The 72,089-nt window shown below is 38.7% G+C and overlaps 2 long non-coding RNA genes and 2 pseudogenes across 2 annotated transcripts; 3 read left to right on the top strand and 1 right to left on the bottom strand.

Annotated features, from left to right (window-relative positions):
- Positions 1 to 15,388: 15,388 nt before the first annotated feature.
- Positions 15,389 to 16,866, top strand: LOC113306924. Its single transcript, XR_003338902.1, has 3 exons — positions 15,389 to 15,539; positions 16,395 to 16,533; positions 16,614 to 16,866. It is a non-coding gene; the product is annotated as an uncharacterized LOC113306924 (long non-coding RNA).
- An 871-nt stretch (positions 16,867 to 17,737) lies between these two features.
- Positions 17,738 to 25,955, bottom strand: LOC113305300 (annotated as a pseudogene).
- A 12,401-nt stretch (positions 25,956 to 38,356) lies between these two features.
- Positions 38,357 to 39,353, top strand: LOC113306923. The gene is made up of 3 exons (XR_003338901.1): positions 38,357 to 38,434; positions 38,775 to 38,862; positions 39,324 to 39,353. It is a non-coding gene; the product is annotated as an uncharacterized LOC113306923 (long non-coding RNA).
- A 6,656-nt stretch (positions 39,354 to 46,009) lies between these two features.
- On the top strand, positions 46,010 to 51,858 carry LOC113305299 (annotated as a pseudogene).
- Positions 51,859 to 72,089: the final 20,231 nt, after the last annotated feature.

Here is a 72,089-nt window from a genome sequence, read left to right as displayed (position 1 = left end):
AAATAGGCTGTTGAGCCATGAAAGTTGACACACCAGAATTATTATCAATGTAGTCTTTTACGCTTCCGCGTTTATGCTCTCCTCTCTCTTGCTCGATCCTTAACATGGTATCAGAGCCAGGTTAGAGGAAGAGAGAGGAGATGAAGAAAGGTTTAAAGAAGTTAGAAGAGTTTTTCCGTTTAGGGTTTAGAAGTTGTGTGAGTTCTCATGGTTTAAAAAAAAAAAAAAAAAAATTGGAGTTTGTTAAGATGCGTTAGGGTTTGAGAGAAGTTAAATAAAAAAAAAAAAAAAGAAGAAAGAATTGTTCGAAGGCATTTCAAAAGAATCGTTGTTGTTTTAAAGAGAAAGAAAATTGTTGCAAGGTTACTATTCGTGACTTGTTGGATTGGAGGCAAGGTTTGGTCGCTGTTAGAAGATGAGGATTAACGGTAAAGCAGACACAACAAGTTTGTGAAGAGGCGATGCTGGTTGCTGTGTTGTTGTTGTCGTTAGTTTGCTGGAGAATCTGATTTGCCCTAGATTCTGGTCATGGGTTCGAAGAAGGTTGGTTTACATTGTCATGACAGGAAGTATGGAGTTGAGATGCTGTTGTTGACTAGTGAGCAAGGTGAAGATGGAGCTGTTGACTGCTATTATAATTCTTTGAAGAGAACCAAGTTGTGCTGATGAAGAATGAAGTTGGTTACAACAAGTTGATGGTACTGGTTTAGGGTTTAACGAGAAGATTCCGTTCAAGAGTTTTCAGGCGAAAGGAACATGTTGCTTTCTTTATCGACTGGTGGTAGCTGCTGGTGTTTTGTGGTACTCGGTGATGGAAGATGAAGCAACTAATGGTTCGAAAAAGGTTTCGCTGTCGTTGAGTACGTTGTTGAAGGAGAGGAAGAAAATCTGATGCAAGCTGTGTCTGTGTGATCAAGGATCGAGACAAGAGTAAGTTTTATTAAAAAAAAAAAAAAAAAAAAAATTAGGGTTAGGTTTTGTGACCAAGATATAGCTGCGAGAAGACAAGAGTTATTGTTGCTGTTGAGGGTTGCGATTAGAATTAAGCACGAAGTGTTCGAAAAGATTCTGGTGTCGACGATGATTGATGGACAAGTTGTTGTTGAAGATCAATGATGGTGGTAAGACTTCCGGTGTTAGAGGAGGTTGGAAAGAAATCATGGGTGCTTAGTCATGATCGTTGATGTGAGTATATGTTCGATGGCATGAACAAAGTTTTTGGGCTGTTGGTTTAAGTCCATGAACAAAAGGTTGGAAGGACTTGTTTTTACACAGGAGAAAATCAGTTGAAAACTGATTTTTTGCTGTTGTTTGGTCACAAGGTCCGTTTAAAAAAAAAAAAAAAAACAAACAAACAAACAAACAGTACGTGTTGTTTAGGGTTTGTGAGGAAGTGTTATGTGAGATGTTACAAAGAGCAATCACAATTACAGAGATGTTACTGAAGAATTGTTACAGAAGTTACTGAAGAATTGTTACAGAAGCGTAACAGAGAAAAAAAAAACGTGACAATGGTGATATAACAGTAAAGAAGTGTGATAGTTTCTGTTAGAGGTGTTGCAGAAAGTTGTTCAACATGTTGGAAGAAGTGAAGTGTGGTTGAAGAGTTTGTGGCAGAAACTTGGATATCCTACAAAGTGTGGCAGACTTTGTAAAGACGACAGGATTGTGAGAGAATCTTGAAGAACAAAGAAGTGTGAAGGTTTTGCAAGAAGTGCGTGACTGGAACAAGAGAGAAGAGGAAACAACATTCATGTTGTGAAGAAAAAAAAAAAAAAAAAAGAGAGAAGAAAACAATCACCAAAAGGTGATGAGAAAAAGAACAACAATAATAGGTTGAAATCCTATGAGTTGTCGAGAGAGTACAAAAGTATTCTATCAAAGAAACCAAGAGTACAAGAAGTATTCTACGAAGATGGAACCGAAATGTTCTAAAACTACGAAGGGGACCGAAACGTCCTTAAACTATGAAGGGGACCGAAACGTCCTTAAACTTCCGAAGGGGACCGTAATGTCCTTAAACTACGAAGGGGACCGTAATGTCCTAAAACTTCCGAAGGGGACCGTAATGTCCTTAAACTATGAAGGGGACCGTAATGTCCTTAAACTTCCGAAGGGGACCGAAACGTCCTTAAACTACGAAGGGGACCGTAATGTCTTTAAACTATGAAGGGGACCGAAACGTCCTTAAACTACGGTCTGAAGATTTTTTTTTCGCAAAAGCGTTGAAAAAAAGAAGAAGAAAGAAGAAAACCGAGGTTAAATTTCTTTTGTCCAAGATGGGCATTCGTGATCTACATGCTCCATCTTGAGGGAGGGTATTAGGAGATACGTAGTATGCATAAGATGTTATGCAGTGTATTAGGAAATAATATATGAGAGTCTATATTTAGGAGATATGCACATTAAGTTGTGAGAGTTTATGTTAGGAAAGTGTCTATGTTTAGAGTTTGATCTTAGTTAGGAAAGTGCCTTGAGTGGTTGTCAAGTTTGTGAACAATATAAATAGGCTGTTGAGCCATGAAAGTTGACACACCAGAATTATTATCAATGTAGTCTTTTATGCTTCCGCGTTTATGCTCTCCTCTCTCTTGCTCGATCCTTAACATCATTCTTTAGCCCTTAAAGCACCTCCAACAGTTCACTCAACTACCTTGCATCTTAACAAAATCAGCCAATTGGATCATTAACAGTCATCTTCGAACATTCCCTTGCTCAATTGGATCATTAACAGTCAGTTTTGAACATCACACAAAATTCAAGATGACTGCTCTACATCCCTTGCTCAATCGAGATCAAATACACAGTTCGAACCAGCCATACTCGAGCAGAAAACTCCGTCAGTCAAGCCATACTACTCATTACTTCGTTGACGCATAGATGCTAAAGTGAAACACCACTACTTTCCCTGATTCTTTGACTCCCTGCTGCCATTCGATCAAACTATCGATATAGCTTCTGCACAGCTCACCAGCTCCTGCTAAGAAACAAGTTGCTGCTGGAGATTCTCTTTTGTCTGATGAGAACAAATGACGCCTTGAAACATGCCACTAGCATGGTGTGGAAATGGACACGTCCCACTTGTAGTTTAGTCTCACTAGTGGGCTTCACCTGCTTGAGGAAGCAAAGAAATTCTTTGTACCACCAACTCTATTATTCTCTGGCCGGAAATGATTTCATGTTACTGATATATGGAGATACCAGGTGATGATATTTTTTAATGATGTTGTAGTAATAAGCAATGTAGTCAATATCGGATTTCGGTGAATATCGGTCGAGTACCGAGACACGATATTTCGGTGAGTACCGGTGAAATATCGGTCAATATCGGCGAAATATCGGCCAATACCGGTAATATCGGCATCTCGGTGAAACACCGAAACCGATATTATCGGCGATATCTCGGCCATCTCGGCCGAGATTAACTACACTGGTAATAAGTACGTTGAGATTTGTGAAAGTAAAAAATTTTAGACTTATAAAACTTAAAAATAGAAAACTTATTGCAAAATTGATTTCAAGATATTAAAAGTAACCAAGACACTAGATTCCACTATTACACATGAATGAACGATACCAAAAATGTTTCAAAACTCTAACTATCCTTTAAGTCCTTTATTTCTTAATTCACACATGATCAAACATATTCCCAGATATTAATTGTATTCCCTAAGAATAAACTATCAATCAATTAAACAAAGTATAATCTATCAAATTGAATCACAAGTAATTAAGAAAATTATGTAACATTTAGAACTACGCATAAGCGGTGATTGAATGAATTATAAATTGTAAATTAGAGAAAATAAAATTGTTACCAATCATTCATGCATAGATAGCTTCATCCATTGCCTTGGTTGCGCGAGAATTAGCTCATCATCATGGAAACACGCTCAAAATTCATTTTTATTGCTCAAAGAGTGTCTACAAAGATGAAATGGGAGAAACAATGATAAAACAGTGATTTTCTTTTCTCTCCCAAAAACTCCCCTCAAATGTGCTCTCTAGCTCTCTATTTATACACACAAATACACATCACTCAAATATATTCTTCCATAACTCCAAAATCTTCTTCTTTTTAATTAAAAATATCTTCAGAATTTTTCCTTCTCTTTATTCTATATATTTCTTTACTAAACTCATATCTTCTTTAATTCGCAGAATAAAATCCAAGATAAAATCTTCTAAGGATATCTTTCTTGTTTAATACAAGATAACTTCCTTTTCTTCAAAACTTCGTGTTTGTAAGGCAAGAAGATATTCTTATCTTAAAGATAATAAATCCTTTACCATTGAAACCAAATTTCCCGCGAATTTTTTCTTTTCAAATCAAGGAAGAAGATGGAGCCCCCTTAACCAGTAATGGGGTGCGATTAGCAGTTGGTTCCCCGGGGTTCCCCTTATCAGTTAGGTGTCCCTTATCCAAAACTGAGAGTCCGAATAACATGCGTCCTCCGGGTGCCTATACCAACTTTTCGAGCCGAATTTTCCAAAAATACCTACAAACACATAAAACACCATAATAAGTAGAAAATCGAGTACCAACAATACTGAAAATTGAGGACAATTTGGTCACAAAAATGTGTCTTTCAAATACCCCAAAACTTATTATTTGCTAGTCCTCGAGCAAATCTAATCTAGAAAAATAAAAATGACTACACTTAGCACGTGCAGCAAGCCGTTAAACCGCTAGGTGGCTCTAGCGGCGGAGTGTTGTCTTCGGACGGTTTACCAGAGGTGTACCCACAAAACCTTTACTCCAGACCCTAGCTATCGACGCAGAACCTTGGAAGGCACTAAAGAATCTCCTTGGTTGGCATACAATCATTGACTATAAGAGGAAGTACCCTGATGCGAAATTCCAGTTGTTGTACATGAGTTTGCACTCAGCATACTAAAATTCATATATAAGTGACAGATCTCTACTCAGATAGTTTCTAGACATCATAACCGGAGTCAACCAATCACATGGAAAGATTAAGAGGATGGATAAAGAGAAAAATAGATGGTTCAAAGTGAACGGTGCTTCCCATATCTGTCTGAAGGCCTCTGCCAAGATGAACCTATCCTAATGGACCGGGATACCGGTCTGACTAATATCAACACAACTGGCATATACAAGGGGACCAGTGGTCGATAAACCTAACTCTAGGTCAACACAACTGGCATATACAAGGGCACCAGTGGTCGACTTTATTGATTTGATTCCGGTTGGTCTGATGGCCTGGTCTCAAACTTTTTTTTCTTTTTCTTTTTTTTTTCTTTTAGGTATCTCAATCACCCTATTCCACCCTAGCAATGGTAACAACTTGAGTCGTGTGCCCCACCAAATCAGTTAAGAAATAAAAACAGAAGGGATTAGGATTCAACGAGTTATGCCGAAACTACCATGTTTTTTATTTGATTTTAACACCTGAGATCTGTGCTTTTATGAATAGACTCTTTAGATGTTTCCATCTAATCAGATTGGTTCCTCAACTCATGCAACCAAGATGTTCCCATCCACTTAGATTGGTTAGTGCCAACCTTAATAAGCATAAATTTCTAGGCTCTGGAGTTTATTTATTGCAACTAAAAGCTAACAAAAAGTTTCTTCCCCACCCCCAAACTTAATTCTAACATTGTCCTCAATGTTTCTAATGAAAGAGCAATACCAAAAAGTAAGGTAACACGAGGAATCAGTAAAGAGAGAAGTCATAAAATAGTACTTGGGTGAAGAGAGAAATCAAAAACTAATATACAACATACAATCGTCTCGATGGTCAATCAAGGGTAAACAGGGTCCTCCAGAGGGACCTCCTCAACATCACCTGTAGGAAATTGCTCTAAAAAGGGTTTCAATCTCTGACCGTTAACCTTCGAAGAACTACTACCATCTGGTGTCTCGATCTCAACAGCTCCATGAGGAAAGACAGTGCGAACAATAAAAGGACCCGTCCACCGAGAACGTAACTTCCCAGGGAAAAGATGCAAGCGGGTATCATACAGAAGAACTTTTTGACCTGGAGAAAATGAATTTCTTAAAATATTCTTATCATGCACAAGTTTCATTTTGTTCTTATACTCCTTCGCACTATCATAAGCATCTATATGAATCTCTTCCAATTCATTGAGCTGGAGTTTCCTATGGGCTCCTGCCTTGTCAAGTGAAAAATTTAGTTACTTAACAACTCAATAAGCTTTATGTTCTAACTCAACAGGTAAATGACATGCCTTACCATACACAAGCCGATAAGGCGACATTCCAATGGGGGTCTTAAACGCAGTACAGTAAGCCCATAAGGCATCAGTAAGCCTAGACGACCAGTATTTCCGATTAGGATTAACTTTTTTATCTAATATACGCTTTATCTCCCTATTGGAAACCTCTACCAGACCACTAGTCTGTGGATGATATGGGGTAGGTACCTTATGTGTAATACCATATTTCTTCATCAAAAGCATAAAAGTTCCATTACAAAAGTGCGACCCTCCATCACTAATTATAGCTCCCGGTGTACCAAAACATGTATACAACGACAAGGATGTATAAGTTACCAAAAGAATTAGGAAATGGACCCATAAAGTCAATACCCCATACATCAAAGACCTCAACAACTAAAATAGGGTTCAAGGGCATCATGTTCCTACGGGAAATGGTTCCTAATTTCTGGCAACGTTCACAAGTAACACAGTAACTGTGGGAGTCTTTAAACAACGAAGGCCAATAGAATCCACACTGCAATATTTTAGCAGCAGTCTTCTTAGCACTAAAGTGACCCCCACAAGCATGATCATGACAAAAGGAAATAATACTGGACTGGTCATTCTCAGGTATACATCTCCTAATAATCTAATCTGGACAATACTTAAACAAATAAGGATCATCCCAAAAGAAATGCTTCACCTCGGCTAAAAACCTAGAACGATCTTGTGCCCCAATGTTGGGGCATTCGACCAGTAACAAGATAATTCACTATATTCGCATACCAAGGTGATTGGGCAACAAAGAACAATTGTTTATCAGGAAAACTATCCCTAACAGGAGGAGAATCATTAAGGGTATCCACAACAAGCCTAGACAAGTGGTCTTCTACTACATTTTCTGCACCTTTTTTATCTCTGATGTCTAAGGAAAATTCCTGCAACAATAGGATCCATCATCTAGGTTTAGTATCATTCTTGGAAAGAAGATACTTCAAAGCAGCATGATCAGTAAAGATTATGACCTTAGAACCTAAGAGGTAGGATCTAAACTTTTCTAAGGCAAACACAATAGCTAATAGTTCCTTCTCCGTAGTGGTATAGTTCAACTGGGCATCATTCAGAGTTTTTCTAGCATAGTAAATCACATGAAGTAACTTATTTTCTCGCTGACCTAGCACAACACCAATAGCATAATCTGAAGCATCACACATGATCTCAAAGGGTAGGTTCCAGTTGGGTGCCTGGACTATGGGGGCGGTAGTGAGTAAATTCTTAAGCTTCTCAAAAGCCTCTAAACAAGCATCATCAAAGACAAACTTAACGTCTTTTGCAAGCAAATTTCAAAGAGGTCTAGAAATTAAGCTAAAATCCTTAATGAATCGACGATAAAAACCTGCATGCCCTAAGAATGACCTAATATCTCTTACGGTTTTTGGGACCTGTAAAGTTTTAATAAGGTCAACTTTGGCTCTATCTACCTCTATACCCTTCGAAGATACGATATGCCCTAGAACAATTCCTGAACGAACCATAAAGTGACATTTCTCCCAATTAAGCACTAAATTCTTTTCCTTACATCTAGTCAAAATTAATGACAAATGATGCAAGCACTCATCGAAAGACGAACCAAACACTGAAAAATCATCCATAAATACCTCTAAGAATCGTTCTACCATGTCAGAAAATATGCTCAGCATACAACGTTGAAAGGTCGCAAGAGAATTACATATCCCAAAAGGCATGCGTCTATACGCAAAGGTACCAAAGGGACAGGTAAAAGTGGTTTTCTATTGGTCTTCTAGGGCAATAACAACCTGATTATAACCGCAGTATCCATCTAAAAATCAATAATGGCTACGTCCATCTAATCTCTCTAGCATTTGGTCGATGAAGGGAAGGGGAAAGTGTTCCTTCCTAGTGACCTTGTTCAATTTCCTATAGTCGATACAGACACGCCAACCCGTGGTCACCCGGGTTGGGATTAACTCATTTTTATCATTCTGGACTACAGTAATACCGGATTTCTTGGGAACAACCTGAACGGGGCTGACCCACTTACTGTCTGAAATGGGATAGATAATGCTTGCATCTAACAGCCTAAGAACCTCGGTTCGAACTACTTCTTTCATATTAGGGTTCAGTCGACGTTGCATCTCCCTAGAAGGTTTGGTGTCACTCTCTAAATAGATATGATGCATACAATCAGTAGGACTTATACCCTTAATGTCTGTTATGGTCCACCCTAAAGCTTCCTTGTTATTCTGAAGGACAGTCACTAGCCTACTTTCCTGATCACTATCCAAGTCGGATGATATAATCACAGGTAAAGTTTCAGATGGGCCTAAAAACACATACTTCAGGGAATCTGGTAATGGTTTTAGGTCCAACTTAGGAGGCTTTTCTAACGAAGGAACTAGGGTAGACTCAGAAACGGGTAGAGGTTCGAACTTAGGTTTCCATCCATTATTAGTGTCTAACAAAGGGGTTGAGTCCAACAAATCATTCACCTCATTAATCACATTATCATCATCAAAATCAATCCCAAAGTGAGCTAGGCATTTCTCTAATGGATCTTCTAACAAAGTGTTTGGTAATGACTCCTCGACTAATGTTCCTATCATGTTCATCTCTTCCATGCTCGAGTCATCTAGTTTAGAGGGTAGCTTACTAATATTAAAAATGTTCAGCTCAATAGTCATATTACCAAAAGACAAATTCATAATACCATTTTGACAGTTAATGATCGCATTTGATGTAGCTAAAAACGGGCGACCTAAAATCACTGGTATTTGGTTCTATGGGTCAGGGACAGGTTGGGTATCTAGGATAACAAAATCCACTAGATAAATAAACTTGTCGACCTCAATAAGAACGTCCTCGATCACACCACGAGGAATTTTAACGGACCTATCAGCTAACTGAAGTGTCATCTGGGTAGGTTTCATCTCACCAAGTCCTAGCTTAAGGTACACATGGTATGGCAGTAAGTTCACACTGGCTCATAAGTCAAGCAAAGCTTTCTCGACACGGTGTTTAACTATTGTGCAAGAAATAGTAGGGGACCCTGGGTCTTTATACTTAGGAGTAGTGGTATTCTGAATAATAGAACTCACATGACTAGCTAGGAAGGCTTTCTTCTGGACACTAATTTTTTGCTTTCGCGTACACATATCCTTAAGAAACTTGGCATAAGCGGGAATCTGCTTAATCGCATCTAACAATGGGAGGTTGATAGTAACCTTCTTAAAAACCTCCAATATATCATTAAAGTTGGACTCCCTCTTAGTTGGAACTAGCAGCTGGGGGAACGGGGCTCTGGAAACAAAGTCGGGCTCAGCAGGACCCTCATTGGTCTCTTTGGAGACTCTATCAGTCTCCTCATTTTCTGGCTCAGAAGGGTGAACTACAGCATGTTCACTATCAGGCATGGCAACCTTATTGTCAACTTTCTTTCCACTCCTAATGGTTGTTATAGAATTCACATGATTGTACGATTTCTCTCCTTTAGGGTTAGGATTAGTTTGACTAGGGAACCTTCCATCTTCTCTTTCACTAAGAAACTTAGCTATTTGGACGACTTGAAGTTCTAAGTTAGCAAGAGACTGGGAATTATTATTAAAATTCTTCCTGGTTTCTTCTTGAAAACCACAGTGGTTCTTTGATAAAATATCATGGTTCTTTGCTAACATAGTAAGGGTTTCTTCTAAGGTGGAGATCTTTTTCTCATTCTGAAACTGGGGTTGACCTGAAGAGTTCTTAGCATAACCAAAACCTGGGGGAGGATGAGAATTACTAGACTGTCTTTGATTCTGACCCTTCGACCAAGAAAAATTAGGATGGTTTCTCCAACCAGGGTTGTAAGTCTCTGAGTATGGGTCAAACTTCTGACGGTTCTCAAACCTAGCATTGTTATAGACAGCATGGGATTGCTCTTCACTAACCTGACCTTCCCAAAATGAGTTATTGGGTTCTACTCCACAACTAGACACTTGAGAGACTCTAAACCTCTCATCAGGTTCAACAAGAGACCTATGTTTAGGATGATTCAATTCCAAAGCTTCTAACCTTCTAGACAAAGCAGCAAACTTTGCATCAGACCCGAAGCTTGTTTCTACCACATTGGTGCTACTTCTATTAACCAAGAGTCTTTTGGGGGGTTCAACACAAGACTCCCACTGTTGGGATTTTTCAGCGACAGCTCCTAAGAAGGTGAAAGCATCATTGGCACTTTTGCTAGTGAACTCACCAGCGCACATAGACTCAACCATGGCTTTGGTTGAATAGTCTAAACCATCATAAATAATCTCTACGAGTTTCATCTTATCAAATCCATGGTGAGGACACTGGGATAGGAGATCACTGAATCTTTCTAAGAATCTATAAAGAGACTCTCGCTCTTGTTGTACACTAGCACTAATCTTCTGCCTAACAGACGCAGTTTTATGCTTAGGGTAGAATTTCATATAGAAAGCAGCAATAAGTTCCTACCATGTTTCAATGGATTCAGATGGTAGGTTGTTCAGCCCGGTCTTGGCTTTATCTCTCAAAGAAAAGGGAAACATCTTAAGTTTCAAGACTTCATCAGTAAGGTCTTTTATTTTAATTGTTCCACAAATTTCCTCAAAGTCCCTAATATGAAAATAAGGGTTCTCATCATCTTTCCCTAAGAATATAGGGATCATCTGAAGAATTCTAAGTTTTATCTCGAAATTAGTCGTAGTGGATGGCAATTTAATGCACGAAGCTCAGGTGGACCTAGTTGGGAACATGTAATCTTTCAAAGTTGCCATCGCTGGCACAGCCGAAGTACTAGGGGTATTTTCCGCACGAAGAGACAGATTCTCAAAACTGAAGTTTCCAAAAACAAGGCTCTCAAAAGAAGAGTCTTCGAGCTCCCCACCTTCACAAGAAGAACTACTAGGTTTATCACTAATCAAACGACCTAGAGTGTTTCTTTTCCAAGCCCGCTCTTTAATAACCTTGGGCATACATTAGAAAAACAAAAGAAAAAGAAAGAAATCCTAAAAGTAAGGGAAGTTCTATGCAAACACAAACAAGGCTGACTCCACCAAAGCAAACCTAAAGATTTATAGCAAACAAAAAGCATGATGGCTCCACTTAGATTGTTTCTAGACCAGCTTCTAATCCTTCGAAAGAGAATTCGTTACAATTTAAGCAAACCCCTCTGGAATCAATCCGAGTTTAAGTAAGTTGAATCGAGACTAGGGAAGCTCAATGGAGCTTTGATACCCAAGGCCTCACCGGCGTTACAAGGCGGCGTATTCAACTCACAGAAACCATCATGAACTTTGAAGCATGCTTAAAAGAGTAACCAACATTTTTCGAATGACTTTCCTATTAAGCTCGTTACCCTATAGGTCTCGTTCTAGTCAAATTTTAGGCTTAGGTTCGCGTTTGGTTTCGTTTTCCTAAGGCGGGCAAGAAGGGAACAGTGATGAAATCCGAACCCTTATCTTGTATGTCCAGTCCTTGCTCTTTACTAGGAAATTAAAGCAGTCGTTTTCAAATCCTCAGCATATATGCAAACGAAGGAATACAGTAACTCGCTGACAGGAGATTCGCGAGTGTTTCGACAAACTTACCTCTCGTACCAGACGGGGGATGAACGCTGAAGTCGACTCGGGCCACGACTCCTATGCCATGTACGAACCCGAGGGGTCGAGGAGATATCGTAATCGTCGTCCTTCTCTGCAAACAGTTTATATTTAAACTACTCTTCCGTAGGGTTTTAAAAAAATAGAGTCCCAAAGTCCACAGTCCAAAGTCCAAAAATAAAGTGCAAAAGAAAAAGATAATCTAAAAAATTGTCTCTCTCTCTTCTTTTTTTTAATTAATTTTTATTCTCCTTTTCTTTCGCTCCTTTCGCTTTGCTTTAACTCCAAATTTTTAAGTATTCACCAAAAGCTTTGGCAAATTTTTCTTTCGCTCCAAATTCCAAAATCTGTAAGGAAAAGACAAAAACCCAGAAACGTAAAGAAGAACAAATAAAATAAAAATGAAAAAACAAATAAAAACCTAAAAAAAAAAATCTAAAAAAAACTTTAGCCTAAAGACAAGTACGCGTCGGCGGCGCCAAAAACTGATGATATTTTTCAATGATGTTGTAGTAATAAGTTCGTTGAGTCTTGTGAAAGCCAAAGATTTTAGACTTATAAAACTTAAAAATAGAAAACTTATTGCAAAATTGATTTCAAGATATTAAAAGTAACCAAGACACTAGATTCCACTATTACACATGAATGAACGATACCAAATATGTTTCAACACTCCAACTATCCTTTAAGTCCTTTATTTCTTAATTCACACATAATCAAACATATTCCCAAATATTAATTGTATTCCCTAAGAATAGACTATCAATCAATTAAAAAAGTATAATCTATCAAATTGAATCACAAGTAATTAAGAAAATTATGTGAACATTTAGAACTCCGCAAAAGCGGTGATTGAATGAATTATAAATTGTAAATTAGAGAAAATAAAATTGTTTCCAATCATTCATGCATAGATAGCTTCATCCATTGCCTTGATTGCGCGAGAATTAGCTCATCATCATGGAAACACGCTCAAAATTCATTTGTATTGCTCAAAGAGTGTTTACAAAGATGAAATGGGAGAAACAATGATAAAACAGTGATTTTCTTTTCTCTCCCAAAAACTCCCCTCAAATGTGCTCTCTAGCTCTCTATTTATACACACAAATACACATCACTCAAATATATTCTTCCATAACTCCAAAATCTTCTTTTTTTTAATTAAAAATATCTTCAGAATTTTTCCTTCTCTGTATTCTATATATTTATTTACTAAACCCATATCTTCTTTAATTCGCAGAATAAAATCCAAGATAAAATCTTCTAAGGATATCTTTCTTGTTTAATACAAGATAACTTCCTTTTTCTTCAAAACTTCATGTTTGTAAGGCAAGAAGATATTCTTATCTTAAAGATAATAAATCCTTTACCATTCAAACCATATTTCCCGCCAATTTTTTCTTTTCAAATCAAGGAAGAAAATGGAGCCCCCTTAACCAGTAATGGGGTGCGATTAGCAGTTGGTTCCCCGAGGTGCCCCTTATCAGTTATGTGTCTCCAAAACTGAGAGTCCGAATAACATGCGTCCTCCGGGTGCCTATACCAACTTTTCGAGCCGAATTTTCCAAAAATACCTACAAACACATAAAACACCATAATAAATAGAAAATCGAGTACCAACAATACTGAAAATTGAGGACAATCTGGTCACAAAAATGTGTCTATCACCAGGCCAGCTTTTGTTTTTGGCAATCGTAACACCTCCATTTAACCTCCAATTTAGTTATTTATTCTCCGGTGATTGGATTTGCTTGAACTTTCTGTAAAAGCTTTAAAATAGTGTCGTTAACCAAATATAGAGTCCTAGCTAATATGAGTATGGGTATAAAATATAGCATTTACGTGCTTATCATCCATTCTATATCAAACGATTATGCTAGTAGTATAAAATTAGTTGAGCAAAACCCAGTTAGTCAGTCGACTCAGTCCTTCAATGGATCTTGTGAATACGAAACAAAGTTACTTAAGCAAAACATAAAATAACTAAATAAGAAAACTTTTGTAAAAAAATTGTAAGCTACCTGGAGCATGTAACAAAAATGTGACACCAAAAAAAGATGAAAAAAGGAATAAAAAATGATAATATGGGGAAACATAAAGCCAATTGCCAAAAGATGTTAAAAATTATCTGTTGATTGTGAAATCTTTCCTATACGTTCATGAAGTCAATAAAGATGAATCACCTCAGCGGCTTATACATTGATTCCCAACTACAGATTGTTGGCTTGACTTGCTAAAAAACCTTTCTTAATGTCGTTCTTAGATTGATATGGAGCCTCTCTCTTTTTTTATGCTGCCTTTTTAATGAGATTTGTGAAAAGCTTGAAATGAGACCATAGTGGATGTGTAATACATAGGCAATAATCAGAAGGTTAGGAAATCTACTGTCAGGCTTTTTTCTCAAGAAAACAAAATACTACCATTAGGCTTTGAGGTTAGTTTTTCTTCTTTTTTTCTGCCGCGGGTTTGAGATATAATCAACAATGACTTCAACCCATATTATGATAAAAGCTATATATAAAATATGAAAAAGTCTGCACATATACATCGAGAGAAATGATAATTACCTTAATCATATATTTCTTTCCATCCTTAATGCTTCAGTAGAGAGAAGCAGTGTTTGGAAAATGGACGACCAATAGCTTCTATCTCCAAGAAAGGGAAAGAAATGAAAAGAAAGAGGAAGAGGAAATACAGTTAATGATCCAATCCTTACCACTTCTGGTCTCTTCAAGAGCCGTTCTCACAGATTCGAACGAATACTTAGTGAATCACCATTTTGGTCTCGGTTTTTATTATGACCATGCATTCAATTAAAATTTTACTTTCCCATTCTTGAGACTCGAACACTACTGCATCCGAAACCCGCCATGTGACTTCAATTAAGTTCACAAAATGATTCCATTTTTTGACGCCCTGAAAATGAAACATATAGATCGAGTAACTATTACGTACGGGACCATAAACATAGAAATAAGTTGGGTTTTCCTATAAGAAATGTTAACAAACACAATAAGTCAATGATTCAAATGGTAAGGAACCACAGAGAACATAGAAAACTCATAGAGAAGCAAGTTCGGAAACATCCGTAAACACAGTCAATGTTCAAAAAAACTAATATAAGTAAACACACGGCGATAGAATGAATCTACGCATATCTTCGTATTTTTCTTTTACTCATTCTTGCAACAAATTCCATAACTTAATCAACGGTAGAACCGTTGAAGAATATAATTTGTAATCAAATGTTCATTATTCGCTCCCGCATACCGTTACTTACCAATTACCACACCTGCTTACCGATTGGTTTAAAATAAACCATCTGTGCTCACAGTTATAGGCTTCTCCAAGCATTCAGTTAGAACATTTGATGTGAAAAGAGAGGAAATTTCCGCAAATGTCTACTTTTATTTGGTTATTCCCAAAAATATTTGGAATTACCAAAAATGTTCTGAACAGCGTTTCTATTATAAATAAGACAATTTTTATTATGTATTTACAATACTGCCATACTTTTGATAATGGGTACACAAAGGTATAAACTCGTTATTACCGAGAACACATCTTCTTCCTCACTCACTCTTTCTTCATCTTCCCCCTCGTCTGTGACTCTATCTCTCTTACTCCTTCGTCACCTGAAAGTCTGAGAATTTCCATGGGTGTTCGTTAACAATGTTTGATATTGCTTAGAGTTGAAAAAAAAGCCCTGCATGTTCAGACTACTGCAATTAAAATCAGGTAAATTTTCTATCTAGGGTTTTCAATCATTATTTTTTATTCAACGATTAACAAGAGATGATTGAAAGATTGAAAGAAATGATTGAAACCAAATTATTTTTCAATCATAATGTAAAACCCAATTTTAGGTTAGAAATTTTTTATCTAAGGTTTTCCTAATTTACTTGATTAGGTTAGAAAAAGTAAGAACTAAAACTATAATTGATCTTCTCTGCTCCCAATTGTCTTGCTTTTGTGTTTTTTTCTGTCTTTGGAATTTGTATATCTTCTGTCCCGTTTTATGACTTCTTCTCTTCATCAATTATGATTGTATCTCTTAGAAGAAAAGAAAACATTATTGTTCATTTACTGTTCGATGTTATGTGCCTTAAATCTGAGTTCAGTTTTTTGGATTTTAAAGAGTTTTTGTCAAGTAGGTTTTGTTTATGTAAGGTTTTAGAATAACTTGTCTTCATGAGAGATAATAATTTTTTAGCATATTTGAATATGTACGTTGTATCCAAAAAATCGTGAACTCATCAGGTGTTTTTTTTAATGATAAATGTTCACTTTTGATGTGCTAGATGCCTAGAACCATGTGTCTGAAACTAATTCTTAAGGAATGAAACAACAAAAGATAAAGAAATGTAAGTTTACACTGCATAAGTTCAAGGTAAAAACATGTCAAATGGTGCCTAGAATCTTGTTCGGAAAGAAAAAAGAAGAGATGAAACTGTTGAAAAATACTCTTGATATAGTATGTATCTTAAGTAGTAATAGAAACGACTTGGAATACTAAGAGAATGTCCACTGTTTGCAAATTAATTTGAAAATGAAATAAGTTTCTGATGTATTATCCATTTATGCATATTGAAGGTACTCGTGTGGAGTATATTCTTTAAAATTTGTTCAGTATCTGATCAGGAGGATTCCTCTGTCACGTTTTAAAAAGGATTATCTTCATCGATATCGTCGCGAATTTGCTATACTGTTGTTCAAGAGACATTCCATACAGGTAAAAATAGTGTCGAAGCTGCTTTGTTTATAACTTTAGCGTATATCATATGTATAATAACACGTTCATCTATGGTGCAGTTATCATCTGACTAGAAGTATGGACGGTGTTGGGTTCTCAGACCTGTAAATATTTTTTGGACGGCTGTTTTCCTCAGGAGTGTCCTAGGGTCGTCTTGGGCCCTGTTTTCTGTACAAGTATCTGTGGAATTTTGTTGTCCGTTTTCTCCAGGAGTGTCCTAGAGTCATTTTGGCCCCTGTTTTTTGTACATGTATCTGTGGATATTTTGTTCATGATGTATACATTCCGAAAGGTTTTGCCAAGTTTCTTTCAACGGGCGGTGGAATCGATGAATGAAATCGGTTCCATGTAATTTCTTTTGGGCCAAGTGATGAATGAAATCGGTTTCAATTAGGGCTGCACAACGGGTAGGGTGGGTAGGATATGGTCTATACCCGTCATCCTACCCGTTTACTGGCGGTTAAGAAAATCTTTACCCGCCATCCTACCCGCCAAATAATGGATAGGGTAGGATACGATTAAAAAACTGGCGGGTAGGGTAGGGTTGGCGGGTATGGGTAGGATATGTGCACTCCTAGGTAGGGTGGGTAGGATATGGCCTATACCCGCCACCCTACCCGTTTACTGGTGGTTAAGAAAATCTTTACCCGCCACCTTACCCGCCAAATAGTGGATAGGGTAAGATACGGTTAAAAAACTGACGAGTAGGGTAGAGTTCGCGGATATGGGTAGGGTATGTGCACCCCTAGTTTCAATGTACTTTCTTTTTCCAAAAGCTTCAATTGCAAATTAATGTTATTTACCAACCAGTCATGGGTCGAATACAGTTAAAATTTAACAGAGTTGTTATTGTCCACTGAGTGATGGTTGCAAAACTCTTAAATGATGGCTGCAAGACTCTTACAGTCGAAGAGAATGCTACCATCTCATTCAAATGCCTAAAACCATGGTATGCAAGAACCGTAATTGTCAGACTTGAAGTTCAGATATATGGCAAGATAGAATTGAATTGAAGACATCACTAACTTCACAACAGGATACTATTACAGGGAATGGCAGAAATTTTTCACAAATAAGGGCATAACTCATCTTTTGGATGCAGAGTTACTCTGCAAACATACCATTAACATTTGATGGAGCGACAATTGAAAGACTGGTAATGGCGCTCGAAATCATTCTATAATAACCATGGACCCAAAATATTTTCTTAAATAAAAAGATAGTACCAAATTTCACCTCAAAACTGAGGTATTTAAGCATCAAGTCGCAACAGAAATCTATAAAACCACAAAATTGTACTAGAGTATTCATAATTTGCATATTAAGATGGCAACTAAGCTCCTAGATTCCAAAACAAGATAATATAGCAACTTAAATCTAGTGGCAACGACGGAGAGAGACAGTGTTGTTTCTCTTCCAGGTTGCCCTTCGTGATGGTCTTGCCTTGGTGTTCAAATGTCCACTGCCTCTCAGACCTCTGTATTTCTTTCCAGCTGAGGTGAGACCACGAAGTTCCCTATGCTTGTGAACAGGGTTGCAAATCCAGTTGATTCTTGGGTCATTACCGATAGCATTGTGTGCAGCATCCATAAGAATGATCTTGAAGTATTTGTAGGTAGAGTCCTGCTTTGCAGAAACGATTAAACTAAGTTAAAGAATTCCGAAGAGTATAACATAGCTGCAAAGGAACAGAAATGAAGCAGACAAATTATTACACGTAGAAGAAACCTCATTGATCCAGTAAGAGTTGAGAACTTTGAGACCACCCAATTTACGTCCAGCACGTTCCTCAGCAACTCACCTCTTGTTCCTCTGGAATTTGAGTTGGGTAATACCCTGGTTCTTTGGCTTACCATACACAATACCCTTTGGAACCGGCCTCTTGCAACCACCACGTCTGACACGTACACGGTAAATGACATAGCCCTGCAAAGAGAAAAATCAAACAATAAATACAAAGGATGATGAACTGGAAGAGCAAGTAACATATGATTCTGACTACTAAGAAATGCTTATACACAAAAATAACGAAGCAACAATGTCTGCATATAAATAGGCCCCCAAGAACATGGATAAGAAAACTAAAGAACTTGCACCAACAATGCTAACTTACAGTAAAACACATACTTATGAAACATTAAAAGAATTTGTGATTGCCAAAAGCACATTATTGTAGAACATCCAGCATGATTGTTAGTAGAGACACTTTCTTTTTCCATATTCAACACCATGCTTGATTGATTATAAAATAAATTATCATTGCCTGAAACATTTTAAAAAATTCTGGAGTCTACAGCCATTCTAAACCATTCAAACATTGTAGAAATACAGAGAATGGGGACAATTATCCATGTACAACTTCATTAAAATCATATATAATCCACACAATGTATTCAACAAATGACCGATTCCAGAACAGCCAACTCTAACTTAAGAGTTAAGACCAAGATCAAACCAGTATCATCAATTAGCTACACCGTCATTACTTGAATCATTTCATATAATTACACTTAACTAAACACATCAAATGCACTAAAAGAGCAAATAAAGCTAAGATTTAAGACTTCTGTTTACCTGCTTGGCCTTGTATCCCAAACGTCTAGCCTTGTCAGGACGAATAGGACGAATGGAAGGATGTTGGCGATACTCCGAGCACCTCACCCTCTGCAAAAACCTCATCAGATCGGATTGTTTCTTCCTCCATAACTCAAAAACGTACTTGTAGGCACCTATCAAACCCAACAAAATCATTAATCCCAAACACCCATAATCACAGAAAAACTGAAACATTTAAAATCTAAGAAGGTTTCTTTCAACAGATTATAACCAAATCTAAGCTAAACCCAGAATCCATTAGCCAAATTAAGGAACCCTAATACCATTTCCAGTAACAAAGCTGAGAAAATTAGAAAAGTTCAAAAACCCCTAAACTCAAAAACACTGAAAGGGGGTAATCCAAATCTCTAAAAACAAACATTAAACTTAGATCACGAACAAATCTAACAAAACCCCAAAGTTTCTATCATGAAAAAACAACCTCAGAACCATTTCTATCCATTAATCTAAACAAAATCAAAAATCAGTACACAGAGTAGAGAAACCTTAAGCATTTGATTCAGAAATCACGAAGTAATCAGTAGTTTCAGAGATTCAACTAAGATGGATGAACCCAGAAACATTTTTATCCTCAAAAATTACTCACAAAACACGTAGATTCAAATATCCTAGTGAAAATCACACACAAAACAAGTTTTATTAAAAAAAAAAGAAAAAATTCAAAAATCACAAAATCACAAAATCAAAAACTAGCAAGAGATTCAGAGGTAGATTCACAAACCTTGGAACACAGCGACTCCTCCAAATGGACTTCCAAACTAACCCTGAAAAAAGGAGAATTAGAGAAAAATCAGTACCAAAATCTTAATATAAAACCCTAAAATCAAAACCCAAAACCATTTTTCATGACATCCTAGTACCAGTAATTGACAATATGAAACACTGAAACTGATATTCGAAATTAATATGAAACTGAAACTGGGCAGATTAAGAGATGCAGCGACTGTGAGCAACAGATGTGAAAAATAGACCTTCTTAAACAAACCCTAAGTTTCCAGAAAAAAATAGAATCTGGTTTGGAGACCAGATTATATAGAAAAGATAAAAGAGAGGGAGGGAAATTTCCAGGGGGTTAGTCCTCCTCGAGTGACTTCGGGGGAGTTGAGTGTATTTTAAATCTCAGGGATTTTGAGAGAGTTTGAGAGAGTGTAGGGGGTTTAAGAGAGTTTTGTGTTTTTGAGTTAAGGGAGTTTGGGGGAGTGTAGGGAGTTTGAGAGAGTTTATTAGAGGGAGTTTGAGAGAGTTCACTCATAACTCATTCTCTTTTAAGAAACAATAAACTCTTATTTGCAAATAACATTGATCTTTAATCAAAAAGAAAAAAATAAATGAAAATGATCATATCTCTATATCAATAGTATGTTATTTTGTGCAACGAGATAATTTTTTTTCCCTTCAATTTAACGGTCTCCATACAATTCTAACTCCCTTTGTTCACGAACATTTTCCCACATATCATCCGCTATACTCTTTCTCCAACCGAATCTAGAAGTACAAGATATAAACAAATCCTGGTATTGACCAAATCTAGTCTTCAGCCATCTATGTTTCCCTTTATAGTTCTCAAAAGATTTGTCACAACCACATGCTTGGTTAAGTTTTGGAAGTATCTCCTCTTCCACTATTCTCTTAGTAAAATATCCACTAGTGTCTTTCTTCTTCTCAAGTGTAGCTTCTACCAACAGTTCCAATAATTTCTCGGTCTCTCGAGTTGTCCATTGTTTGTAATTCGTAGTCACTTCCGTTTCCGGTTCCGTATTCTTATTCTTCCTAACATTCTTTTTCTTCTTGTTGTTTTCAGCAGGTTGGCTGGATTTTTTCATTCTATGGTGTGACATGTTAGCTACATTAGTACTTAGACTAATACTAGAACTTAACAAAGCAAGGATAGTAATAACACCAAACAGTCTAATGTAAACATGATAAAAAAATGTGATACTAGATTACACAGTACTAACACGCAGAGCTACTTAGCCAAATTGTTAATCAAAGAAAATCACTTAGCAACTCCTTGCAACAAAAGCACCGTATGAATTGGCTAAAACACGCCAATACGGAATGAAGTACGCCATTGTATTGAACTTTGGCATATAGAATAGAAGAGAAGTATGTGTCTAAATAAGATGACTTAACAAGTGATAGTGATTCTCAATGACACCCATGCAAAGTAGCAAGCCAATTAATGCATGATGACATAACAAATTATGTAGATAGCTGTAAAGGAATTCTGTTTCACCGAAACACAGTTTAAGATTGTCCAATCTTTGCAGTACTAATACTTACCTGATCCTATTTAAATTTTTATGGTACACTTACAACTCAATATTCCACAACACACTCAAAAATCATAGCATTCCAACGGTTCATTAAAAAGATACATTACTCAGAACCCGACTACTTTCAATACGTGCATACAGAATTCAGTTCCGGATTTCTCACACTTTGGTGTACCTAAAGTGATCAGAACTTCATGAAATTTCTACAGTAGGTAACCTTCATATATACAAACATCATACTAAAATTTCTGCTTTGTCCGATAAGCGGAGAATGAGATAAATAGGAATCAGTCCCCTATTCGGGATTTAAACTCAGTAGACCATAGTCATATATTGTGCAAGCTTTGCAGTAGCAAACGTGACCTGATCCGCGTGAAAATTTTATTGTACTTCTATAACAAGGTAAACTACGACATACTCAAATTTCATCATATTCCAACGGTTGAATTTAAAGATATCATTATAATCAAATCATGCAATTTCTTATCAAGATCTTTTGAACCACAAATTAGGGTTTTGACAGAGAGAGAGTACCCACAAAAAAAAACTATACACACAATCAAAATAAACAATCATGGAGATCAAAGATATGAAAAACAATCAAAATAGTACACAAATCAAACTATTATAAACAATCATTGAGATCAAAGAAGAAAAAAAACATACCTGGAAAAAAACGTTTCCTCTTCTTTCTCCTATGGTTTTCTACGCACCAAACTCCTTCCCAAATCTCTACTCTTTTGAGAGATTTGTTGTGAGACCAAAATACACTAAAAACTCCTTCGAACTCCACAAAGAAACCAACTCCCTAGTATTGTAGGGTTTTATGACTAACAAGGAGTTCAAGAGCTTTTTTTAAACTCCCCAGCGACTAACAGGTGTTTTCTAGAGAGTTTAGGAGACTCCTCTAAACTCCCCCACGAATAACGGAGATTTGGAGAGACTCCCTCAAACTCCCTCAGGACTAACAGGAGAAAACCTAAATACATTAAAATCTCTCGAACTCTCCCACGACTAACCCCATGTTCGTGAATTTTTGAAACCATTCAAAAATTGAAGCGGGAGAAGAAATTTGGTGAATTTTTGGAGCGGGAGAAGAAAAGAGAAGGGGGAAATTTGGGATATTGCTTTTTCTCCAACTTGTTACGTTATGGACGAGGTGAAAAAACAGATGTGGTTGAAACTATAGCCACGTTAACAATTTGATCACCGTTTATCTTTATTACCCCTAATCGATGGTCAATAGTCCTTTTGATCCACTCATACGGATTGAGAACAGAATCTTACGATTGAGATTGTATTTGTGATGCACATACGGATTGAGAAGCATGTGTGTTTCTATTTGTGATAATACGAACTCGTGTATTCGGTTTATTATTAACCTTCGACCCGAAAAAAAATCTAAAAAAAATATTAATAAATTTAGGACATTGTTATCGACATTCTGATATAAAAAAATCCAAAAAATGTATAAGAATGAAGCTGAAAAATAAGAAGTGAGTTCGATAATTGGTGTGTTTCTTTGTGCTTTCTCTTTGTGCTTTTGTGCTTTCTCTTTGAGCTTCCGGTTTGAATTTCGACTAGTCACATAGGTCACGAAGTAATTTCGACTATTCATACAGGTCATGAAGTAGCTTTAGTTCACACTGATTCAAGCATAAAAACTATGAACCAAGAAGCTCCGGGAGGGTTCAGATTTCAAACTTAGCATGATACATCAACGAAATCGATAAATATGAATCTCAGTGTCAATTCGAACTTCAAATGTGGTATAATGGCATACAAACTATGAACCAGAAAGCTCCGGGAGGGTTATGTCTTCAAACTTAAAAGGATACATCACCGAAATCGATATATATGAAACTTAGGTGTTGATTCGAACTTCAAATGTGGTATAACGACATACAAATTAACTATGAACCGAGAAGCTCCGGGAGGGTTCAGACTTCAAACTTAGCATGACACATCATTGAAATCGATAAATATAAAGCTCAGTGTCGATTCGAACTTCAAATATGCTATAACGGTATATAAACTATGAACCAGCAACAAGCTTCGGGAGGGTTCTAACTTCAAAACCTTGAAAAACCCTAATTCCGTCGACTTCGAGAAAGAAAGTGACTCTGAGATCGAAATCGGGCGGTAAGTGGACTACGATAAGTCGGAAACTTCATCAGAATATTCCTTAATTAGATCATAAATGTTTTAGTTCATGAGTATGAGAATCATAGAATACCGATTCTAGAACATAACCACTCGATGTCTTCGCAAACTAGGTATGCGAACAGCAGCTCCGAGACATGAACCTGTCTTCGAGATCGAAACCTGGCAGTAAGTGGACTATTATAAGTCAGAAACTTCGTCTGGACGACGAATCTGAGCCCCTCCAGTTATACCATGTTTCCACCGGAATATTCCTCTGAAACCTTGAAAAACCCTAATTCCGTCAACTTCGAGAGAGAAAGGTGACTCAGAGATCGAAACCTGGCGGTAAGTGGACTACTATAAGTCGGAAACTTCGTATGAACGACGAATCTGAGCCTCTCCTGGTAAGATTCCGTTGGGATAGTCCCTCGAAACCTTGAAAAACCCTAATTTCGTCGACTTCGAGAAATAAAAGTGACTTCGGGATAGAAACCTAGCGGTAAGTTGACTATTATAAGTCGGAAACTTCGTCTGAACGACGAATCTGAACCTCTCCGGTTATACCATACTTCCGCCAGAATATTCCTCAGAAACCTTGAAAAACCCTAATTTCGTCGATTTCCAGAGAGAAAGGTGACTCCGAGATTGAAACCTGGCGGTAAGTGGACTACTATAAGTCGGAAACTTCGTCTGAACGACGAAACTGAGCCTCTCCAAGTAAGATTCCGTTGGAATATTCTCCCGAAACCTTGAAAAACCCTAATTCCGTCGACTTCGAGAAAAAAAGGTGACTTCGAGATAGAAACCTGGCGGTAAGTTGACTACTATAAGTCGGAAACTTCGTCTGAACAACGAATCTGAGCCTCTCCGGTTATACCATGCTTCCGCCGGAATATTCCTTAGAAACCTTGAAAAACCCTAATTTCGTCGACTTCCAGAGAGAAAGGTGATTCTTGTGTGAGCCTTTTTGGCTAGATTCTTAGACTTCTTGTGTGATTAACATTTATTCTATATTATAACAACGATCGAGTCAAGGATGAACTAGTGGATCGTGGATCTCAAGGTAGGCGTGGCTTGTCATCAAAAGAGGTGGGAATACTTTTAACTCTTTTGAAACCATTGTTTGTTTCTTTTACAGAAGTTTATGTTTAACAAACTCATGCATCGTCAGTTCGTGAATTTCATGCGTTGTTTAGTTTGTATTATGATTGTTCTGTTGATTCTTTGAATCTTTCCATGAAATGGAAAGGACTTGTAATGTTTATCGTCATTATGAATTGTTATAGGAAATGAGAATTTCCACGTGTGGTATATAGGATACGCTCCTTCATTTATATCTACATGAATTCAGATTTTATGCTTATTAGGTGTGGAACAACCCGGCATCAATATAGCTATGTAGGTGTGGAAAAACCTGGCATCACTAATATATATTGTTTGAAGAAGGAGTTTGTCCATATACATTGTTTGTGCATTTCTAGTGACTTAGTCACTTTGATGTTTGGGAAAACATGAATTGTTTTCCAAATCTTGCTCATGATTTCTTTAAAGTTAAATGTTATTCCTGCTGGGCACCCCTTCTAGGGTTGATGTGCTCACCCGTTCCCACTTTCCGTTTCAGAGACAGATCAGAGTTGCGCAGTGAAAGCTTCGTCAGTCGGTTAACTTTTGTTATGTTTATTATATTGTATATTCTGTTCGTAAACCAAATGATTATTGTATATGTATCATTTGAGAGGTCTTTTTTATATATATTTCTGAGCGGGGCTAGTTTTGGGTTAAGTTTTTATAACTGATTTCTTAATCGAATGTTTAAGTAAATGTTTTAGTTTCGTAGTGCTTCTTTATTTAGTTAATCTCTTGGATTAGTCAGCTGCTAGCTTTGGGGGCGCTACATTGATGATGAAGAATTTCCAGCTCAGCTCTCCAATGATCTTGGCTTTCTCAATATTCTTGATGAATGAAGAGGGGGGTGGGGGTACCTGCAAAGACACTCCGATGCCTCAATGTGTAAGAGCTCTAAGCAGGTTTTTATGGAGAGAGAAGGATTATATACCTCTCTGGTTGAAATTCCTCTTATATTTATAAGTTGTGGAGGAATTGTATTCAGTCCAGTTTTCGTCTGGATACGTTTTGACTATGTATCTGGACAAAATACACTCCAGGTTCATCCTGGTCAAAACTAATTTCCTTATTTTTAGGATCTACAACCTCCAGGTTATACCTGGTCTTCTTCTGTTCTCCCTCTTTTTGTAAGGATCTGTAACCTTCAAGGTTTGAATATACCTCGTCTTTAACTGATTCCTCTTTTCTCTGGGGATCATTAACCTCGAGGTTTACTTCTGCGGCAAGAAGGGAATCCATATTAACATGGTAGACAGAATGGAAAAAAAAAGTACTAGCGGCTTGAACTGAGAAGCAGCTCAGAGCAATATGATCGGGGAGATCGAGAACAGATCAACATTCCAATTACCTATAAGTTTATGTTTTACCTGCTTCATTTCCATTCTTGTTTCGGCTTTTTCAGATTAACTTGATGTGAGCTTTCATTTTGCTAAGGAATTAAATTGCATTATCTGAATACAGGTGAAAGCCCATGTGGAGACATAAGGCGACTTTGTTCAATCATTGGCAACTGAAGTGCGTGCATGTTCTTTTACCAATATAGAAGACAGTGGCGGAACCAAAATTTAAGACTAGGGGGAATTAAAAAAATTTTGTGCACCTGTAAAACATAAATAAAAAGATTACCTATTAAAAGACCATCCGAAGTCCTAATAGCAAAATCGCATATCATGTTTCGTCTTGACACTTTTTAAGGGTGGACTAGTGTTTCTAACATATATTTGTAGCAGCTCCTGAAAACAACAGAGTGAGATTAATCTCAAAGTACTAGCGAAGAATCATAATCAGTACAGCGGCTACCCCAAGAAAAGATATAAATATGCATAACATGGTTGGCCTTGCCATCATTGTAAGATTAAACTGGACATATCAAATTAGTAATGTCATTCTAATAAGTAATAACAAGAGCTTATCCAAAAAAAACGGCATTCATTTTCATTTTCATTTTCATATTTAACAAACAAAATCTACAAAATGTTTGAAGTTTGTGCAAGTAACATATATAACCAAATTAAGCTAACAATAGCAGCATGCCAGCATAGTTCTTCGACAATTTTTTCTGGTGAAATTCAATTATCTTGGTAATGGGTTCCACTGAAACAAAGAGGACTAGAGGAGTGATGGGCACATTTTTGTGTCTTATATAATCTCAATTATATATATTATTAGTGCTCGATTTTATATTTATTATGGATTTTTATGTCCCTGTAAGTATTTTTGGAGAAATAAACTTTTGCGGCGAAATTGGCTAAAAAGTGGTTTTTGCGCTCGTGGGAAAAAATTACTATACAGACTCTCACTTTGGATAAGGGGTAACCTAATTACTAAGGGGTGACCCATTTCCAGGCATCTGCTAAAGGGAGACCGGAACTGGATAAGGGGGAGGTCATCTTCAAAGTTCAAATTAAGGAAAATGGCGGGAAAATTTGGCATCAGTTTGCATGGTTTTAGATTTGAATTTTCGGGCAGTTCCAAAGAGATTCAATGGACAAAATCAGTTTGTATGGACTGTAGAAGACCTTACAAGCCCAGTACAATCAATTGGACCCGGACAATTGGGCTGGAATGGTCGAGAGAGGGTTTCAAAGTCTCAACAGGGAGACGTGTTCTGTTTCGAGTTTAGAAGATTTTTGAGAGATTTCTGAAGGACTTTGACGCTGGATTAACATGTACATGGTCCTATTCAAGTCTAGGGAAGAGTTTGGTAGCTATTATATAGCTAACAGCACGTGAAAAAACTAAACAGAACTGATTATCGTTTCAAACGCAGAGAAGAAAAAGAGGAGATTTCATCGGGATTTGATGACCCTGTTGAGTTATAAAAAGGTTGGGTCGAGTCATAAGAAAGTTTTTAGAAACCTGAAGGAGAGAGTTTAGAGTCCAGGAGAGCCGAGGAGAAGCGATTACAGAGAAGACAGTGCTGCTGCTGCTGCTGCCATTGAAGAGCTTCAAGGACACGAAGAACAGACTCGCAGAGTTAGTCGTTCTTTAACAGTCTTAAACAGCAGTATCCGTGTTCTTCATTACAGCAGTACCGAAGTGTCGTTCTTCAACAGTGCAAACAGCGAACTCTCTGTGTCGTTTTTATACAGCACTTGTGTTGTATCGATTATTTTCAGCACTTACCCTTTTGTAACAGTGACGCTGTAACACTATTACAGCGTTACAAACTTCAAACTATCAATTATTTTCATCAATAAAAACACTTATTTAGCCATGAATACATCTTGTGAGTGTGTTTTCGGGATGAGGAGCTAAACCCATTAGCCAAGGCGACGGAGGAAGCCATTGTTCCACATTAATTGGTATAATTCTAATTTTACTATTTATTTGCAATATTATTATTGGATTATTTGCATGGAATTGGACCATAGGGTGGACCATAGCAGACATTAAGGGTATAAGTCCTACTGTAGGCTAGTAACCGTCCTTCAAAACAACAAGGAAGCTTTAGGGTGGACCATAGAAGACATTAAGGGTATAAGTCCTACTGTTTGTATGCATCAGATCTATTTAGAGGAAGACACCAAACCTTCTAGGGAGATGCAACGTCGACTAAACCCCAATATGAAAGAAGTAGTTCGAACTGAGGTTCTTAAACTATTAGATGCAGGCATTATCTACCCTATTTCAGAGAGTAAGTGGGTCATCCCCGTTCAGGTTGTTCCCAAGAAATATGGTATCACTGTAATCCAGAATGATAATAATGAGTTAATCCCGACCCGAGTGACCACGGGTTGGCGTGTTTGTATTGACTATAGGAAATTGAACAAGGTCACTAGGAAGGACCACTTTCCCCTTCCCTTCATCAACAAGATGCTAGAAACATTAGCTGGACATAGTCACTACTGCTTTTTAGATGGATACTCTGGATATAATCAGATCGTTATTGCCCCAAAAGACCAGGAGAAAACCACTTTTACCTGTCCCTTTGGTACCTTTGCGTATAGACGCATGCCTTTCGGGCTATGTAATGCCCCTGCGACTTTTCAGTGTTGCATGATGAGCATATTTTCTGACATGGTAGAACAGTTTTTGGAGGTCTTTATGGATGATTTTTCAGTGTTTGGTTCGTCTTTCGATGAGTGCTTGCATCATTTGTCATTAGTTTTGACTAGGTGTAAGGAAAAGAATTTAGTGCTTAATTGGGAGAAATGTCACTTTATGGTTCGTTCAGGAATTGTTCTAGGGCATATCGTATCTTCAAAGGGTATAGAGGTGGATAGAGCCAAAGTTGACCTTATTAAAACTTTACCGGTCCCAAAAACCGTAAGAGATATTAGGTCATTCTTAGGGCATGCTGGTTTTTATCGTCGTTTCATTAAGGATTTTAGTTTGATGTCTAGACCTCTTTGCAATTTGCTTGCAAAATATGTTAAGTTTGTCTTTGATGATACTTGTTTAGAGGCTTTTGAGAAGCTTAAGTCATTACTCACTACCGCCCCCATAGTCCAGGCACCCAACTGGAACTTACCCTTTGAGATCATGTGTGATGCTTACGATTATGCTATTGGTGTTGTGCTAGGTCAGAGAGAAAATAAGTTACTTCATGTGATTTACTATGCTAGCAAAACTCTGAATGATTCCCAGTTGAACTATACCACTACCGAGAAGGAACTATTAGCCATTGTGTTTGCCTTAGACAAGTTTAGACCCTATCTCTTAGGTTCTAAGATCATCATATATACTGATCATGCTGCTTTAAAATATCTTTTGTCTAAGAAGGATACTAAACCTAGATTAATTAGGTGGGTTCTCTTGTTGCAAGAGTTTTCTCCAGACATTAGAGACAAAGAGGGTGCCGAAAATGTTGTAGCAGATCACTTGTCTAGGCTAGTTGTTAGTTCCCCAGATGATTCCCTTCCTATAAGGGATAGCTTTCCTGATGAACAATTATTCTTTGTTACCCAATTACCTTGGTATGCGAATATAGTGAACTATCTTGTTACTGGTCGAATGCCCCAACATTGGGGTAAACAAGATCGTTCTAGATTTTTAGCTGAGGTTAAGCACTTCTTTTGGGATGATCCTTATTTGTTTAAGTATTGTCCAGACCAGATTATTAGGAGATGTATACCTGAGAGTGACCAGTCCAGTATTATTTCCTTTTGTCATGATCATGCTTGTGGGGGTCACTTTAGTGCTAAGAAAACTGCTGCTAAGATATTGCAGTGTGGATTCTATTGGCCTTCGTTGTTTAAAGACTCCCACAGTTACTGCGTTACTTGTGAACGATGCCAGAAATTAGGAACCATTTCCCGTAGGAACATGATGCCCTTGAACCCTATTTTAATTGTTGAGGTCTTTGATGTGTGGGGTATTGACTTTATGGGTCCGTTTCCTAATTCTTTTGGTAACCTATACATCCTTGTCGCCGTAGACTATGTCTCTAAGTGGATTGAGGCGGTTGCGTGTAAAACCAATGACCATAGGGTTGTGATTGAGTTCTTGAAAAATAATATACTTACACGTTTTGGTACACCGCGAGCTATAATTAGTGATGGAGGGTCGCACTTTTGTAATGGGACTTTTAGGCTTCTGATGAAGAAATATGGTATTACACATAAGGTAGCTACCCCGTATCATCCACAGACTAGTGGTCAGGTAGAGGTTTCCAATAGGGAGATAAAACGTATATTAGAGAAAACAGTTAATCCTAATCGGAAAGACTGGTCGTCTAGGCTTACTGATGCCTTATGGGCTTACCGTACTGCGTTTAAGACCCCCATTGGAATGTCGCCTTATCGGCTTGTTTATGGCAAGGCATGTCACTTACCTGTTGAGTTAGAACACAGAGCTTATTGGGCTGTTAAGCAGCTAAATTTTTCACTTGACAAGGCAGGAGCCCATAGGAAACTCCAGCTCAATGAGTTGGACGAGATTCGTATAGATGCTTACGATAGTGCGAAGGAGTATAAGAACAAAATGAAACTTGTGCATGATAGAAACATATTACGGAAGTCATTTTCTCCAGGTCAAAAAGTTCTTCTGTATGACACTCGTTTGCATCTATTCCCCGGGAAACTGCGCTCTCGGTGGACCGGTCCTTTTGTGGTCCGTACTGTTTTTCCTCATGGAGCTGTTGAGATCGAGACACTGGATGGTAGTAGTTCTTCGAAGGTTAACGGTCAGCGATTGAAGCCCTTTTTAGAGCCTTTTCCTACAGGTGATGTTGAGGAGGTCCCTCTGGAGGACCCTGTTTACCCTTGATTGACCATCGAGGCGATTTGTATGTTGTATTTTTGTATTCAGTTTTTGGTTTCACTTCACTCAGGTACTATCTTTCCGAACTCTCTCTTTACTATTTCCTCATGTTACTTATATTTTGGTACTGTTCTTTCATGCGAAACATTGAGGACAATGTTAGATTTAAGTTTGGGGGTGGGGAAGAAACTTTTTGTTAGCTTTTAGTTGCAATAAATAAACTCCAGAGCCTAGAAATTTATGCTATTAGGATGCACTAACCAACCTAAGTGGATGGAAGCATTTTGGTTGTAGGAGTTGAGGAACCAATCTGATTAGATGGAAACATCTAAGAGTCTATTCATAAAAGCACAGAGCTCAGGTGTTAGAAATAACATGATAGTTTCACCATATCTCGTTGAGTCCTTTTCACTTCTATTTTTTTTTATTTTAAACTATGTTTCTCTAAGTGATAGGTGGGGCCACGATTCAAGTTGTTACCAATGCTAGGGTGAATTAGAGTGATTGAAAAAAAAAAAAAAAAAAAAAAAAAAAAAAAAAAAAAAAAAAAAAAAAAAAAAAATTGAGACCAGACCATTTGACCAAAAGGAATAAATTCAATAAAGTCGACCACTGGTACCCTTGTATATGCCAGTTGTGTTGACCTAGAGTTAGGTTATCGACCACTGGTACCCTTGTATATGCCAGTGTGTTGATATTAGTCAGACTAGTATCTCAATCCATTAGGATAGGTTCATTTTGGCGGAGGCCTTCAGACAGATATGGGAAACGCCGTTCACTTAGTAAACATCAAAACCATATGTTTTTCTATATCCATCTTCTTGATCTATCCATGTGATTAGTTTTGACTCCGAATATGATGTCCATAGTGCAACTATCTGAGTAGAGCTCTGTCACTTTATATGAATTTTAGTATGCTTGAGTGCAAACTCGTGTACAACAATTGGAATTTCGCATCAGGGTACTTCTTCCTGTAGTCAATAAGTATGCCAACCAAGGAGATTCTTTAGTGCCTTCCAAGGTTCGGCGTAGATAGCTAAGGTCTGGAGTACATGTTTTGTGGGTATATCTCTGGTAAGCCCTCCCGAGACTATAACTCGGCCACTAGGGCCACCTAAGGGTTTAAAGGCTTATTGCATACGCTAAATGCAATCGATGATGCCTGCGAAAGTGAGTTAGGATTTTATTTTCTATTTGATTTGCTTGAGGACTAGCAAATAATAAGTTTGGGGGTATTTGATAGGCACATTTTTGTGTCTTATATAATCTCAATTGTATATATTATTAGTGCTCGATTTTATATTTATTATGGCTTTTTATGTCCCTGTAGGTATTTTTGGAGAAATAAACTTTTGCGGCGAAATTGGATAAAAAGTGGTTTCTGCGCTCATGGGAAAAAATTACTATACGGACTCTCACTTTGGATAAGGGGTAACCTAATTACTAAGGGATGACCCATTTCCAGGCATCTGCTAAAGGGAGACCGGAACTGGATAAGGGGGATGTCATCTTCAAAGTTCAAATTAAGGAAAATGGCGGGAAAATTTGGCATCAGTCTGCATGGTTTTAGATTTGAATTTTCGGATAGTTTCAAAGAGATTCAATGGACGAAATCAGTTTGTATGGACTGTAGAAGACCTTACAAGCCCAGTACAATCAATTGGACCCGGACAATTGGGCTGGAATAGCCGAGAGAGGGTTTCAAAGTCTCAACAGAGAGACGTGTTCTGTTTCGAGTTTAGAAGATTTTTGAGAGATTTCTGGAGGACTTTGACGCTGGATTAACATGTACATGGTCCTATTCAAGTATAGGGAAGAGTTTGGTAGCTATTATATAGCTAACAGCACGTGAAAAAACTAAACAGAACTGATTACCGTTTCAAACGCAGAGAAGAAAAAGAGGAGATTTCATCGGGATTTGATGACCCTGTTGAGTTATAAAAAGGTTGGGTCGAGTCATAAGAAAGTTTTTAGAAACCTGGAGGAGAGAGTTTAGAGTCCAGGAGAGCCGAGGAGAAGCGATTACAGATAAGACAGTGTTGCTGCTGCTGCTGCTGCCATTGAAGAGCTTCAAGAACACGAAGAACAGACTCGCAGAGTCAGTCGTTCTTTAACAGTCTTAAACAGCAGTATCCGTGTTCTTCATTACAGCAGTACCGAAGTGTCGTTCTTCAAAAGTGCAAACAGCGAACTCTCTGTGTCGTTTTTATACAACACTTGTGTTGTATCGATTATTTTCAGCACTTACCCTTTTGTAACAGTGACGCTGTAACACTATTACAGCGTTACAAACTTCAATTATCAATTATTTTCATCAATAAAAACACTTATTTAGCCATGAATACATCTTGTGAGTGTGTTTTCGGGATGAGGTGCTAAACCCATTAGCCAAGGCGGAGGAAGCCATTGTTCCACATTAATTGGTCTAATTCTAATTTTACTATTTATTTGCAATATTATTATTGGATTATTTGCATGGAATTGGAATTGAAATAATAGTTTTTATTGAATAGTTGTGAATTAATTTGATGAAGCATGCTTGGTTTTAAAAACTTTTGATGTTTTATACTCTTTGATTACAACTATTACTTCAAAAATATATTTGAGGCAAATATTAGAATTATTTTTAAAGATAGAATTGCATGAATATTATTTAGAGTTTACTATTTATTTGGTCAATGGTGGAATCCTAGTCTTGGTATTTTTCTCTAAAGCTTTGAATTATTTATTTGCTTGTTTAATTTAAATTTGAAAATTGTTTCCTTCACAAGTCTGAAAAGACCCTTTTTACCACTACAACTACAATCACTTTTGAAATACCATCAAGGAGAGGCTGATTTCAAGCATTGCAACAGAGGGATAGTGCTAAACTACCAAATTATGGTATGTCCTTTACAGGACTATAAAAACAAAACTAACTGTGAGGTTTCTACATTCGACAAGCCTGCACTCTTCAAGAAAAGAACCTTCCAACGCCCAATTTTCCCACACATTTGAAGTGTGATAAGCAAAGGATTAGTTAGGGCAACCATTCAACAAGGGATTACCACTGAAACACAATAAAAAAACAGCAAAGCATCACATTTTCCGGACATCTAAAGCAACTATGGAAAAATTCTGTACAATAGTCAAGAATCTTGTACAAAAATAAAGAATGATAAGAACAGCAATACAAAACTTTCTTAGGAGCGAACAAGAAACCATGACATCTTGCCCTATTTTGGACTAAATCCAAGGAGAGGTTCTTAATTTAGATGACGACCTAAATAAGTAAATCAATAATACTATGAGCTCATCTATTATTTTTATACAAAGATGAGTTCTGAGTAATCCCATGAGTAAAGCACAAACATATTAAGTGTCTAAAAAGGAAAAGAAGTTACTCATCAATAACCATCTCTAATCCCAGTTTTATTTCAATCATATAAACCAAGTCATCTTATTAACAAAATCAAACCATAACTATCAATATTGAGTTATTCTTCAACATTATATTCTAATTAGAGTTAAACTCATCTCAAATCCTTCCCTGAGACATAAATTTCATCCATAAATATCAAACCCTAGTTTTTTTTATTGAGAACCATAAACGCTAATTTAATAATGATCGAAGACAGATATCAGACAAATTAAAATAGAAATTAACATTATAGAAGATAGATTGAATCTATCATTTTCAGAGATTAACAATTTCAAAGAAATTAACAGAGATAAAAATTGGAGATAAAAATTGGTACCAGTGTAATTTATGATATACTTAATCCATTACACGCTCGAAGGATGGTTGTTATGTTTCTTTGTCGCGGAAGATGATTGACGTATTTCTATGCCTTATGCAAAGAAGAAGAGGAGTTCGATGAAAAGAACAAAAGAAGATGCATTCGATAAAAATGAAATGATTTTATTGTGTTAAAATAAGATGCAAGAGGTGCGCGTGTAAAGTGAGTGTGTGGAGCTCGATGGGTGCACATTGCTGGAAAAATGGGTTCACATTATATAATTAATATCATGCCTTATGTCGTATTGTGCTCACAATGTAAATCAGTGGGTACACACTCAATAAAATAAAACAATAAATTATTATAAATGGCTATTGTGAACACAATGAGATACGGTGGATACACATTTCAATTATACCTTATATTGTGTACACAATGAAAAACAGTGGGTACAAAATTTCTTACTTATCCATTAAAATGAAAAATGACCTTACACTGAAAAACAATGTGTATACATTCTTATTATTCATTAAAATGAAAAATGACCTTATTGTAAACACAATGTGAAGCATTGGGTACACATTCCTTATTGCGAACACAATGGGATACAGTGGATACACATTTCAAATTATACCTTATTGTGAACACAATGAAAAACAATGAGTACACATTTCTTATTATTTATTAAATGAAAAATGACCTTATTGTGCACAAAATGAAAAACATTGGGTACACATTCCTTATTGCGAACACAATGGGATACGGTGGGTACACATTTCAAATTATACCTTATTATTGTGAACACAATGAAAAACAATGGATACACATTTCTTATTATTTATTAAAATGAAAAATGACCTTATTGTGAACACAATGAAAAACAATGGGGACACATTTCTTATTATTTATTAAAATGAAAAGTGACATTATTGTGAATACAATGAAAAACAATGGGTACACATTTCTTATATTGACCTTATTGTGTATACAGTGGAAAACAATGGGTGTACATTTTTATTATTCATTAAAGTGAAAGATGATAATATGACTATCCTTATTGTGAACACAATGGGAACAATGGATACACATTCCAAATTAATCTTTGTTGTGAACACAATGTAAACCCATTGGGTAAACATTCTTCTCAAAAAAAGATAACTTCATATTGTCCAAACAATGTTTAACAATGGGAACACATTCCATCAATTAAAATATCAATTAACACCATACTGTTTCTAAAAAGGTTTCCAAAAACTAATAAAGAAATATAATGTGGAGGACTTAGTAGTCATAACAATTTTATTTCAAGGGTGAAATAGGCAACAAAAATCCAATAAAACATTTTTAAGAATTTAGAAAAAATTGAACCTTTTTGGTAATTAAATTTCCCAGCGCACCATTTTTGGGCAATGACCAGTAAAAAGAAGTCATATTAACAATGACTGAACTTGACAATTTCTTGCCATGTCGTTTCCACCATATAATATAATTTTTTTTAAAGGCAAGATTGAAATAAATAAGAACCGATAGGGTTTGCACCTCTTCCGAGATCGCTTGAGTTTCCTTACCACATTTATCTTCTTGGTAACTTTTTCGCAAATACCTTAACAACATATCCGCCAGAAGAAGTAAACCTAATTTCGATATATATATAATGATTTAAAAGCAAGGATTAATAACAATCAAATTAATTCCAAACCCGAAATTTTGACTATTCAATGTAATGTATATCTCTATACCTAAGTTGATTGATTGAAAGATTCTTTGACGCCATGAGAGAGCTAACTATGGAAGTGAATGATGCAAAGGAGCACATACGGTTTTGGAGAAAAGGTTTTCCATGAAGTGGCTTGATCCAAAATTTCGATGAAGCAGTTAACCAAAACATGTATCTTAAATCATGTTGGATCCTGGAAGGATGCATCTCCTCGTTAAGTAACAACGCATCGGTTGGTCCAACATTTTCTATAAATCTGTTGTGTCTTAAACGGATGTGTCTATAGAGGAAAGCAATTAAGAATTTTCTTGTGCCGACTAACGGATTTGGACAGTTATACCTTTTCAGAAAATTGGGTCAGTGTAAAGATACTGGGAAAATTTCCTGATTTTATCTGTCATGTTTTTTTTTTGTCTGGTTTAACTATGGCCGAACCACCCAACGATAGTCTTGAGAAGACGCTTTGCTCGAGAAAAGCTATTTGCGGGAACATATATCTTCTCCTAACAAGGATCGGGATCCTGTAACAAACCATTTTGATAAAATTTCTAAACCATAAGATATGAATAATCCATCGGTTGAGAAATTCAGGTGAAGTGGCATATAACTACTACTATTCCTTGTTTGGTTGTATCTATGCCGAGACATTCACGGATCTCATCTTGATGACCATCAGGTTCATCACCATGACCAACTTTTTCTCTAAAGAGAGAAAATAACTCTTTTATAATGTTTACTGTCATTCATCATCACAGTTTTCTTCTTGTCCTATTTCTACCGGAATTTTATGCCTCCTCCATTATCACTACCAACAACAGTTTCACCTACCTGATTATCAGAATTAACGCATAATCAACATCAATCTCTTTTGGAAATGTTAATTAACTTAAAAAGGCATGTTGATGGAGCTGGTATGAGGTGTATTACCACTGCAATCATAAGAACAAGTTTTTTGATGTAGTAATAACAGCAATGTTTCTTCTCGTAGTAATAACAATCAAGAACTTCATCTTTTTCCCCTAATTATACTCCTCATGCAGGTGACAGTATTGGGTTTAATCGGGATTAATTCTCAAATCTGAAAATGGTGAATCATCATCATCATGCAATCGTAAAAATAAATAAATGATAGACTTAGTGGTGTTTAATTTAACTCATCAACACATAGAAAATTTAGATTTCTATTGACCTAAAAAATTATTTGAAGTTTCAGTCCATTAAGTGTGAAAGAAGATTTTAACGGAAAAACAAAAATCTTAGCGCAATCTATTAAATCAAAATAAAGAAGCAGAAACATTATAAACACGAAAGATGTTTTAATGTAGAAGAAACTGTGCCAAATACAACATGGAGCCTGCTAAACTGCCACGTAAGCAACGATAAAAACCATTAGATATAAATAATCCAACGACCTGTAAGATTTGTCAAACGATTTTGTTAAAATGTTTTGTTAAGGGATCCCGACCCATATTGCAAAGACGTATCGTACCATAAGTTGCGGTTGGATAACTACTGCAGTTGATGTGTCTTTTCAAATACAATAACTGAATCGCCACATTGGCATGACCTGCCATCTGACATGGCGTCAAATAAGTAATTGAATTCGCCACATTGGCATGACCTGTCATCTGACATGGCGTTCTATTTTTTCAGAATTAATGTAGATCCAACTAGGACTGCACAAGAACCGGTCTACACGACCTGAACCGGAGTAGAACCGGAAAAATCGGACTGGTACCGAATCGGAACCGGCTTGACCGGTACAGACACCGGTTCTGAAATTTGAGAACCGGACTAGACCGGTACAGACACCGGTTCTTGGGGAGAACCGTACTTGAACCGGACCATCTGTACCGGTTATTATTAGCCGTTGAGATCTATCTAGGTTTTTAATCCTAGCCGTTGAGATCTAGATAGATGTCGAGAAGAAAAAAAATGAAGAAGCATTCTTCAGTTCTTTTTCGTTTCTTCTTCTCCCTCAGTGCCAGCGGCAGCATCATTTTCTCGATTCTCTTAGGGTTTGAATCGAGATTGAATATCAGTAATATCAGTGGATCACCATCTCTATCAGGATTCAGGTCAGTATTCTTCTCCATAGGCTTTGAAACTTTGAATCGTTTGATTGTACATTGATTTCGTATTGAACCCTAGAATATTGATTTTTTTGACATAATCTCTAGCAAACTTTTTGATTTTATGAAGTTCAAATCATCGGTATGGTTCTAATTTCAGTTTTATGATACGAGTTTTGATTGTATTGATTTTTTTAGGGTTATTGTACATCTGGTTGTATTGATTTTTTTAGGGTTTATTTTTTTCCTTTTATTTTGTTTTGGTTTGTATGATTGTCTCTCAGTAGAATTCCTTTTCTAATTTTAGTTTTATGTTCTAAGTTCGTTTGTATTTTTTTTTCTTCAGATATTGAGAAGATTAGTCCAAAGGCCAAAGCAGAGAAGAAGGAAGAATTAGATTTTTGGGGTTCTCAAGTACTGCACAATGGCTTGTGGTAAGCTCAATTTTTACTCAACTCTTATATAAAGAAACAAGCAATAAGAGTTCAGTGCATATTGATATGGATCACAATGCAGTTTAGCTATTCCTTGGCTTTACAATAGGATTTCATTTTACTCTCATAAATGAAGGATCAGCAATTTCTGCAATTTGATGTAATTTGAAAGTACATATATGATGGGTTTCTACAAGGGACACACTAAGTTTCTCTTCTTCTTGAAACATACTTACAATAACAAATTTCTGCAGTTTTTATGGTGAGGTAGATGCTTAAGCTTTAAAGAGCATGATCAGTTTGCGCTTAACAATTTCTGCAGTTTTGTGGAAATGCTAGCTTTTTCCAACTTTTAAATGTCACCGATTTCCATTTATTAGCTTACACTCTTTACTGACTACTGTTTCTTGTGCAAATTTACTTACTTGTTAATTTCCTCTTTAACTATAAATGAATTTCAGGCTGAACCGCTGAACGCTTAAGGATCGTAATGTGTTTCAGGGCAGCAGGTGTTACAAAATACCCATTAAAGACTTAAAGTACTTCAGAGTATGTAAACTAGCTTGTATTTCATTAATTTTACTCTTTCAGTCATCTTCGTTGTGTCAGGGATATGAGTGGGGAAATGATGAGTTCTTTGAGAACAAGTCTCATACGTTCTGCATCTTTCTTGAATTTATTTTTTCTCTTTCTTAGCTCCCTTTCTTAAAAATGCAGTTACTTCTCTCTCTTTGTCACTGGAAATTAATCACCCAGACAGCATGTGATTAGCTTAATAATTAATCATAGTGCTCAGATAACAAGATATATGGCTCCTAAATCTGATTGATAGATTACTTGAACCTTAAAATAAGAAGTGGAAAGGAAAAATTCAAATCTGTAAACAACAATGTAACATTAACAAACCCCTTTCCGAGTCCTAGTTGCAGAGTAAATGAGAGTTTTTAGAGGTGTGATCAGTGTTAGTTAGTACTCCAATCAGACTAGTACCGTACTGAGTAGAGAGATCCATGAAGTGCGGGGCAAATAGGTTCCGATTGTTGCAATCTCAAGGCCTCAGTCAATTAATGCTAACATATCATTAACTGCATTGCTAGATGACCATATATATAATACCATTGGTTGATTATTATTTGTTTCTAATACTCTATAATGAATGTTGGTATAATCTGAATGTAATTGGTTTTGTTTTATGTTTGTTAGATGACCACATCAAATGCAACTCCAACTACAAATGCAACTCCAACTACAAGTACAACTCAACAAACAGAAGTTGGATCATCCTCTCAAGCTGCATCTCACACAAATGAATCTGAAACTACAACTCCAACAAGTAAAGGCAGAGCTGAATCTTGGTAAGGACTTTCAAGAGAGGTTTATTTTTGAGCAAGACAAGGAATCTGTTTTACCAAGTGATGCTGATATTGAGGAAGCTATAGCTAGTGATGATATCTTGGAAGAAGTGGTTGAGGATATGGAAGAAGATGAAGAGGTTGATGATATGGAAGAAGAGGTAAAAAAGAAGAAGAAAAAGAAAGTAAAGACTCATGCTCCTTATGAAGAAGATTGGGCTTATGCTAGAGGTCTTGTGAAGTGTTTAAAGGTATTCTTCGATGTAACTGTCAATTTTTCTGCTTCTACACAAGTCACTACTCATTCTTACTTATGGGAGTTGGTATTCATCCATGAACAATTAATTGAATTTAGAGAAAATGTAGCATCAGATCCATTTATTGCACGTATGTCTCGTCTTATGTTTGCCAAGTACAATAAGTATTGGGGTGTGTACGAGAAAATGAATCCTGTTATGTTTTTTGCTCAATTGTTGGATCCAAGAGAGAAACTAAAGGGGCTAGAATTTACTCTTAACTGTTTGTTTGAGAACAATTTGTGGGAGGTTCAAAGAATCATGAGAAAGGTGAAATTAGAATTTCAGGAACTCTTTGATGATTATAGTTCAGTGTATTCAACTCATGAGGAAGGGTCATCTAGTGTTGCTTCGGTAGTTGCCAGTTCAGTTAGCACGCCATCTCAAGGGTTGAAATCAAGAGTTCAATCAAGGAAGAGACATCATTGGGACAACCCAAGTTGTGTTGAAGAAGCAAGAACAACGGAGTTAGATAGGTACTTGACAGATGTGATGATGGATGGAAAAATGCGTGAAGTAGATCAAGATGATGACTTTGACATATTGGCTTGGTGGCAGGCTAATGCAAACAGGTATAAGGTATTGTCCTACATTGAAAGAGATATATTAGCCTTGCCTGTGTCTTCAGTATCCTCTGAATCAGCTTTTAGCACCGGGAAGCGCGTGCTTACTCCATGGAGAGCTTCTATGTCTACAAAGACAGTTGAGGCATTGCTCTGTACACAAAGCTATTTACAAAAACCCATTGCTCTTGATCTTCTATGTGATTATGTACCTGATGATGATGGTGAAGATGCGGCAGTTACTTATTTAGGTTTTTCTTCTTTTTCGTTTTCTTTAATAGTAATTACTTTTATTGTATTGACTGAATTTTAATTATTTCTTCTTGTTTATTTTTTTTTTTGCCTGTTGCAGTCATAATTGAGAATTTCCTAAAAGCTTGAAGTTTATTTCTTGGCTCCTTGGCTCCTTGCTAAGAAATGGAAGGTTGGTAACTTTCTTTATCTTTCTTGCTGTCCTTGTTGAAACATAATTTGGATTCATTTCTATATCAAATTCTCATTACTACTATGTAATTTATGGAAATGAATGCAGGATAGGATTGCAAATTGCAAGTGCAGGCTTTGCAACCATCCATTCTCGTTTGCAATGATCATATTTCATTTCTTATCGACTTGGCGTAGAAGACTTATGGTTGTGGAAATGTTGTTTTTTACTTTTTAGCAAACTGAACTTATTTTGGATTGTTGTTTTGAAGTTATGGAAATGTTGAACTTAAGTATGTATGCAACCTGAACTTATTTTGGATACATTGATCATATGGAAATGTTGTATAACTTAGTATTAATTTGTAACGTTTTCCGGGTAAAAAAACCGGTACCGGTCTTGTACCGGACCGGTACCGGCGGTACAGGTACAACACCATGTACAAGTACAGGTACCGGTACTCAAAAAGAGGTACCGGCCAACACCAAGTAAAGACACCGGTTCCATAAGAGAACCGATCCGTACCGAAATATGTGCAGCCCTAGATCCAACACGTCAGCATAAGTATTCCCCTTTATATAAAGAATTATTGATACCACAACCAAGTTGATCATGGTGACGACAAAGGGGTTCAAGAAAGTAGTGGTGGTAAAGTTGCTACTTATCATTTGGAAGGATTAAATTGGGAGATTTTGGTTGTTGATGATCCAATTGTTGATGCATTTTGTTTATCTGGTGGAAAAATAGTTGTTTTCACTGGTTTGCTTAATGTTCTTAGAACAGATGCTGAGATAGCTACAATAATTGGACATGAGGTATTGATTTTCTGCTTCTTAGAATTCTTAATATAGTTTGTATTTCAGTGAACTAGCTTCCTAGAGAAAAAAGAAAAAATACGATAAAGCATGCCGTTTTCGGATGTGCGGTGGTTTTTTTTTCTTCCATGATGTTTGCTAATATACGGGTGATATGATATTCTGATATCAGGTTGGACATGTTGTGGCAAGACATGGAGCAGAAATCTACTCAATCAATATGTGTTTTCAAATTCTGAAAATGACTCTTCGCATTCTGTTGGCTCACCTGATGACTAATCTAAATGAACTAGATAAATACCTCCTCGATCTGCCTTTCTCTCGGAGGTACTTGGGTTTCATTGCTATTTATTTCGCCATTTTTGCCAGTAGTAGTTCCCTTTATGTTTACTAAAATAACTAATCGATTATAATTAGTCTTTCATCCTAAAATAATAATCAAAGAAGAGAAGTTTATATGCATATTTTGTAAGTGCTTATGTTTCTTGCCGGTGGTTTACTCATCATTTGTTGTTTTTTTTTGTTAGGATGGAAAAGGAGGCAGATTATATTGGATTGCTCTTACTTGCCTCGGCTGGATACGATCCTCGGGGTGCACCCAAAGTGTATGAGAAGCTTTGGGAGCTTGGGAATGGAGGATCATTGTTAGAAGATTATCTCTACACACATCCATCCGGAAAGAAGAGAGCACAATTGTTATCGCAAGAAAAGGTTATGAAAGAAGCCCTTTGCATATACAAAGAATTAAATTCATGCAGGGGTATCGAAAGACAAGTTTGGTTTTACCGTGGCTTTTGGGATATTGTTTCTTTGTTGTGCATATTACTATTGTATGTCTTGTATTGCTTTGTTGTGGAGAAGAACAGTAATAAAGAAGTAAAGAACAACTTAAAAAGCACTAAGCAACACTTGTAGAAGCAGCCATTTCATAGAGCAAATATTGAATCATGACGGAGAAAAATAAACACATCCAGAATTCATAGAGCAAACATTGAATGTTCAAGACCAGCCATTTCATATGTTTAGCCAGACGGGACACATCATTTTTTCAAGATCAAACATTTAAGAATTTGCATCGGTTTAATTTTCTCCAATGTAAAGAAAGATCTCGAAGAAGTGATGTTTTTTATGTGGTTCAACAAACTTGCTCACCGTTTCATCAATCAAATTCCTAAGCTTCACTTCCAAAACCAAGATAACGGTGCTCCTCCATCTTCTCCTTTTCCCTCAGAGACAGATAGCAGAAACCCAAGTTTTATTTTCCTACCACCACCACCATGCGCAGAGTATCAATGAACAATGTATGTTTCCTCCAAACTATACCAGAAGCCCTTCAGTGTCAACATTCACATTTGATGGGCAAGTGATAATCATATGCATGGTTAACTGATTTCTGCTCCCATGTACTAAGAATTTCATCTATTAAGAAATTAAAAACCTGTGATTATAATGGTATCCGTATGACTTAACCCAAAGTTGGAGAGTTTAGTCCTGATAGGCATATGCCTAAACTCTCTATATAGCCCTTTGGGATTAAGGACATGTATTACGCTGCTTCGAAAAAAGTTTTTAGAAGTTACCAACTAGAACCTCACTCATCATGATCAACTGATTATTACGATCAACATATATGCGATGACAACCATCGTTGGGCCAGATTCTCTCTCGGGGCCCATCAAATAATATTGAACACTGCCAGTGCCAGTGCCAAGTAGCTACATGTTAACTTGTATAAGTAGTACCTAAAAGAATATGATCAATCCCATATTACATATTTCACATAAGAATCTAAATGGAAGTTCAAGTAGTTAAAAATCCAATGAATGACACCCTGAATAGCAGCTTTTATCTTCATCTGAATCATCATCAACTGGAAGTCGATGAATATAAAAGTAAGTTCATTACAAGCTTTGCATCTGGAAGTGCATGAATGAGTTCGAAAATCACATAATCGCCAATCTTCAGGTTGTTGTCCGTGGCGAACTTTTTCAGGCCTTTACTGAAAATGTACCGACTTACATTTCCTAAGACACGAAGCTCACAACTGCAGCCTTCCTCATTTTGTAGCAAGACAGCGATTTTTTCTTCCCCACTTTCTGGATATGTTTCCTTAGCTGGAAGATGTTCTCTTGCAAATTTAATCGGTATAGTCTGTAAAGGAAAACGGGTAATGATTTATTTAACAATAGTAGTTATTTTTTATGTTCGTAAATGTATGATCAAAAAGCATCTATTGGCATACAAATATTATCAACTCACCAGACGAATATCATTGAAGTGTTTCACACAGGTCCAGAGAAAAGGAAACGGAGAACTGAGAGACATGACTTCCCTCGGGCTGCTCCTGCTGAAGAAAGCATCGATGGAAAATTCAACACATAAATATAATCAGTATGGTATTAATATGAGGTGAATGCAACCAATCTTTCTTACCGTGATTATCAGAACCTCCCTTTTTTGTCGTCGAATTTTCACATGGCCTTCCACGTCTCTTTCTTTCTTGCGCAATCGGAGAAGACGGTACACAAGTGAAACATTCTTCTGGTGGCCCATTACTTTCTTTTGCAGGGAACTGGAGAAGGAACAAAAACTGGAATTCGGTAGATATGAAAGTTCATTACAGATGTTGCATCTGGAAGTCTATCAATGAGTTCAAATATCACACATTCACCAATTTTCAGCTTGTTGTCGATGGCAACATCTTTCCAGCCTGCACCGAACACATATAGACAAATATAATAGTTGCATCCTAACCAGTCTGCGAAGACAGCATCCTCTAATTCTTGTGGCTTATTGGTTGCACCTGCAAAAACAGACACCTTAGGTAGATTTTTGTTAAATCTGATAAACAGAATGTGAGATGATGAAATTGAGCACAAAAGAAGACCAGATAATGCATCTCTGGCTATAAAGTAAAGTAAGAAATGGAAGCATATGAATGCTATCAAACTGGATTAAGAATTCCGACTTTAACCTTGTACTTGCATCAATCTCATTAGCCAATCTTGTTGACATAGTGCTATCAATCTGTAGCACAACAAAATCAAAAGAGATCAATGATGTATTCGTGTAATCTCATTAGCCAATCTTGTTGACATAATGCTATCATGTCAATCTGTAGCACAACAAAAGATCATTGAGGTATCCGTGGAAATAAGAACGTGTAGATGCAAGAGATGTTTAAAAGTTTCCAGGAATACCGATTTGCATCGCTGCTGAATAGATGATTATGTTTTAGGGAATAAGCAAACTATTCGACCTATGGAGTATATCAAAGGACAAAGACACAGGACTTCAAAAGATTTTACAGATTGAGCCACATACCTCATCCATGAAGATTACAGAAGGCTGCTTTGAGATAGCAACCTCGAAAAGAGTGCGAACAAGCTTGCATGATATTTCCTTGTCTAGTTTTCTAGTTTTACATAGGAATAATAACTCCGCTCCTTTTCAGAATAGAAGGTGTAGTTGTTGATTGGAAATAGGATTCGGGCGCCGTATAACTGCTTTATAAGCAAAGCTAGCCAATAAAATTAGAGTCCGGGTCTAAGTAAGTTTTTATAAGGCGGCCATAGTTCCCTATATATATTGTGTCAGGGTTCCGCATAGAGAATAACACTCATAAGTTTTGAGAGAGAGAGAGATCTTTCAAGAAAACGAAAGAGAAGAACTCTTGAGAAACACACAAGAAAGCAAGATGGAAAAGCATCAGAAGTACCCTTTAGGATCCGAGCATAATGGCAACTGCAAGATGAAACTTAGCTTATATAAAGACAACTCTCTTTATTGATGTTTAGAAAATCTCTCAAAACTAAACACAAGCTCTAATCTTGCTCATATGATCAACCACAACTTTGGTGATCATATATATATAGAACTATGAATTCTTTTTCCTAGTCCTATTACCTTATTACATGTCTTTCCTTTTCTTAGAACTAGATGACTTCTAATTCCCTTAGGATTACATCAATTTCCTAATCTTGTCCTAACCAGCTTGTTAGTGACTTCTATGTTGAAGTTTAACCAACATTCTCCCCGTTAAGCTTCAACCTTACCCGTGACATATCTTGTACTCCAATCAATTGTCTCATTTCTTCAAACTTGATCCGAGCTAATGCCTTTGTCAATATATCTGCTTTCTGCTCAGTTCCTGGTATGTGTTCAACGTTGATGATCTCCTTCTCGATACATTCTCGTATGAAATGATACCTTTTGTGAATGTGTTTCGTCTTTCCATGAAACACTGGATTTTTAGTGAGTGCAATTGCAGACTTATTATCAATCTTGATGAGAACTTTTTCAGGTTCTCTTCCTTTGATTTCACCCAACAGTTCTTGAAGCCATATTGATTGTTTAGCTGCTTCTGTTGCATCCATAAACTCAGCTTCACGGGATGAGAGGGATACAATGTCTTGCTTCTGTGAACACCATGTAATAGGTGCTTCACCTAGATAAAATATATGACCAGTTGTACCTTTTCCATCATCTTGGTCAATATTATGACTGCTGTCACTATACCCAACAATTCCTTTTGATCCTCCTCGACCATACTTCAATCCACAGCTGATTGTTCCTCTTAGATATCTCAATATCTGCTTTATTACATCACCATGAGACTTGCGTGGACTCTGCATATAACGGCTTGCTACTCCCACAGAGAAAGCCAAGTCTGGTCTTGTGTGTAACAAGTATCTAGGCATCCAACATTTCTTCTATAACTCGTTGGATCAATCTCAGCTTCTTCTTGTGCCTTTGAAACTTTAAGTCCAAACTCCATTGGTATCTTAGTTGGATTACAAGTTTCAAGTCCTGCTTCTTTCAGAATTCTCCTTGCATAAGCTTCTTGTTTAATCTGAATCCCATCTACTCCTTGATGGACTTCTATGCCAAGGTAATAAGTGAGTTTTCCGAGGTCTGACATCTCAAACTTTGATGACATTTCTCTCTTGAACTCATTGATCACCTTAAGGGAGTTGCCAGTCAAAAATAGATCATCTACATAGACTGCAATCACAAGAAGCGTTCCCTTTTCTTCTCTTGTATACTGATTTCTTTAGAGCACTTAACAATCTGATTTCTCTTAAGATTTGATCTAACTTTGTATTCCAGGCTCGAGGAGCTTGTCTTAGACCATATAGAGCTTTTGATAACTTATAAACCTTATGCTCTTGTCCTTTTACTTCAAAACCTTCTGGTTGTTCAACATACACATCTTCTCGCAATTCACCATGTAAGAATGCTGTCTTAACGTCTAAGTGGTGAATTTCCCATGAGTTTGATGCTGCCTCTATTAAGAACGAATTGTTTAGTCTAGCAACTGGTGCGAAAACTTCATCAAAGTCTATGCCTGATTCTTGAACATCCCTTAGCTACAAGTCTTGCTTATATTTGTTGACAGTACCATCAGCATTCCGTTTTATTTTGAAGATCCACTTAAGACCAATCACTTTTACCCCACCTGGATTATCAATTAGAAACCAAGTCTTGTTTCTGTTGATTGAAATAATTTCTTCTCTACATGCTTGTGTCCATTTAGTCGAGACCTTTGCTTCCTAAAAATTCCTTGGTTCATCATTAACAGAAAGTAGCATAATCTCACATTCTTCTGCAGCTTGAAGAACATAATCCTCCAGGTATTGTGGCTTTTGTATCTGTCTTGTTGATTTTCGCAGTGGAATGGGTTGAGTTATTTCATCGATCTCTACTTCTTCTTCTTCTTCTTCTTCTTCTTCTTCTTCTACTTCTTCGTTATTCTCAGTGTTTTCATTATTCTCTTCTTCTTCTTGATTAACATCATTGTTTCCATTGGTATTGATGATTATGGGTCCTTCGCATTCATCAATTACTTGACCCCATCTCATGTGAAACATTCCTGGATCCCTACTTGGTCCATCATTAGTTTCTTTCCAGTTCCAGTTTGCTTTTTCATCGAATACCACATCTCGACTCACTATTACTCTTTTCGTTGTTGGATTGAATAATCTGTAAGCTTTGGATCCAGGCTCAATTCCTAGATGCACAAGTGTCTGAGATCGATCATCCAGTTTCTTAAGAGTTGCAGAATCAACTTTTGCGTATGCTTTGCAACCAAACACTCTTAAATGATCTATGTTTGGTTTTATCTTTCGCAAACTTTCATATGGAGTCATTTCTTTCAGAGCTTTCGTAGGTATCCTGTTTATTAGGTATGTGGAGTGTCGTACAGCTTCTCCCCATAGATAATTAGGTACCTGCATAGCCTTCAAAGAACTTCTTGTCATCTCCATTAGAGTCCTGTTTCTCCTCTCCACCACTCCGTTTTGTTGTGGTGTATATGGTGTTGTGAGTTGCATTTTGATTCCATTTGACTCACAGAACTTGTTGAACTCTAAGGAAGTGAACTCTCCTCCTCTATCAGTTCTAAGCATTTTGACCTCCTCTTTTAACTCTTTTTCTATCAGATTTCTGAAAGATTTGAATCTGTCAAATGCTTCACTCTTTTCTTTCATAAGAATAAACCACATATATCTTGAGAAGTCATCTATAATAACAAATACGTATTTGTTATTTGCAAGGGTTTGTGGTGTAATAGGACCACATAAATCAGCATGAAGAAGCTCTAATGGCTCTGAGGCTCTGAATGTTGTTGCTTTTGGGAAACCTTGACGAGTTTGTTTCCCAACTAAACATGATTCACAGATTTTTGCTTCATCATTTATCTGTGGTAGTCCTCAAACCATCTTGTTCTGAGACATTGCCTTTAAAGTTCTAAAGCTTATGTGTCCTAACCTTGCGTGCCACTTCTATGTCTGATCTTCCAGTCTCATATTCAGACACAATGGCCTTCCAATCATGAGATTTATCTTGTAGAGTCTATTCTGTGAGCGTGAGACTCTAACTAAAAGTCTTCCACCTGGGTCATGAACTGTTAGATAATCTTGTCGCATTCTAACATCACTTCCAACTTCTGTAGCTTGTCCTAAACTTAGAATGTTGCTTTGTAAGTTTGGGATGAAGTAGATGTTTGTGACAAGCTTCTGTTCTCCGGTCTTGCTCTGAAATAGAATTGATCCTTTCCCTTCAATTTCTACAGAAGATCCATCCTCAAACTTCACTTATCCTTTGATTTTCTCATTGAGTTCAGAAAAGTAGTGTCTCTTACCTGTCATGTGATTGCTGGCTCCATTATCTAAATACCAGATTCCTTCTTCTCCATCCTTTGATTCGTAGTTCTTTGGTATTAGTTTCCCTTCGTTTAAGAATACAACTTCGTGCATGAAAAGAGATGTATCTGCTTCCCTTGTTTCATTCTTGTTTGCTTCTTCCATCTTTTGTATTCTTTCAGGGCATACAAAGGAGAAGTGTCCTGGTTTATCACATCTGTAACAAATAATGTTTGATCTATCCTTCTTTTCTTTCCCTTGGTTTTGATCATTCTGACTTTTTGTTCTATCTTGTGAGTTAAACCTTCCTCCCCTTCCTCGGCCTCTGTTTACTCTACCACCTCTTCCACGACCTCTTCCTCTTGTCGCAGAGTTTTGTTGGTAAGAGTTTGTGTACAAGAGTTTTCCTTGAGTTTCTCCATTGTTTTCTTCATCAAGGATTCTCTCTTCATATGCTTTCAATCTTCCAATTATATCTTCATAGCTAGTCTTCTTTAAATCTAAGACTTGTTCGAGAGAAGCTATGATATGAATATACTTGGATCTTGGTAAACTATTGAGAAACTTCTTTACCAGTTTATCTTCATCAATGGATTTTCCAAGTGACGCAGCTTTTGAGACTATCTCTGATAGCTTTCCTGCAAAGCTATCAATAGTATCAGTGTCTTTCATCTTCATTCTTTCAAATTCAGACATTAAGGTTTGCAGACGGGCTTCTTTAACTCGATCAGCTCCGAGATTACGTGCCTTTATTGCATCCCAAATTTTCTTTGAAGTTTCCTGTTCACCAACTTGTAGAACAAGACATTCTGGTATTGCTTGAAAGAGTAATCCAATGGCAACATTGTTTTAGTCTGGATCCAATGTACCAGGATCAATTGTTTCCCAAACTTTGTAGATTTTCATCAGTACCTTCATTCTCATGGCCCATACTGTGTAGTTTGTGGCGTTGAGGATTGGAACTTGTATTGATGGTGGCGTGAACTGTTTTGCACCCACAATGGTGGTTTCGTTTTCCATGGCTCAGAAAACAAGCTCTGATACCAATTAATGGCAACTGCAAGATGAAACTTAGCTTATATAAAGACAACTCTCTTTATTGATGTTTAGAAAATCTCTCAAAACTAAACACAAGCTCTAATCTTGCTCATATGATCAACCACAACTTTGGTGATCATATATATATATAGATCTATGAATTCCTTTTCCTAGTCCTATTACCTTATTACATGTCTTTCCTTTTCTTAGAAGTAGATGACTTCTAATTCCCTTAGGATTACATCGATTTCCTAATCTTGTCCTAACCAGCTTGTTAGTGACTTCTATGTTGAAGTTTAACCAACAGAGCATTATAATCTGTTTGAAGAAATAGGTAGCGGAGCTACTGCAACAATTTATCGTGCTGTTTGTAATCCGACACAAGAAACTGTTGCAATCAAAGTGTTGGATTTCGAAAAGGGGAACAGTGAATTGTGTAAAATCGCTCATGAAGCACAGACCATGACTCTCATGGATCAACCAAATCTCTTGAAGGCGCACTGTTCCTTCGTTACAGATCACTATCTCTTGGTTGTTATGCCATTCATGGCTGCTGGTTCATGTCTGCATATCATGAAGTCAGCTTTTCCAGATGGATTCGAAGAGTCTGTGATCGCTACGATTTTACGCCAAGTTTTGAAAGGATTAGTGAACGTACACCAGCATGGGGACATACATCGGGATGTGAAAGCAGGGAATATTTTAGTGGATTCATGTGGTGCGATAAAGCTTTGCGATTTTGGTGCTTCTGCAAGCCTTTTTGACGAGGGAAAGTGGCTACATGGAAGAAAGACTTTTACGGGAACACCATGCTGGATCGCACCTGAGGTTCTGGAGGGAAAGGAATACGACTTTAAGGCTGACATCTGGTCTTTCGGTATAACAGCGTTGGAACTTGCTCATGGGCATGGCCCGTACTCTAATTTTCCTCCGATGAAGATTCTTCTTAAGACTATACAAGATGCACCGCCTCGTCTTGATCATAGCGAAAGGGACAAGAAGTTCTAAGTCTTTTAGGAAACTCATCGAGAAGTGCTTGGTGAAAGACGCTCATAAGCGTTCTTCAGCACAAGAGTTGTTAAAGCATCCCTTCTTCAAGAAAGCTCGTTCGAGTGAGTATCTTACACGTACACTGCTGAAGGAACTACCTAGTCTGGGGGATTCCGCTAAAGAATTTAAGATAAAAGAAGACGTGATTATACAAAAGAAATTGGCAGATCTGGAAAGGGATGAAAAACCAAGATACAGGATGAGCGGATGGAATTTCGACGTCGAAGCTATAAAGACACAGGCCTCACAGCTTCCGGATTTCGAAGAAGAAGTTGAATTCTTAATCCCTAGTTTGGTTAATAGTACTGTCTGTTGAATTGTTCAAACACTTGCCGCAAGTATATAATAAAAAAGTTTGTTGTTTGTTTACATGCTCTGAGTTGACTGATCTTTTGTTATTTACTCTCATGATTGATCCTATGCATCTTTGTACAAATCAATCGATCTTTTGTTGTTTTCTTATGATTCTGAAAAGTCATAAGCCGGTCCGAATGTCCGATCCTGTGGCACAAACAGTCTTGGGCATTACCATTTGGTTCTTGGTCCATATCCGAATGGCAGGCAGCAGGTTGACTCTACTTTCTATGACCCCAAAAAAGTTAAACTCAAAACTCCCCCTTTCTAAAACCATGTAGATTTTGCCTCAAAAAATATCATCAAGCGATTAAGCAATAGCACTAGCTACAGAGTACAGATAGAGCTTGGTGTTTTATTAAAAATTGAATTCCACTTCAAATGCTCTTCTGGAGTGTTAAAATCTCTCAACTTCAACTGAGAATGGTGATTCAAATGGTGAAATTTTTGTAGTTAGAGCCATATTGTTCAATTTCATAGGAGTGTACGTCGATAGAATGGTTGGACCAATTTAAGACCAAATATCTAGTGTTTTTTTCAACAACAAAGCAGAATGATGCATAACATAGTAAAGCACCACAGACCACAAACAAACAAAACTCGCCTTTTGGTATCCCGGCGTGAACATGATTCCTTGTAAATGCTAATGGCTTCTTCCATAATATTGAAGGTTAAACCAAGATACCATGTGAAGCAAACATAAGGAAACAGTAGAAGTTTATTTGTTTAGGTATGTCCAACAATTTTATTAAGGAAATTGCAGGGTAAGAAAGTCCAGACGTTTTATAAAACAAACGGCTGGGTAATTTAATGTTTAAGAGTTTGAGTTTCTAGAACTGTTTTTGTTTTAGAGTTTGATTTGTTAGGAAAGTTCTTTGCTTGAGAGTCAAGTTTGTTAAACATATATATAGGTTGTTGCGCCATGGTTTTAAGTACATCAATAAGAAGAGAATAGTTTGAGTATTCGCGAGTTTCTTAAGTCTTTGATATCAGATTTTCTACATCTGGTATCAGAGCACTGGTATCAGATTTTAGGGTTGTGGATATGAGTTGTAGAGAATAAGAAGATGGCGACAAGTTTAAGTTTAATCAAAGTACCAATGTTTGAGGTAAAAACTTTGAACACTGGAAGATACAGATGGAGAATATTTGAGTTAATTAGTGTTTGGGTCGTAGATTTTGGTACCCTTTAGTGTTTGGATCCTAAATTTGTCCGTTATAGTGTTTGGGTCGTAGACCCGTTAGTCAACCTGGTCAAATGATCAAACCGTTGATGTCCATTAACTTCTGTTATTCTAATGACTAAATAACGTTTAAAGCTTTTTTTTCTTCAAAGGTTCAGGTAGGCCTAGATTTGACAAATGAATTTCTTCTTTCTTTATCGTCCTTTTGGAATCTAAACTCAAAAAATTATACAACAGATATCTACTTTCTATTTCAGATAGTTTTTGAACTTCCATTACTAAACAAGAGTTGTTGTGATCTATGATTGCATGGATGATGGGCTGAGATGCTGAAGTCTTTAGACTGCTAGATTGATTTGGATTAATGCATCATGTATGGAATCGAATTTACAGGGACGAACTAAGGAATAAAATGGACCACTACATCGACAACAAATAATATATGTCACCAGTTATTGATGGTGGTTTTTAGCTTAGGGTTAAATTCGTAAAACCGCACATCTGACATGACGTCACTATGACCATTAGCACATTTATTGAATTGATCAGCATGCCTACATAAGAATTACGTGTCATGTTCTACGGCAGAACCCTTAACATTGACCGACATCATATATGCCAAACCCTAATCCTCATGCTACCGTGCCAAGGCATGCCAACCATGACAGCCGCACCACTGTGCCAATGGCAAACCATGCCAGCCACATCTCCGCGCCAAGGCATGCCAACCATGCCAGCCGCACCACTGCGCCAATGGAAAACCATGTCAGCCACATCTCCGCGCCAAAGCATGCCAACCATGCCAGCTGCACCACTGTGCCAATGGCAAATCATGCCAGCCACATCTCCGCGCCAAGGCATGCCAACCATACCAGCCACATCTCCGCGCCAAGGCATGCCAACCGTACCACTGTGCCAATGGCAAACCATGCCAGCCACATCTCCGCGCCAAGGCATGCCAAACATGCCAGCCGCACCACTGTGCCAATGGCAAACCATGCTAGCCACATGTCCGCGCCAAGGCATGATAATCATGCCAGCCGTACCACTGTGCCAATGGCAAACCATGCTAACCGCACCATGCGCCAATGGCATTCCAAACCCTTGGCCCCACCATGCCAAGCCAACCGCACCTTACTTTGTCCCCAACCATGCTAGCCTCACCATGCGCCAATGGCATGCCAAACCCTTGGACCCACCATGCCAAGCCAACCGCACCTTTCCTTGGCCCCACCATGCCAAGCCGTCCGTGCCAAACCCTTGGCCCCACTATGCCAAGCCATCTGCGCCATTTGCCTTGGACCCACCATGCTGGCTTTCCCTGTGCGGCTACCAAAACGAAGGCGTGCGACGATCAACGACCACCCTTCCATCCTAGATGAAAATTCTAGCCTTCCAAGGTCGCCAAAAACCGCATGGTAACCTTTGGCCCAAAACCCTAGTTTTGGCCACGCCAAACCGCGCCAAGGCATGCCATGCCACATGTGCCAATGGCATGCCAACCACCTTGCCGCGCCATACCATGTCGGCCTTCCTTATACGTCTACCAAAACAAAGGCGTGCGACGATCAACGACCGCCCTTCCATCCTTGATGCAAATCCTAGCCGTCCAAGGTAGCCAAACAACGCATGGTAAGTTTTGGCCCAAAACCCTAGTTTTGGCCACGCCAAACCGCGCCAAGGCATGCCATGCCACATGTGCCAATGTCATGCCAACCACCTTACCGCGCCATACCATGCCGGCCTTCCCTATGCGGCTACCAAAACAAAGGCGTGCGACGGTCAACGGCCACCCTTCCATCCTAGATGCAAATCCTGGCCGTCCAAGGTCGCCAAACAACGCATGGTAACCTTTGGCCCAAAACTCTAGTTTTGGCCACGCCAAACCGCGCCAAGGCACGCCATGCCACATGTGCCAATGGCATGCCAACCACTTTACTGCGCCATACCATGCCGGCCTTCCATATGCGGCTACCAAAACAAAGGCGTGCGATGATCAACAACCACCCTTCCATCCTAGATGCAAATCCTAGTCGTCCAAGGTCGCCAAACAACACATGGTAACCTTTGGCCAAAACTCTAGTTTTGGCCACGCCAAACCGCGCCAAGGCCTGCCATGCCACATGTGCCAATGGCATGCCAACCACCTTGCCGCGCCATACCATGTCAGTCTTCCCTACACGGTTACCAAAACGAAGGCGTGCGACGATCAACAACCACCCTTCCATCCTAAATACAAATCCTAGCCGTCCAAGGTCGCCAAACCACGCATGGTAACCTTTGGACCAAAACTTTAGTTTTGGCCACGCCAAACCGCGCCAAGGCATGCCATGTCACATGTGCCAATGGCATGCCAACCACCTTGCCGTTCCATACCATGCCGGCCTTCCCTATGCGGCTACCAGAACGAAGGCATGCGACGATCAACGACAACCCTTCCATCCTAGATGCGAATCCTAACCATCCAAGTTTTCCAAACAACGGATGGTAACCTTTGGCCCAAAACCCTAGTTTTGGCCACGCCATACCGGCCTTCCCTATGCAGCTACCAAAACGAAGGCCTACAACAATCAACGACCACTTTTTCATCTAAGGTGCAGATCTTAGCCGTCCAAGGTCACCATCTAACGCATGGCAACCTTTGGCCCTAGTTTGGTCGCGCCTAAACAAATCCAAAACCCTAACTTTTGGCCGCGCCTAAACTAGGCTATATTAAAGCCATATTGATCATGCTTTCATGCCAATGGCTACCAAACGAAGGGTTGCAATAATCAACGACTTCCTTTCCTATTAAGATGCAAAATCTTGACCGTCGAAGGTCATCACCGATCCGGCAAGTCTCCCAAGTACAACTTTCCAGACAACAATAACGTGCTACATGTTTTCCACGAAAACACTCGAGACATCAACGCATGTCACAAACTGGGGAATGCTCATTGGGTATTGGTTTGGCGGTTTACAGTGTGCGGCGAATACCACGCCCGTTATAATAAAGTGTCATAAGGATGAGGCGGTTAGTAAATACAGGGAGTAATGGTGAAATGCTTTCTTTTATGGAACATCAATTCCAGGCGTTACCGGTTACCACCTCCTCCCATTTACTCACCCATTTTTCATTTCTTAATGAGACCAAAGTACGTTTCACTTCGAATTGTATAAATAGGCATTACCTATTTCCACCGAAAACAATTTTTTTGGTCAGGAGCATACAACACTCATCACCTGTTAGCTTTCTCATCTGTTAGCTTACGCTTTCTGATACAAGTCAAAATAACTACTCTTCCAGAATCAACTATTCTGGTCTCAACACTCTCTTCGCTTCCCTCCCCAAAACCAACCCTTCTCCTCCACTTTGTGACCGAAGCAAGTATGGAACGACCATTTCTTGGTTTAGGCCGGACTTGTACAGATTGATCTCTCGAACCTAAAGTACTCCCTTGCAGTACATTGTTTAGGGTTTAAAGTTGTTTCTCACCCACATCACACGAAATTACCAAAACCAACAGAAACTGTTTTCACCCTCAAACAATTGGCGACCACAGTGGGAGACCAATCTCTCGGTTGCAATATCGATTTCCAAATTTTCGATATCACCTTTCACTTCCAACTCCAACATGGTGGAACTCAGATCCGGATCAGCTGCCGAGAACACCAACACAGAATCTTACCCTGGTGTTGATGCTACTTCCAACAGCATCACTACGCCACTTACTAACCGCAGTAACACCGAAAGCATTCCTTCAGGTGTAACACCGCCGATCACCAGGGACAGAGACGATGACGTCTCTATTGTCCTTGCGCAACTTGCTAATCCTGGTAGTATTAAAAGCGCTCCTTCAGGCGTTATGCCACCAGTCACCATGGCCAGAGCTGCCGCTACCGCTCCTAACGCTTCGTCAAACATGACACCTCCAACCGCCACTAAGACTCCAACTACCCCACCAACAGGACGAGAAACCGGAGGAACTAGAGCAAGCCGACCCTATATCACCATCGCTGATTTGATGGAACGGCAGGAGGTTCTCGCTAGAGCCCAGACGAATATGGTTTCGACACAGAAGAAGTACTCGTCTTTCTCAAAGCCCTGACAGCGGCTTCCGCGTGAGTCACGCCCTCCAGAGCCGATTAGAAACGCCTCCAACACCCCCGACGCTAGCACCTCGGCGGAACGCGTCTCCGCGGACGAGGAGATTCGTGTCAGAACCCCATTGGAAAGAAGTCAGCCGTCCAATTTTGTCACACGAGAGGATCTGGAACAACTTCTCCGGAATCGAATCAAGAATGATGAAATAGACATGCATCAGCATCAACCTCCTTACCCACCTGAAATACAAAGAATTCCTCTTCCAAGAGGATACTCCTCTCTTCAATTCACCCTGTACGATGGCACCGGAAATGAACATGAGCATGTCTCTCGCTTCTTGGATTCCCTAGGCGAACATGAATACAATCACGTTCTTCTTCTGAAGAAGTTTTTGAAATCGATTACCGGAAGAGCGTACACATGGTACAACAGCATCACGCCAAACAGCATCCCCAACTGGGGCGGAATGGTTACCGCGTTTTACAAGAAGTACTTCTTTGTGTCTGAACAAGTTACCTTCTCGGACCTAGGAAGGATGTACCAACGGGACAGCGAACGTCCAAATGATTTTTTTAAAAGATTCAGGGTTCAAGCACCAGACTGTCATGACCCAAACGTGACTGAGCAACAACTGGTGAATTCATGCATCAACGGTATGGCTCCCATTTACCGCGCCTTGCTAGAGAACCTGTGTTTCCAGACATTCTCTGACTCCATGAGGCTGCCAGGCGATCATCAACGACAGCACCAGCATTATTAGAAAGAGCTAAACCAACCAAAGCCGAAGACATACGCGAAACTCGCGGGAATAGACGTCTCATCAACAAACATTACAATGCCGGTCCCTCCTTGGTGAGCGTAGTAAACGAAGGAGGAAAAAGGAAGGCCCCAGCTGCAGACCAGCAGCCTAAACGCGAAGCACCAGCACGACGAGCAACTCCGCCACGGAAGGCCGCCGCTAAATCTCCCATGCGTCATCACGAAGCTGAAGGAAATACCCTGGATTTCCCATTTCCCATCGAGGAGGTGATCGATCTCTTAGAAGCATGGATTCAAGATGATGTTATCAGACTACCATCTCCTAGACGCCCACCGACTGAGGCCGAGATGGCAAACCCAAAATACTGCCACTACCACAGATTTGTTCACCACCCAACCAGTGATTGCAGCATACTGAAGCATATCTTCAAAGAAAAGATAGAAGCAGGGGAACTTCAACTAGGAAACGAGGGAGTACATCGAGACCTATTTCCGGTGAGGAATTGTAGAGTCTCTGGGGACTCCGTGCACGAGACTGTGCGATCCATGATGCAAAACGTATGCGAAATTCTCTACCTTTCCAAGGTGCAGCGCCAAGATATCTTCACGGTGTAGATGGTGGATTTTCAACAAAGGGCAAAAACCGTAAAATCATGAGGCATGTTTTTGACACGGCTTTCAGGCATGCAACGATTCATATTTTACGAAGCCAATATGAATATGTTTCCGAAAAGCCTCCACCAGCTGAGCATTCGATCCTGGCATTTCGTCGTGAACTTTATGCAGAATAAAGTATTTGGGCAGTTCTCCGTAGATTGAGAGCTTAACGCCTTCAGGACGTCGGTGACACTCACCATTCCATGATTATGTGGAGAGACTGTGCATAGATTCAGGCGGTTCTCTATAGATTGAGAACACTAACGCCTTCAGGTCGTAAACAACATCCTGACTCCCTGACTATGCACCATTCAGAATAGATGTGACGCTTTAACTGGCTAATATCTTTTTTGCAATAGATTAATCCTGCCGTGACATTCACTACTGAATTCCCAGGATAATCTATTATTGCTCCTATTACATGGTCGAATCCACGACCTGATCCCATGGAACGGCAATAACAATTGCTCTTATTCCATAGTCGAATCCACGACTTGATCTCATAGAATGGCAATAAAATAACTGTGCTATCTCATTACTCTGATTTCATGATCGAATCCACTGATCTCATGAAATGGTAATAGATAATCTTAATTACTCCGATTTTATGGTCGAATCCACGATCCCATAGGATGGTAATGCTTATTTTATTATTATGAATTCCTAGTCGAATCCACAGCTGATCCTGCGAATTAATAATGAACAACTATTCATTTTTATTACTCAGTTTCATGGATTATTCTCCGCTGAATTCATAGATTAGTAATAGATACTCAACAACCGGCCATCTGGACCATCACTGAGTAAGCCTCACAAAAATGGTGCGAGTGTACTCGACAATGATGCACGACTGAGCATCCGGATGCACGAACGAGTGTCCAAAAATATGAAATAATGAGGAATCCTTCGCAAAACAGGAGAGAATAATAAATATTAATAAAATAATAAGAGATGGAAAACCCCAAATACTGCCACTACCACAGATTTTTTCACCACCCAACTAGTGATTGCAACAGACTAAAGCATATATTCAAAGAAAAGATAGAAGCAGGGGAACTTCAACTAGGAAACAAGGGAGTACATCGAGACCCACTTCCGGTGAGGAATTGTGGAGTCTCTGGGGACTCCGTGCACGAGACTCTGCGATCCATGGTGAAGCACGTATGCGAAATTCTCTACCTTTTCGAGGTGCAGCGCCAAGATATCTTCACGGCTCTCAATCGTGTCGTGTCGGGCAAACGACTCTTTCCCTCCATGGAATCTACGCCAAGAGCCCAAGCTCTCTCAGCGAGCGGAATCGAAAAGGACAACTGGGGACTGCTAACCACGTCCTATTTAAGAGGTATTGAAGTAGACAATACGCTAATCGACACGGCCTCTGACTTCAACATTGTTACTGTCAAGACTCTGAAAGTTGCGGGATTTACGAAACAAGAGGCTACCCATTCCCCATCCGTGATTAAGAACCTGGGAGGGGAAGCCTTGAACGCGCACGGATACATTAACCTCGAGATCAAGATGGGAGACGCTATAATGCATAGAAAATTCCACATTGTCAAAGAACTGGGTTACGACATGATATTGGGGCACTTGTGGGTACTCGAGAACAAGGCGAAATTGGGAACATCCCCTCTACCCATGTCAACGCCCGAAAGAATCTCCAAAAAACCGTCTCACTTGCTACCGCATCGGCGAGTTACCGATAGAAACCGGACACCTGAAGATGACCTGTTGGAGCTAACTCATAGATTCCAAACGCAAGTAAGTTTGGCCGAACGATCTTCTCTAAAACCAGTCATTTCTTTCCCTATTCCGTCATCGGGACTCAACGCGATTACTGGCGCGGACGCTGTCAAGAGATATGAGTGGGGCGCTGGGCCATTCAAACGTGTTGCAAAGAATTTGGAAGCTGCCATCGAAACTCAAGAGACCAAGATTCAAACGGTTACACAACGCCTGAACTCGTTTCAAATTGGAGATATGGTGGTCAAAGTGAACTTGTTTCAAGTTGGGAAGATGACGGTAAAGATAGCTGTTCAGACCGATTCACCCAAGGAAAAAGAAGACGAGCCATATCTGGTGGCAGACGTCCTTTTGGGAGGTTACTGCAAGCTCATCAACACAGACAAGCTGGGAGGTGTGATAGTTCACTCACGATGGCTCAATATTTTTAATCCCTAAAACGCTGTACTACCCTCTTCCAACACTCTCCCTTTAGTATTTCTTCAGTAATTTCTCCTCCCACTTGATATCTCTATTTCCCCAAGATGAATGCACCGTTTGTATTCTTCTTTAGGGTTTTTTTTTATTCAAAAGGCATACATTTCCTTCCGAATGAGTTTTCCAAATCTCAGATAAATATACGAAACAAATCCAAAATTATTGAGAAGCCATTAACCATCCAATCACAACCAGAAACACCAACCCATTTTAAGGGAAGGCTTGGGTCTTTCAAAAAAAATATGAGAAGTTTTATTCGAAGACAGAAACCGCAAGCGGGATGCTAATTGAAGAAACCATAACTTCGCCGCGAATACAAGGAAGGTAAAAAAAAAAGTCTGCAAAACATCAAGACAACTAAGCGTTGAATAGAAACAATGAAGAAGAAGAAGCTAGTCATAGAAAGCTAATGTGTGAATTGCCAATGCCTCGGTCAGAGCTTTTTTTTTTTCAAACACTTTCCCCAAAAATCTTTCGAGCAGCAAAGGTTCCATCCGGAAGCCACATCATCAATAGCAGCCTCAACATCCCACCTGGAAGTCGTCTCAGCAGCAACATCATCTGTCTTTTTACCGACATCCACCTCGGAAACCAACCCAGCATATGCCACCACGACTTCTCCAATGCAACGACAACAGTTTCGCCGTCTTCTCCAAAAGTTGTTTCAGTTTCATCAACCGCAACATCATCATCTTCCTCGAAAGTCTTCTCAGCGACCTTTCGAGGAGAATTTACCTATTCATCAGAACCAAGGGTTATGACACCGTCCTGGACAGGGGAGCTACGTTGATTTTCCCCTAAAAGTTTCACAAGATCGGTCTTCCGCCGTTTCAACTGAGAAGCAAACTGTCCGGCCCTAACAGTGGGCCGTGAAGAGGTTTTGTTGCACCAAATCCTCCCAACGCACTGGGATGCTTCTCCAAAGGTATGTCCCGAATGATTTCGCCAGCTTCACGAAACAGAGATTCAATTTTATTCAACGCCTCCCCATGAGAAGAAGACTGGTTTTCGTCGATTCCAAAGTTTCTTCCCGAAAACTTGGAGACATGTCTATCATTGGAAGATCCCATTATGCGCTACAAAACCAGAGAAAGAATAAAGGATAAACACGATTTCATCACGACCTGTGCAAATGAAGGATTCAAGATCATCTCTTATAACCAGCAGAGCGATGAGGTCCCGAAAAGGAAAGCCTCCTACCAGCCGCGGATTGAGGCGTGATATTAGATTCCAATAAAACCGTTTTCTACTAGCGAACATAAGGGAATGCCTGGCCACGTGAGGTAAATTAGGGTTTGGTGAGAAAACGTGGAAGTACATGTTTAAGACACGCTTGCCCGCATTGTTACTTCTCTGCCACCAGCACCGAGACTTGAAAAAAAACCCGACAAGGTGACATGAAGAGAAGGAATAACGCCCCCTTTCTACGGGCATAACACTTGCGAGGTTTTGAATAAGGAAAGAACTTCCTATGTGATTCATGTAAGGAAAAGAGACAACCATGCCCGCAAAGACAAGCCACTACTGGGCCAAGCCGTCCGCGCATGCTTTGCCTCACCAAACTGTGTCATGCCTTGCACCACCGTCCGTGCCATGCTTGCCTCGCCAAACCGCGTCATGACTTGCACCATCGTGTCGCGCCATGACTTGCCGCGCTAAAACCAACAAACTCGTCAAGCCAGCGTCACGATGTTCCCTAACCCAGCCAAGGTGATGCATGTCCAGACTAAGCCGACGATTTTCATTTCACCACTCCACGGTCTGCACCACCAGTACAATTTATGCAAGTCCGCCAACACGGGAAGCACAAACTCTCTTTACCTCTCGAAAAAGGTTAGTCGGACCTTCATGACCATCTTTTCACGACTTGTTGTTTCGATTTTTGTCTGAGCCTGTCACCATCTTATGCTTACCTCGCAACAATGCTCCCGTTCCGAGCTAAGCAGGGGACTTAATGTTGATGGTGGTTTTTAGCTTAGGTTTAAAATCGTAAAACCGCACATCTGACATGACGTCATTATGACCATTAGCACATTTATTGAATCGATCAGCATGCCTACGTAAGAATTACCAGGGTACCTTTTTTTTATGTGTCATGTTCCACGACAGAACCCTTAACATTGACCGACATCATCTACGCCAAACCCTAATTCTCATGCTACCGTGCAAGGCATACCAACCATGCCAGCCGCACCACTGTGCCAGTGGCAAACCATGCCAGCCACATCTCCGCGCCAAGGCATGCCAACCATGCCAGCCGCACCACTGTGCCAATGGAAAATCATGCCAGCCACATCTCTGCGCCAATGCATGCCAACCATGCCAGCCGCACCACTGTGCCAATTTCAAACCATGCCAGCCACATCTCCGCGCCAAGGCATGCCAACCATGCCAGCCGTACCACTATGCCAATGTAAAACCATGCTAGCCGCACCATGCGCCAATGGCATGCCAAACCCTTGGCCCCATCTTGCCAAGCCAACCGCACCTTACCTTGGCCCCAACCATGCTAGACGCACCATGCGCCAATGACATGCCAAACCCTTGGACCCACCATGCAAAGCCAACCACACCTTGCCTTGGTCCCACCATGCCAAGCCGCCTGTGCCAAACCCTTGGCCCTACTATGCCAAGCCATCTGCGCCATTTGCCTTGGCCCCACCATGCCGGCCTTCCCTACGCGGCTACCAAAACGAAGGCGTCCGACGATCAACGACCACCCTTCCATCCTAGATGCAAATCCTAGCCGTCCAAGGTCGCCAAACCATGCATGGTAACCTTTGGCCCAAAACTCTAGTTTTGGCCACGCCAAACCGCGCCAAGGCATGCCATGCCACATGTTCCAATGGCATGCCAACCATCTTGCCGCGCCATACCATGCCGGCCTTCCCTATGCGGCTACCAGAACGAAGGCGTGCGATGATCAACGACCACCCTTCCATCCTAGATGCGAATCCTAGCCGTCCAAGGTTGCTAAACAACGCATGGTAACCTTCGGCCCAAAACCCTAGTTTTGGCCACGCCATACGGGCCTTCCCTATGCCGCTACCAAAACGAAGGCCTGCAACAATCAATGGCCACTTTTTCATCTAAGGTGCAGATCTTAGACGTCCAAGGTTACCAGCTAACGCATGGCAACCTTTGGTCCTAGTTTAGTCGCGCCTAAACAAGGCAAAAACCCTAACTTTTGGCCGCGCCTAAACTAGGCCATATTAAATCCATATTGATCATGCTTTCATGCCACTGGATACCAAACGAAGGGTTCCAATAATCAACGGCTACCTTTCCTCTTAAGATGCAAAATCTCGACCGTCGAAGGTCACCACCGAGCCGGCAAGTCTCCCAAGCTCAACTTGCCAGACAACAACAACGTGCTACATGTTTTCCACGAAAACACTCGAGACATCAACGCATGTCGCAAACTGGGAGATGCTCATTGGGTATTGGTTTGGCGGTTTACAGCATGCGGCGTACACTACGCCCGTTATAAGAAAGTGTCATAAGGATGAGGCGGTTAGTAAATACATGGAGTAATGGTGAAACGCTTTCTTTTATGGAACATCAATTCCAGGCGTTACCGGTTACCACCTCCTCCCATTTACTCACCCGTTTTCCATTTCTTAATGAGACTAGAGTATGTTTCACTTCGACTTGTATAAGTAGGCATTAATTATTTCCACCGAAAACAAGTTTTTTGGTCAGGAGCATACAACACTCAGAAATCACCTGTTAGATTTTCCATCTGTTAGCTTACGCTTTATGATAGAAGTCAATAACAACTACTCTTCCAGAATCAACTATCCTGGTCTCAACACTCTCTTCGCTTCACTCCCCAAAACCAAACCTTCTCCTCTACTTTGTGACCGATGCAAGTCTGGAACGACCATTTCTTGGTTTAGGCCGGACTTGTACAGATTTATCTCTCGAACCTAAAGTACTCCCTTGCAGTACATTGTTTAGGGTTTAAAGTTGTTTATCACCCACATCACACGAAATTACCAAAACCAACAGAAACTGTTTTCACCCTCAAACAATTGGCGACCACAGTGGGAGACCAATCTCTCGGTTGCAATATCGATTTCCAAATTTTCGATATCACCTTTCACTTCCAAATCCAACATGGTGGAACTCAGATCCGGATCAGCTACCGAGAACACCAACACAGAATCTGTCCCTGATGTTGATGCTACTTCCAACAGCATCATTATGCCACCTACTGACCCCAGTAACACCGAAAGCACTCCTTCAGGTGTAACACCTACGATCACCAGGGCCAGAGCCGCTGCCGCCTCTAATGTCCCTGCGCAACTTGCTAATCCTGAAAGTACTGAAAGCGCTCATTCAGGCGTTACGCCACCAGTCACCAGGGCCACAGCTGCCGCTACTGCTCCTAACGCTTCGTCAAACATGGCACCTCCAACCGCCACTAAGACTCCAACTACCCCATCAATAGGACGAGAAATCAGAGGAACCAGAGGAAGCCGACCCTATATCACCATCGCTGATTTGATGAAACAGCAGGAGGTTCTCACTAGAGCCCGGACGGATATAGTTTCGACACAGAAAGAAGTGCTCGTCTTTTTCAAATCCCTGACAGAGCGTCTGCCGCGTGAGTCACGTCCTCAAGAGCCGATTAGAAACGCCTCCAACACCCCCGACGCTAACACCTCGGCGGAACGTGTCTCCGCGGACGAGGGGATTCATGCCAGAACCCCATTGGAAAGAAGTCAGTCGTCCAATTTTGTCACACGAGAGGATCTGGAACAACTTCTCCGGAATCGAATCAAGAATGATGAAATAGACATGCATCAGCATCAACCTCCTTACCCACCTGAAATACAAAGAATTCCTCTTCCAAGAGGATACCCCTCTCCTCAATTCACCCTGTACGATGGCACCGGAAATGCACGTGAGCATGTATCTCACTTCTTGGAGTCCCTAGGAGAACATGAATACAATCACGTTCTTCGTCTGAGGGAGTTTTTGAAATCTCTTACCGGAAGAGCGTACACATGGTACAACAGCCTCGCGCCAAACAACATCCCCAACTGGAGTGGCATGGTTACCACATTTTACAAGAAGTACTTATTTGTGTCTGAACAAGTTACCTTCTCGGACCTAGGAAGGATGTACCAACGGGATAACGAACATCCAAATGACTTTGTTAAGAGATTCAGGGTTCAAGTACTAGACTGTCATGACCCAAACGTGACCGAGCAACAAATGGTGAATTCATGCATCAACGGTATGGCTCCCATTTACCGCGCCTTGCTAGAGAACCTGTGTTTCCAGACATTCTCTGAGCTCCATGGCGGCGGATGCCTTCAGGACGTCGGTGACACTCATCGTTCCCTGATTATGTGGAGATACTGTGCATAGATTCAGGCGGTTCTCCGTAGATTGAGAACACTAACGCCTTCAGGTCGTAAAAAACATCGTGAATCCCTGACTATGCACCATTCAGAATAGATGTGACGCTTTAACTGGATAATATCTTTTCTGCAATAGATTAATCCTGTTGTTACATTCACTACTGAATTCCCAGAATAATCTATTATTGCTCCTATTCCATGGTCGAGTCCACGGCCTGATCCCATGGAATGGCAATAACAATTGCTCCTATTCCATGGTCGAATCCACGGCCTGATCCCATGGAATGGCAATAACAAGTACTCCTATTCCATGGTCGAATCAACGGCTTGATCTCATAGAATGGCAATAAAACAACTGTGCTATCTCATTACTCTGATTTCATGATCGAATCCACTGATCTCATGAAATGGTAATAGATAATCTTAATTACTCCGATTTTATGGTCGAATCCACAATCCCATAGGATGGTAATGCTTGTTTTATTATTCTGAATTCGTAGTCGGATCCACAGCTGATCCTGCGAATTAATAATGAACAACTATTCATTTTTATTACTCAGTTTCATGGATTATTCTACACTGAATTCATGGATTAGTAATAGATACTCAACAACCGGGCATCTGTACCATCACTGGGTAATCCCCACAAAAATGGTGCGAGTGTACTCGACAATGATGCACGACTAAGCACCCGGATGCACGAACGAGTGTCCAAAAATATGAAATAATGAGGAATCCTTCGCAAAACAGGAGAAAACAATAAATATTAATAAGAGACGCCCAGGGCCGGGCCCACCATCTGGCCGGCCGGCCGTGTGATAAGCATGTAAATGATACATTTTATACCCATATTTATATTAGCTAGGATACAATATTTTAGTTGCTAATACTATTTTAGTGCTTTTGTAGAAAGTACAAGTGAATTCGATCATCCAGCGAATAAACAGCAAAATGTGAGACTTAATGGTTTTTGCGACGAAAATTGCAAAATGTGGTTGGCCTGGTATTTCCATATATCAGCAACCACAATGATGAAAGGTGGTTGGCCTGGTATTTTCATATATCAGTAATCATAATGATGAAACGTGGTTGGCCTGGTATTTCCATGTATCAGCAACCACAATGATGAAATAGGGTTGGCCTGGTATTTCCATGTATCAGCAACCACAATGATCAAATATGTTGGCCTGGTATTTATATATATCAACAACACTTATTATGCTGGCCTAGTATTTCTATATATCAGCAGCAGTTATTATGCTGGCCTGGTATTTCTATATATCAGCAACACTTATTATGTTGGCCTGGTATCTCCATATATATCAGCAACATAGAATTATTTCACAACCGAGGTCACAATTGGCAGACAAGTTTTAATTTGCTCTTAAATTAATGCATGGTGAAGCGAGTCGATGTCAGCACACTAATGCCACCTAAGATTGGTCAAGAGTGACTTTATTATTGTTAGCATAAGAATGGAAGAATATCACCTCCATGACCACGTGCAAATGAAGTGCAAATGAAGAAAAAAGAAAGATTAACATATCTTGTCCTTACATAAGTTCTCTTGCTATATATATATAAAGAATCTGAAGGAATATTTGAGACCAAATGACATCATTTGTGCAAACACATTTAAGGTGGGCCCAGCACATGCAAGAAAATATCATGCTTTTTTATATGAAATTAATTCATTTCCTTGGTGGTTTCATATACTATGGAAAGTGGAGATTCGCTGATACTTTACAATGTTTCATCATATTATGACACGCCACACAATATTATTGGGCGGGTTTTATTTCATGACATGTGGCAGACTTCTATTGGGAGGTGATGTGGCGACGACGTGAATTTATCTGTGGGATATATTTATGTGTTGTTTCAAAATGAAAAGGGGGAGGCGGCCGTAGAGCTGTTGACAGAGAGAAGAGGCGACAAGGGTTTGGTGTATTTGAGTTTTCTTTTCTCATGGTTTGCTAAGTCGTTTGTTAGGGTTTAGATTGAAGCCATTTTATTTATATGAACTCTACGATGATATTTCTAATAATGATTCATTGATTAGTGATTTTTCTTCATATAGCTTGGTGTTTAATCGATTATGTGATCTTCTTGATTACTTATACTTTTCAATTGATATAGCGTGCTTGGTAAAATTCTTTGACGCAATATGCTTTAGGATTGATATGTAATACTTTAGAATTATTACCCGTGAAGCGAAGGAAATTATAGCGGAGAAACCATATTTTAGAATTTAAACATATTATCTTCCGAGACATGAGATTGATTTCAAAATTTGTCCTGAGTAATAGATAGAGATTAGTCGAGTTTATATGATTGAATTGGTGGAAATCGAAAACCTTACAAACCCGTTACCCATTTTGTTTATTGTTAGAATTATTTGTTATTTCATTTTGTCCCGAATATCTGAAAAATCGTCAAACATCACCTTTTTGATTTGTTAGTTTTTAGTATTAGTTAGTAGTAGTATTTTCACACTCCTCGTGGGAACGACCTGTATTTGCCATTATCTACTAGTTAGACATTGTGCACTTGAAGTATTATTATTGTAGGTTTCCGAACCTACCAAGTTTTTGGGGCCGCTACCGGGGAGTGGTAGCAAAATACTCACTAGTTGATATCAGCGTATATAGCTTATTTTTAATTTTTGTACATAATTTATTTTTATTTTCTTTAGATTTCTTTTAGTTCTTTTTACACAATTTGTTTGATTTTTTTTAGGTACTCTAGTTTGAAGTGCGGGCGAAAAGAAAGTATGCACTCGCAAAAAATTTACAAGAGCCACTTGGAAGATCCATTAGAGGTTTGCTTAGCTCATTTTGGGTATGATTTTGATGATGATAGTGTTATTTGTGAAGTCAATGCCTTATTAGACTCTACACCACTGCTAGACACTAATAAATGGAAGCCCAAATTAGAACCTCTAGTTCTGTCCGAATCTCGACTAGTTCAACCAGTCGAGAATGCTCCTACCTTGACCCATAATCCATTAAGTTCTGAATTTTTTCGTTTTGATGATATTCATAATGAAACCGTTTTAGATGATAATGGGTCTAAGAGTCGTGATATTATTGCTCCATTGAGGCCTTGTTCAGCGAGTGAATTTGAAAAAATATCAGTCGTGGAAGTTATTTCCGCTGACTTAGAACCAGATTTAGGGAGTACAATAACTATTCAATTCTTTAGACAATCTTTAGTAATCATCTGCGAACTGATTTACTTCATATTAAAGGTTCGAATTATGCTTTAAATAAGATTGAATTCAGTTTCATCTCTCTGGGTATTAATCTTTCTTACTGTAGGTTCATGTTTTCAACTAATCAAATTAGTTGGGTTGATCCCCAACTCTTCAGGATTTATATATATAATTCGCAGCTTACCTTGGGGTACCAATTCCACATTGTTTAAGAACGTGCTACTGGAAAGTCGGATAACAAATACATTTCGCTTCATGGGAGTCAACCCATCAGATTTGTTCCCTGCACTCTATCTTTTATTTTTAGTTCTTTAGTTTTTGCATATGTATTTTAGAATTTCCCACCTTAATTTCTACGTTGGATGACTCAATTACATTGAGGAAAATGTAATGTTTAAGTGTAGGGGAGTGCCGCTTTTGTTAGGATTTTTCTTTAAAAAAAAAAATCTATTGCATAATATCTTTGTTTTGCTCGAGGACTAGCAAAATATAAGTGTGGAGGTGTTGATAAGCATGAAAATCCTACATTTTATACCCATATTTATATTATCTAGGATACAATATTTTAGTTGCTAATACTATTTTAGTGCTTTTGTAGAAAGTACAAGTGAATTCGATCATCCAGCGAATAAACAGCAAAATGTGAGACTTAATGGTGTTTGCGACGAAAATTGCAAAATGTGGTTGGCCTGGTATTTCCATATATCAGCAACCACAATGATGAAATGTGGTTGGCCTGGTATTTCCATATATCAGTAATCATAATGATGAAACGTGGTTGGCCTGGTATTTCCATGTATCAGCAACCACAATGATTAAATAGGGTTGGCCTGGTATTTCCATGTATCAGCAACCACAATGATCAAATATATTGGCATGGTATTTCTATATATCAGCAACACTTATTATGCTGGCCTGGTATTTCTATATATCAACATCACTTATTATGATGGCCTGGTATTTCTATATATCAACAGCACTTATTATGTTGGCCTGATATCTCCATATATATCAGCAGCATAGAATTATTTCACAACCGAGGTCACAATTGGCAGATAAGTTTTAATTTGCTCTTCAATTAATGTATGGTGAAGCGAGTCGATGTCAGCACACTAATGCCACCTAAGATTGGTCAAGAGAGACTTTATTATTGTTAACATAAGAATGGAAGAATATCACCTCCATGACCACGTGCAAATGAATTGCAAATGAAGAAAAAGGAAATATTAACATATCTTGTCCTTACATAAGTTCTCTTGCTATATATATATAAAGAATCTGAAGGAATATTTGAGACCAAATGATGTCATTTGTGCAAATACAGTTAAGGTGGGACCAACACATGCAAAAAAATATCATGCTTTTTTAAATGAAATTAATTCATTTCCTTGGTGGTTTCATATACTATGGAAAGTGGAGATTCGCTGATACTTTACAATGTTTCGTCATATTATGACACGCGGCACAATATTATTGGGCGGGTTTTATTTCATGACATGTGGCAGACTTCTATTGGGAGGTGATGTGGCGACGACGTGAATTCATCTGTGGGATATATTTATGTGTTGTTTCAAAATGAAAAGGGGGAGGCGGCCGCATAGCTGTTGACAGAGAGAAGAGGCGACAAGGGTTTGGTGTATTTGAGTTTTCTTTTCTCATGGTTTGCTAAGTCGTTTGTTAGGGTTTAGATTGAAGCCAATTTATTTATATGAACTCTACGATGATATTTCTAATAATGATTCATTGATAGTGATTTTTCTTCATATAGCTTGTGTTTAATCGATTATGTGATTTTCTTGATTACTTATACTTTTCAATTGATATAGCGTGCTTGGTTAAATTCTTTGACACAATATGCTTTAGGATTGATATGTAATACTTTAGAATCATTACCCGTGAAGCGAAGGAAATTATAGCGGAGAAACCATATTTTAGAATTTAAACATATTATCTTCCGAGACATGAGATTGATTTCGAAATTTGTCTTGAGTAATAGATAGAATTAGTCGAGTTTATATGATTGAATTGGTGGAAATCGAAAACCTTAACAACCCGTTACCCATTTTGTTATTGTTAGAATTATTTATTATTTCATTTTGTCCCGAATATCTGAAAAATCGCCAAACATCACCTTATTATTTTAGTTTTTGGTATTAGTTAGTAGTAGTATTTTCACACTCCTCGTGGGAACGACCTGTATTTGCCATTATCTACTAGTTAGACATTGTGCACTTGAAGTATTATTATTGTAGGTTTCCGAACCTACCAAGTTTTTGGGGCCGCTACCGGGGAGTGGTTAGCAAAATACTCACTAGTTGATATCAGCGTATATCTTATTTTTAATTTTTGTACATAATTTATTTTTATTTTCTTTAGATTTCTTTTAGTTCTTTTTACGCAATTTGTTTGATTTTTTTAGGTACTCTAGTTTGAAGTGCGGGCGAAAAGAAAGTATGCACTCGCAAAAATTTACAAGAGCCACTTGGAAGATCCATTAGAGGTTTGCTTAGCTCATTTTGGGCATGATTTTGATGATGATAGTGTTATTTGTGAAGTCAATGCCTTATTAGACTCTACACCACTGCTAGACACTAATAAATGGAAGCCCAAATTAGAACCTCTATTCTGTCCGAATCTCGACTAGTTCAACCAGTCGAGAATGCTCCTACCTTGACCCATAATCCATTAAGTTCTGAATTTTTT

Source organism: Papaver somniferum, chromosome 8, assembly GCF_003573695.1.
Source record: "Papaver somniferum cultivar HN1 chromosome 8, ASM357369v1, whole genome shotgun sequence".
Taxonomy (NCBI): domain Eukaryota; kingdom Viridiplantae; phylum Streptophyta; class Magnoliopsida; order Ranunculales; family Papaveraceae; genus Papaver; species Papaver somniferum.
The sequence above is the reverse complement of the archived record's forward strand: the minus strand, read 5'-3'. Positions and strand labels throughout refer to the sequence as shown.